Below are 72,089 nucleotides of genomic sequence, written 5' to 3' on the forward strand. Positions count from 1 at the left end.
AAAGATGCAAAGAAGACCATTAGTGAAGCTAAATACATATCCTTTAATAGTTTGTATGATAAATTAGTTATAAAAGAAGGAGAAAGTGATATATTTAAACTTACTAAAGCTAGAGAAAGGAAGAGTAAGGACTTAGGAAATGTAAAATGTATAAAAAGTGAAGATGATATTGTCTTGGTTAAGGACGAAGACATTAAAGAAAGATGGCGAAATTACTTTAGTAAGTTGTTTAATGAAAACCAAATAGAAAGCTTAAATTTAGAATTGTCAAATAAGGAAAACACTAAAAATATGAGATTTATTCGCAAAATTAGAGTTAACGAAGTTAAGTTTGCACTAAAAAAATGAAAAATGGGAAAGCTATGGGACCAGATAACATCCCAATTGAAGTTTGGAAATGCTTAGGTGATAACGGAATTATATGATTAACTAATTTATTTAATCCAATTATTGAAACTAAGAAAATGTCAGATGAATGGAGGAAAAGTACTTTAATACCTATACACAAAAATAAAGGAGATATTCAAAATTATAATGACTATCATGAATTAAACTTATAAGTCATATGATAAAATTATGAGAAAGGGTAGTTGAACAAAAATTAAGGTTCGAAATGAAGGTCTTAGAAAATCTATTTGGTTTTATGCCTGGGAGATCTACCATTGAATCTATATATCTTTTAAGAAGATTAATGAAAAAATTTAGGGAAAAGAAGAGGGACTTGCATATAATATTTATTGACCTTGAGAAAGCTTATGACCTAGGGAAACTCTATGGTGGGTTTTAGAAAAAAAAGGGTGTATATAGTAAGTATACTGATGTAATTAAGGATATATACGATGGAGTAATGACTAGTGTAATGACTAGTGTAAGGACTATGGATGGAGAAACTAGAGAATTTCCAATTACCATAGGCATACATCAAGGATTTGCTTTGAATCCTTATCTTTTTGCTTTAGTGATGGACCAATTGACTAAAATTTTTAAAAGAAGGTTCCATGGTGTATATTGTTTGCAGATGATATTGTATTAATTGATGAAACTAGGTATGGGATAGAGGCTGAGTTAGAATTATGGAGAGAAGCTTTGGAATCTAGAGGTTTTAGGATAAGTAGAAATAAGACAAAATATATGAAATGTAATTTTAGTAATGATAGAAGGAATATTGGAGACAAAATTAAACTTGATGATGAAGAAATAAATAGCACTTGTAGATTTTGATACCTTGGATCTATTATGCAAGCTGAAGGAGAAATTAAAGATTATGTAATGCATAGAGTTATAGCAGGTTGGGAAAAATGGAGAAGTGCTTCAAGTGTGCTCTGTGATCATAGAATACCCTTAAAATTAAAAGGGAAGTTTTATAGGATAGCTATAAGACCAACTATGCCATATGGATCGGAATGTTAGGGGACAAAGAAACATAATATCCAAAAAGTAAAAGTTGCCGAGATGAAAATGCTTAGATGGATAAGTGGTATAACATTGAAAGATAAATTAAGGAATGAACATACTCACGGTAAGTTATGTGTAGCTCCTATTATAACGCCCCGAACCCAAAAACCTAGTCTGGTGCATTATACTTGAATAAACCGTGCTTCGTGATGCCTCAAACCCGCTTGGTGGGACCCGAGTGCCACATCATCCATTCATTTACCTGATACCTAACATTCTATTATCATTTACGTAGTGAAAAATATAAATAAAATCATCCAAAAATAAAATACTAGAGTTTTCTACATCTATCTACATTCCAAAATAAACCATTTCTCCACCTGTATCCATATATATATATATATATATATATATATATATATATATATATATATATACATATCTCCAAAAACAATATCCACAACTTCCAGTATTCACAACTCAGAAGATTTAAAACATTAAACATAAAACATAAATTTATACATTCCAAAAGTATCATTATAGTTATACCTTTTTTCCTTTCTATAACCCAAAAATGCTATAATAATCCCGAGCTCTCTAAGTTCGATCCCGTGGAGGTCCTAAAAAAGATAAATTTATATTCGGGTGAGACACATCTTAGTAAGGGAAAAATTAATATATTAAATCAGCATGTGGCCAACATGAGGTTTGTAAATAACATATGTATATACATTCATCATTCCAAAATCATCATTATAATTTCTAAAATCATTTTATGAGTCTGATCAAACACATGCAAAGTATTTTACCCACGAGAATGCCTAAGGATTGGGGTGATTACCCGCTCATACAAGTAGCACCCCTCTGCTATGATAGTTTATCCAACCAATGGTCACAATTGAAGCATATTAGTGCACTTATCTTACTCAGTAAGCCCTCAAGTGAAAAAGTAATCTCATACCCACACAGTTAATACAAAGGTTTACTAACGAAGGCTCCCAAGAATAAGAAAATTTACCCGCTCATACAAGTAATTTCCTTCTACTCTAATACGTTATGCAGCCTACTGCTACATCTGATACTTACTAGGGCACTCGTCTTTCTTAGCAAGCTCTCAGGCGAAGAGTTTGCCCCACCCATAACACATACCATGTTATACTAGTATACATACTGATACTACTGTAATACATTATTCTGTCTGTCGTTATTCTGTATCTCTCATCTGTTCATGTTCTTAATGTTGACAATTCATAGAATTTCACTTTACATGGCTCTTTCCCATTTTACATTGTTCACATTTTACATTTCATTTCCATTTCATTTCATTCTTTCATTTCATTCATTTCATTTCATTCTTTCATTTCATTCATTTCATTCATTTCATTTCATTTCATACATTCGTATGACAGCTCCTTTTAGTTGTACATCAGTTAGTTCACATAGATATGTGCTAAATTTGCTACAACAACTCCTTTTAGCTGTCATCAGTTAATCTACAGCTCCTTTCAGCTGTTCATCATTTACATGGTTGCATTAACAATCACATGCAGCACAATCCATATAACATTTTCATTCTCTTTGCATTCCTTATATTACCTGCATCTCATAGATATAACATAATTTACACAGAATTTCCATTTTACTCATGCCTCACAATTTAGTAGTAAAATTCATACATTTCCTGTAAACTAAGTCAACCTACATTTAACATTCATATACCGAAAATATACCTTTAATTTCTTACATAATTATCCAAAAAAACTTTCACTTTCATTAGTCCTTTTTCACATATACATAACTAATAAAACAACCCTAGGCTCAGAAATCATAATTTAGACGGTTGCCATTTTTAAACTCATACGGAAACATATACCTATATATATATATATATATATATATATATATATATAATCAATTTATCCATTTATTTCATAAAAATTATGGTTTAACATATATTTTCCCTTACCTGCTTTCTTGAACTACGCCAACAGGAACCCCAGAAGATGCCTGTGGCGCTCAGCCGAACCCTGAATCAAAAACCCTAGTTTTGTCACGCCTCGAACCCAGAAATGGAACCCAGGGGTGAAAATGTAAACGAACCAGTCCCTGTACCATACAAAACATCCAAAATACAAGACAATAGATGAGGGTCCGACCCCGTGGGGTTCCCAGGCACCCTATACACATCCAAACATAACAGATCATACGCAGCGGAATAAGGTCTTACTATATACATACAGTACCATACCAAAGTCTATACAAGAGCAAAAACATGCTCTATCATACAATGTACAATTGGGTGTCCAACACATCCCAAAATGGCAACCCATCAAAATACAAGTCCTAGCGCTCGGTATTCTGGCTGTAGCCCGAGCCTTTGTTCCTCTTCTTCCACGATCTCTGACGAGATCCTATTTGAGAACCAGAAGGTACTATCCTCTTCCTCGATTCCTAATCCACCTCATCCTCTCGGATACCAATCTTAATCACCGTGGCCTTATCCACCAACACTGAGAACTCGCGAATCTGAAGCATACCCACTAGTTTGCGAATATCCTTCCTCAAACCCTTCTCGAACCTCCGAGCCTTCTCATACTTGTTCGAGATCAAACACGGGTCAAATCGGGATAGCCTTATGTACCGAACCGCATACCCCTGCACTGTCAAACTCCCCTGAGTCAAAGCAGAAAACTCATCCGCCTTCGCATCATGCATATAAGCTGGGAAGTATCTATCGAAGAACACCTTATTGAAATGGCTCCATGACATCTCCTCAGGATCGGCTCTCTGCTTCTCCAGCAAACTCACCACAGTCCACCATCGACCCGCCTCCCCAGATAGCTGGAACGTAGCATAGAGGACTCGCTGCCTATCCGGGCAGTGTAAGACCTCCAAGATCCTCTCAGTCTTCTCCACCTAATCCTCTGCTATCATTGGGTTAGGTCCTGTAGAGAACGTCGGAAGATGCATGTGTGTGAACCTCTTAATGGTGCACCCCGCAGCAATAAGAGAACGCTTGCATCTCCTCACACTCCACCCGATCTCCCTATAACACCTACCTCGTCAAACCTTGAGGCACAAAAGGAGACTCATCACTCGCAGTCTCCTCAGAGTCACTTCCCAGGTCATTATCCTTGAGCTCCATTCTGCATCACAATAGGAATCTATCAGTATCCCTACAACACATACAGTTAACACAATGATCTAAACTAATCGTGTTAACTACTCCCTTCCAAGTCCAGGTCTGTCCTATCACACCAACACGAAAGTCATTGCTGCCATGCTTTTACTCGAATTGTCATCCCAGGAAAAACACGGAATACCGTCGACAAATCCCGATCTAGCAACGGAACAACTCTCAACCAACCCTACACATATCCAACATCCTATACTTTGGTATGTACTCACAGCTAAGCCTAACCAAATTTACAAGACCTAACAAACCAAGTTAGCTCTGATATTAAGCTGTCACGCCCCAAACTCGGAAATGGGACCTAAGGGTGAAAATGTAAACCAACCAATCCCTGTACCATACAAAACATCCAAAGATACAAGACAATGGACGAGGGTTCGACCCCGTGGGGTCCCAGACACCCTATACATATCCAAACATAACAGATCATACGCAGCGGAATAAGGTCTTACTATATACATACAGTATCATACCAGATTCTATGCAAGAGCAAAAATAGGCTCTATCATACAACATACAACTGGGTGCCCAACACATCCCAAAATGGCAACCCATCAAGATACAAGTCCTAACACTTACTCAAGTGCTACTCGCAGTACATCGACGACTACGCTCCCTACACCAGGACGCTAGTTCCGGTTACTCAAAGGACCTGTAAAAATGTACGTACAGTAGGGGTGAGACATCTCTCAGTAAGGAAGAACACATGTTATATTGGTGTGTGGCATTTAAGTGTTATCATGATACAACATACACGTAGTTAAATGCAGTTCCAGTACTAATTTTAAACAGTGCATACATGCACACTCACACATGATCAGCAATCCCGGTGTTGTCACACCCTTCAGCTCGAAGCTGGCCTGCGACATACAGCATTGGCCCGTAGCCAACCCGCACAACACGGCGCCATTGGCACATGGATAGTCCCTGACTCCCATGGCATCGTTCCAACACTAACTAGTGGATCCACACCCTTTGATCTGATATGCCAAAATAGGCTCATGCCCTCAAATATAGAGCTGGACCTCTGCCAATCTATGGCCAGCGATTTCATGTGCCCTCGGATATAGAGTCGGACACTCTCAATACCTGGAACAATTTGGAACCGCATTCCTACTAGCATTTAAACAATCATACACACACATGCATGCTCATATAACCAAACAAACCACACCCATTTGATAGTCTAAAATCATGGTTTTCCAAACAAATACAGTTTAAACAAGTCAAGGCACGACCATCCCTATAACACAGTATAAATCAACATTACATTCGGTTTTCAACAAAACCAGGGATGCAGCCCGTCGCCCCTTCTTTCCTAAAATTGGAATCATGAAAAACCCATAGTTTTCCCCATTAGATCCCCCCCAAATGAGTAGCCAAAACACACATAGGACCATGAACCACAGTTCTACTGAGTCTGATTTAAAAAATAACCGATATAAACACAATTCCCCTTACCTTTCCCCCAAACAGCAAATTCCAAACTCTAAAGCCCCTAAACAACGAACTGACTTCCAAAACCTACAACCAACAATACAGAAGATACTCACAAGACTGTTTCCTACAAAACTACGGGATCAAAACTGAAAATCGAGCCTTACCTCAATTTTATGCCAAAACCCGAAAATCTTTGAAACGGGATCCCAATCCATAAAACTTGTAGAGAATCCTTCCACAATCCTCGTGGTAACTTCAGATTCACAATTCTAGAGACGAACAGCGAAGAAATCTAGGGAGATAGGGAGTAGGGAGAGTTCTGGAGAGAAAAAGAGAGAGAGAGAGAGAGAGAGAGAGAGAGAGAGAGAGAGAGAGAGAGAGAGAGAGAGAGAGAGAGAGAGAAGATATTTGAGTTTCTTAGCTTGGAAGTAATGAAAACTTCTATTTATAACCCTTTAACCTGGCCACTTCTCGTTAATGAATTGCATCCTCGTCGACGAGGCTCTATAGTCTTCTCTTGACGAGACCAAGACCTCGTCGACGAGTGAAGGATCTCCGATTTTTCGAAACCACTCGCCATCTCCTTGTCGACGAGCCTCTGAACTTTGTCTACGAGAGATACAAGGCCTTCGTCAACGAACTGTGGCTTCGTCGATGAAGCTTGTTCAAATTCCAAATTTACCCCTCTCTTAATTATTTAAACCCATATATCACGGTTCGGGTTCTTACAAGTTTAATAAGATAAGTCCCAAATAATCTACTATTTCTATATTTTCTCAACCTATAAACCTTAAATAACCATTTAAATTCCCAAAACTAAGAATCTTAACTCTTACATCAGCTTTGGAGTGTTTCCTGAAAAGCCCAGTTTAGAAATATGCTTCACTAGACGTATAGAGAATCTTCCCTAGAACACCGTAGCGGTCTTTATTTGTCAATTCGGGCTGAATTCGGGCCGGATTTGAAAAGAGAAGGGAGAGAGGACGATTTAGAGAGATAAAGAAATGAAGGAAAATGAATTCTTCACGGAGTAGCAATCTAACTTAATTGTATTCCCGCTACTGCCACGTGGATTCGTCAACGAAAAGACAATATTCGTCGACGAGTCGTAAAAGAAACTTCGTCAACGAAAGAATGCATTCGTTGACAAAACTTAAAATTTGAAATTCACTCACTTGGAATTTCTTCATCGATGAGGGACTGAACTTCGTCGGCGATCCTAGAAGAACACTCGTCGTCGAGGATAGAACATTCGTCAACAAGGTCTGTTGTTTTTCTTTCCAAATTTTTCCTTTTTTCCCCTTTATCCTTCATTTATCTATTTCATTTATTATTTTCCCTATTTATTTAATAATTATAATTTTCGGGATCGTTACATTCTCCCCTCCTTTGGAAAATTTTGTCCTCAAAATTTCATTAATGATTCATTTCTACATTCCACTATATCACATACAATTCAGTATTATCATCAAATAAACTTTTACATCATCTTATAATTAAGTAAAATCATCATATAAACTTCTCAATCATCCATAACCAAATTAAATCATTATTATCTTAATCATAAACTCATACCTGCCCACTGGCATTATATGGCTCAATCGGGATCAACGAGTACACTTGTGTTGGTCCACCTCTACCTAAAGGTACTTGCTGGTTTCCCTCAATACCACAACCTCTGAAATCAACTAACCAACCTTATACCAGACATTTCCACATACTCCAATGTAAATATCAAACACCCAACTTGACTACAAACCATTAAATCACATCACCTAAATTATTCTCCTTCAAAGGTTTTTTTTTCCTACACAAATCAACCAACCTAACCTTTGAGTTCAAATCTCAAGTTCTAATTTCTCTACTCGGAAACATCACCCTCAATGGATTTACCATGATTTTCTGAAGCTAGCTATTTTTTCAGAAAAAGACAGAAGACCATCAAGGGATTTTTGCCCCCAAGCTTACGAAACATAACTCAGAATTCCTAATGGTATCTTAATCTACCCATCCCTATCCTTATCAAAACTCAATCCATTCTAGAGTATGTAGAACCCAAAAACTAATGCTATAATACCAAAATGTAACGCCCTGAACCCGAAAACCTGATTCGATGCATTATACCTGAATAAACTGTGCTTCGTGGCACCTCAAACCCGCTTGGTGGGACCTGGGTGCCACGTCATCCATTCATTTACTTGATACCTGACATTCTATTATCATTTACACAACGGAAAACATATATATAATCCTCCAACAATAAAATACCAGAGTTTTCTACTTCTATCTACATTCCAAAATAAACCATTTCTCCACCTATATCCACATATATACATATCTTCAAAAACAATATCCATAACTTCCAGTATTGACAACTCAGAAGACTTAAAACATAAAACATAAATTTATACATTCCAAAAGTATCATCATAGTTATACCCTTTTTCCTTTCTATAACCCAAAAATGCTATAATAATCCCGAGCTCTCTTAACTCGATCTCGTGGAGGTCCTGAAAAAGATAAATTTGTATTCAGGTAAGACACATCTCAGTAAGGGAAGAAACAATATATTAAATCAATGTGTGGCTAACATGAGGTTTGTAAATAACATATGTATATATATTCATTATTCCCAAATCATCATCATAATTTATAAAATTAGTTTTTGAACCTGATCAAACGCATGCAAAGTATTTTACCCATGAAAGTGCCTAAGGATTTGGGTGATTACCTTCCCATAAAAGTAGCAATGGTCACAACTGAAGCATATCAAGGCACTTACCTTAATCAGTAAGCCCTTAGGTGAAAAAGTAATTTTGTAACCACATAGTTCATACAAAGGTTTACCAATGAAGGCTCCCAAGAATAAAGAAATTTACCCACCCATACAAGTAAGTTCCCTCTGCTCTAATACATTATGCAGCCTACAGCTACATCTGATACCTACTAGGGCACTCGCCTTTCTCAACAAGCCCTCGGGTGAAGAGTTTGCCCCGCCCATAACACGTACCATGTTATATTAGCATACATACTGATACTACAGTAATACATTATTCTGCCTGTCATTATTATGTATCTCTCATCTATTCATGTTCTTAACTTTGACATTTCATAACATTTCACTTTACATGGCTCTTTCCCATTTTACATTGTTCATAATTCACATTTCATTTCATTCATTTCATTTCATTTCATTTCATACATTCGCACTACAATTCCTTTTAGTTGTATATCAGTTAGTCCACATAGATATGCGCTAAATCTACTACTACAACTCCTTTTTGTTGTCATCAGTTAGTCTACTGCTTCTTTCAGCTGTTCATCATTTACATGGTTGCATTAACAATCATATGCAACATAATCCATATAATATTTTCATTCTTTTTGCATTCTTTGTATAACCTGCATCTCATAGATATAACATAATTTACACAGAATTTCCATTTTACTCATGCCACACAATTTAGTAGAAAAATTCATACATTTCCCGTAAAATAAGTCAACCTACATTTAACATTCATATATTGAAAATATACTTTTAATTTCTTACATAATTATCTTGAAAAACTTTCACTTTCATCAGTCCATTTTAACATATACATAACTAATAAAACAACCCTAGGCTCAAAAATCATAATTTAAACAATTGACATTTTTAAACCCATAGGGAAACATATACCTATATATATAACATAATCAATTTATCCATTTAATTCATAAAAATCTTGGTTTAATATATATTCTCCCTTATCCGCTTTCTTGAACTACACTAACAGGAACCCCAAAAGATGCCTATGGCGCTCACCCGAACCCTGAATCAAAAACTCTAGTTTAATAAGATAAACCCCAAATAATCTACTATTTCTGCATTTTCTCAACTTATAAACCTCAACTAACCATTTAAAACCCCAAAACTAAGAATCTTGACCCTTACATAAACTTTAGAGCGTTTCCCGAAAAGCCAGTTTAGAAATCTACTCCGCTAGATGTGTAAAGAATCTTCCCTAGAACACTGTAGCGGTCTCCGTTTTTTGATTTGGACTGAATCCGAGCTAGATTTGAAGAGAGAAGGGAGAAAGGACGTTTAGAGAGAGAAAGAAAGGAAGGAAAATGAATCCGAGCTGAATTAGTCCATTTTCACATATACATAACTAATAAAACAGCCCTAGACTCAGAAATCATAATTTAAATGATTGGCATTTTTAAACCCATACGGACACATATACCTATATATATATATATACATATATATATATACATATATATATATATATATAACATAATCAATTTATCCATTTAATTCATAAAATTTCTAGTTTAATATATATTCCTCTTTACCCTCTTTCTTGAACTACGCCAACAAGAACGCCAGAAGATGCTTGTGGCACTCACCTGAACCCTGAATCAAAAACTCTAGTTTAATCAGATAAGCCCCAAATAATCTACTATGTCTACATTTTCCCAACTATAAACCTCAAATAACCATTTAAAATCCCAAAACTAAGAATCTTAACCCTTACAACAACTTTGGAGCATTTCCCGAAAAGCCAGTTTAGAAATCTGTTCCGCTAGATGTGTAGAGAATCTTCATTAGAACACCGTAGCAGTCTCCATTTGTCGATTTGGACTGAATTCAGTCCAAATTTGAAGAGATAAGGGAGAGAGGACGTTTTAGAGAGAGAAAGAAATGAAGGAAAATGAATTCTTCACAGAGAAGCAACCTCACTTCATTTTATACCCGCTATTGCCACGTGGATTCGTTGACGAGAAGACTGGATTCGTTGATGAGTCAAAGAAGGAACTTTATCAACGAAAGAACGCGTTCGTCGATGAAATTTTAAATCCAAAATTCACTCATTCAGACTTTCTTCATCAACGAGGGACTGAACTTTGTCGACGATCCTAGAAGAACACTCATCGACAAGGATAGAACATTCATCAACTAGGTCTGCTGTTCTTCTTTCCAAAATTTTCCCTTTTCCCCCTTTATCCTTTATTTATCTATTCCATTTATCATTTTCCCTATTTATTTAATCATTATAATTTTCTAGGTCGTTACACCTATAGAAGATAAGATAAGGGAGGGATGACTTAGATGACATGGATACTTGCAACATAAGCCACATAATGCAGCAGTGAGGAAGAGTGAGTTAATTACTGTGGGGGGCAATAGAAGGGGTAGGGGTAGACCTAAAATAACTTGGAAGGAGATTGTGAGTAAGGATTTAATATCCTTGAATAACCTATCTAAATACCCACAATCTAGAATAACGTGTGGTTGCAATGCGTCTCTCTTTCTAGCAACGGTACCGTGTTCTCTTGGTAACTAGCTTCCTTAAGCGGTTCATATATCATATATACAATTTATATCAAAAGCACAGTAACCTGTTTTCATTCATAAAGCATTTAAGTAGTTCCAGTACTTTTCACAATTCATGCATTCATTTATTCATTCATTGGTATAACCCGACACATACAGCTTTCAGTTTAACCTTGGTACATACATCTCTCGATATTTAACCAACATCTCTTTTCCACATTTCCTAATAACAATTTGGAACTCCAATTCCCATATCTCATACACATTTTTCTTATGTTCAATATATTTTCATTTAACATCTCATGCCACACTTATTTGGTTAATATGCATTAGTATATTAAATGGTTCAGAAAATATCACTTAAATTGAAAACAAGGGTTTCAAGCATCTCCTACATTAAGTTTAGTACAAATAAATGAGTTTTAAGAAAAACAGAGACCATACCCCAAGCCCTAGATTTCCCAAAACCGTAAAACCGGCAATTTCACCCGGTGAAATTTTCCAAATAAGTCACCATATCGTACATAATATCATAAACTACAGTTCTACCGATTTAGATTTCAAAAATACTGATATAAACAAATCCCCTTACCAATATCTTGAAAACCAATCTGAGATGCTCGAAAACCGAACCCTAACTTTTCTCGAGATCAAGAATCTACTCCGCTAGACTTTTAGATATTCTGTGATGCCTCAAACCCGCCAAGTGGGATCTAGGGTGTTATGAGACCAATTACATGTCTTTGATACCATTCACGCAGCAGAATTAATTAAACAACCTCAAACAAAATATCAAAGTTCTATATACTTATATAAACAAACTCATAAAAAAGTATACCAAATCCTCCATATTACATATCCAGGAAAATTTTAACATAAAAACTGTATATAAAATTGTTCTTTCATCTACTCACAATTAAACCCCGCCCCTGAGCTTTCTAAGCTTGATCACCTAAAGGACCTGACAAGAATAATAATTCAACGAGGTGAGACACCTCTCAGTAAGGAAGAAAAAGTTATAAACAGTGTGTGGTAGAGAGTTTATTTTATACCAAAAGTAATTTTCTGATAATTAATAACATAGAAGCTAAGAAGTCACATTACCAACAATCACATTGTCATCTGATATTATACACACAACCATAATTATTTTTACTGATAATTCCCGAGAATAAGGAAGATTACTTGCCCATACAAGTAACTTCCCTCTACTCTAGTGATAATACTAGGGTGCTCACCTTACTCAGTAAGCTTTCGAGTTATGTATTCTGATAAAATCTCCGAGAATTTGGAAGTTTACCCATTCATACAAGTAATTTCCCTCTGCTCTGGTACCAATATAAAATTACCAGGGCACTCGCCTTCCTCAGTAAGCCCTTGGGTGGAGAATTCTACTTTATCATAAATACTTATGTAATTATAGTTACAAACATCCAATGCCATCATTTCACAGAGATCCACGTATATACACATACCACAACCAATCCACACAGGATACACACATATTTCATGCGCACCAACAAAGGATCCATAACCACACAAAATACAACGTACACATAGGACTCTCATCCATACAAACACACGGTCCACACAGGACTGGTCCACACAAGACTAACATCACACATATTACATAGTCCGCACAGGACTATCAAGCACACAAGTTACTACACAAGCTTCTCAACCACACAGGTTATCAATTCAAATACACAATCCCGTTCATAGTAAATCGGTAAAACAAACTCCTCATTCCACTGCCATTGTTTTACCCCCTTAATATAAATGCCCATATAACGACCACCTCATACCACTGCCAACGTTATATGGCAATTTATATCAGGTACGATATAACGACCTCCTCATACCACTGCCAACGTTATATCGAAATTTACATGAACCACAAAGCATTAGACATCTATTGCATACCTATCACCCAAGCACATCAATACATTTACCACAGTATTCACAATCCAACAATACCCATAACCGAACAGTATTCACAACCAAACAAAATCTATAACCCAATCAGTAGCCATATGCGAACAACAATTGTAATCAAGCAGTACTCGCAACCACTTATTTATGAAAATTATTTTCATACCACACGAATTTTCCCAATTATAAAATATAATCAAAATCACCATCTTTCAAATGCCTAACTGATTAGATAAATCAAGTCTATATATATATTGTTTGTATACTCAAAATGAACCCTTTTAAAATTAATAAAAAGCTGTTATAACATTTTCCCCTTACCTGGTTTCCAAAGTTACACCCACGGAAACCCTATAATGTCACCTATGGTACTCACCCAAACCCTAATTCAAAAACCCGAGTTTATCAACCCAAACTTCAATAAAATGTTATTTTATCACTCCCTAGGCCCTATATACTCCATATTATTAATGGAACTTAAAAATACCCTACTTACCCTAGTTTTGGAGTGGTGCCCAAGTACTCCAAATTGAAAATCTACTCCGCCTATGTTGCCAAGAATCTTCCTAGGAATCTTATGGTAGTTTTCGATCATCGAATCAAGCTAAATTTGGGCCGGATTCGAAGAAAATAGGTAGGGAAACCGAAACCTAGAGAGAGAGAGAAAATGAGAGAGAAAAGAGAAATTCTCGTAAAAGAGGATCCAAGGCCTATTTATAACCTAGCCCTCATCGACGAGAACCGTGGATTCATCGACGAAGCTAAGAAGAATATTCATCGATGATGTCAAAATGTTCATCGACGAGGCATTTAAAAACCTGAATTTTCCCTACTCTTGGTAATTCCTCATCCACGAGACACATGTACTCGTCGACGAAACCCAAAAGAGTGTTCGTTGACGAGGAGAACAAATTTGTCGACGAGTCCCTACTTGATACCCTTTTTAAATTTATTTTTCCATTTCTTTTATTTATTTTCTTTTAATTTTTGGGTTCGAGTTGTTACATTCTCCCCTCCTTAAAAGAATTTAGTCCTTGAAATTTGTTAATTTCATATTTTCACAATTTTAGGAACTAACTAACCATATTCATACATTTTAATTAATTCTAACACATGAAGCATCAAATCACTCAAAGTCAAACAAGGTTATTACTTATGAAAACGTAAATATATTACCTATGCCTTTAGCATTATCTCCCTCTGTTGTACCTAGCATATAAACACGTGCCGAGCCGCCGTCGCCGCCATGAGGCATCGGGTTGTTCCTCTGATTTTGATCTGGAGCAGGTGCGTTGTTTGGTGATTCTCGACACTCCCGTGTTATATGGCCATACTTGCCACATCTATAACACACGACACCCCTACTCCAGCATTCTCCCCAATGCCTTTGATTACACCTAGAGCAATGGGGCATGACGAATCGCATTATTGTTTGTCCTCGATCATTCCTTTCTAATTTCTGACATATAGTACCTTTGTCTCCCCTCCATGACCCCTGTCTGACATTTGTTTGGGGTCTAGGAGACACGGATCTCCTCCTTTGTTCTGACGCCTCTGCCCCTCTCTACAAACTTGACTCTACAACGGTGACTTTATCCACCTACTCTGTGAAGTCCTGAATCTGCAAACACGCCATATGCTCGTGAATTTTTTGATTTAGGCCCCTTGCAAGCCATCTCACCTTTTGGTATTCATATGGGACCATGAAAGGTGCAAAAAGGGAAAGTTCCAGGAACTTAGTAGCATACTGTTGAACAGTGAGACGCTCCTGAGTCAAGTTGAAAAATTCTTCTGCCTTCACATTTCTAGTGGTGGCGAGAAAGTATCAGTCATAGAAGACCTACTTGAAACGACCCCAGGTCATCACTAGAGGCACTACTCGCTACTCTTCCAACAGCTTCACTGTATGCCACCACCGTTCAGCTTCTCCGATCAGCTTGAAGGTGGCGAAAAGAATCTTCTGCTCCTCTGTGCAATTCAGCACTGCTAATATCTTCTCCATCTCTTGCATCCAAGTCTCAGCCTTGATCGGGTCAGTGCCACCCTAAAAAATAGAGGGTTTCAAGCGGGTGAATTGATCAATCATACAACCTCGGTTCACTGGTGGGTAGCTTAATCCCCCAAAATCTTGTATTTTCTCTTTCTTGATCTGACAAGCTATACCTCGCAACAGTCGAGAGGTTTCAATCTCATCTCCTCTGGAAGCTCCCAACTCGTTTCCTTCTTCATCATCCACGCCTTTACCTTTAGGATCCATCCTGAATATATATAACAAAGGCAATTTAAATCTCTACATGTTAATATAACTGACATAATCATAAAACAAGAAACCAATTTAATATCCAAATCCTCAATTAAACATCCGACATCCAATTATCTGCAATCATCTTAACCTTCAAATTCAAATTCCATGTTTCAGTTTCTCTGCTTGGAAACATCACTGTTTATGGATTTACCATGATTTTTTGGAATCGTTGACTGATTTAGAAAATCACGGAAGTCCATCAAAGGATTTCTGCCTCTAGACTACGAAACAAAACTCAAATTCCTATCAATACCTTTATCTACCCATTCCTATCCTTCTCCTAACTCAAACCTATACTCTGGTATTAATTCTTAAAGTCTGCAAGACCGTTAGGCTCTGATACCAACTGTAACGTCCCAAACCCGCCAAGTGGGACCCAGGGTGTTATAAGACCAATCACACATCTCTGATACCATTCACACAATAGAACTAATTAAACAACTTCTAACAAAATACCAGAATTCTATATACATATATAAACAAACCCATAAAAGAGTATACCAAATCCTTCATATTACATAACCAAGAAAATTTTAACATAAAAATTGTATATAAACTTGTTCTTTCATTTACTCACAACTAAACCTTGCCCCAGACCTTTCTAAGCTCAATCACCTGAAGGACCTGAAAAGAATAATAATTCAACGGAATGAGACACCTCTCAGTAAGGAAGAAAAAGTTATGAACAGTGTGTGGTAGAGAGTTTATTTTACACCAAAAGTAATTATCTGATAATTAATAACATAGAAGCTGAGAAATCATATTACCAACAATCACACTGTCATATGATATTATACACACCACCATAAATATTTTTACCGATAATTCCCGAGAATAAGGAAGATTACCCACCCGCATACAAGTAACTTCCCTTTTCTCTAATGATAATACCAGGGCGCTCACCTTACTCAATAAGCCCTAGGGTTATGTATCTAGGTAAAGTCTCCGAGAGTAGGGAAGTTTACCCCCTCCCCCCCATACAAGTAATTTCCCTCTACTCTGGAACCAACAGAAAATTACCAGGGCACCTGTCTTCCTCAGCAATGCCTCGGGTGGAGAATTCTACTTTACCATAAATATTTATGTAATTATAGTTACACACATCCAATGCCATCATTTCACAGAGATCCATGTATATACACTTACCACAACCAATCCACACAGGATACACACATATTCCATACACACCCACAAAGGATCCATAACCACACAAAATATAATGTCTAAACAGGACTTTTATCCATACAAACACACGGTCCACACAGGATTGGTCCACACAGGACTAACATCACAAAAATTACACTGTCCACATAGGACTATCAATCACACAGGTTACTAAACAAGTTTCTCAACCACACAGCTTACAAATTCACACACACAATCCCGTTCATAGTAAATATGTAAAACAAACTATTCATTCCACTGCCAATGTTTTATCCCCTTAATATAAATGCCCATATAACAACCTCCTCATACCACTACCAACGTTATATGGTGATTTATATCAGGTACAATATAATGACCTCCTCATACCACTTCCAACGCTATATCGCAATTTACATTAACCATAAAACACCACACATCCATTGCATACCTATCACCCAGGCACATCAACACATTTACCACAATATTCACAATCCAATAATACCCACAACCGAACAGTATTCACAACCAAATAAAATCTATAACCCAATCAGTAGCCACATGTGAACAACAGTCATAATCAAGCAGCACTCACAACCACTTATTTATGAAAGTTATTTTCATACCACACGAATTTTCTCAATTATAAAATATAATAAAAATCATCATTTTTCAAATGCCTAAGTGATCAAATAAATCAAATATATATGTATATATATATATATATATTATTTGTATACTCAAAATGAACCCATTTAAAATTAATAAAAAGCTGCTATACCAATTTCCCCTTACCTGGTTTCCTAAGTTACGCCCACGAAAATCCCGTAACGTCGCCTGCAATACTCACTCGAACCCTAATTCAAAAACCAACGTTTATCAACTCAAACTTCAATATAATGCTATTTTATCACTCCCTAGGCCCTATATACTCCATATTAATAATGAAACTTAAAAATACCCTACTTACCCTGGTTTTGGAGTGGTGCCCAAGTACTCCAAATTGAAAATTTGCTTCCCCTATTTTGCAGAGAATCTTGCTAGGAATCTTGTGGTAGTTTTCGATTGTTGAATCAGGCTAAATTCGGGCCTGATTCGAAGAAAATAGGTAGGGAAACCAAAACCCAGAGAGAGAAAATGAGAGAGAAGAGAGAAATTTGCGGAAAAAAGGATCCAATGCCTATTTATAACCTAGTCCTCGTCGACGAGACATGTGGATTCATCAACAAAGCCAAGCAAAACATTCGTCGACAAGGTCAAAATGTTTATCGATGAGGCATTTAAAAACCTAAATTTTCCCTGCTCTCGGTAATTCCTCATTGATGAAATGCATGTACTCGTCTACAAAACCCAAAAGAATGTTCATCGACGAAGAGAATAAATTCGTCGACGAGTCCCTTCTTGATACCCTTTTTAAATTTCTTTTCCCCTTTATTTTATTTATTTTCTTTTAATTTTCGGGTTTGGGTTGTTACATATTTGCCTTTTGATCCTCGTGGTAACCTCCGATTATTGAAACGGCTAACGAACGACGAAAGATCGAAGAGAGAGAAAGAGTATAGGCGCTGGTTCTAGAGAGAGAAAGAGAGAAATTAAGTTTATTAATGAATAAGCAAACAAAATATCCTATTTGTAGGCACCTTGACTCGGTCAAATTCATTGACAAATGGCGCCTTCGTCAACGAACCACTGAAGGCCGTTCGTTGATGAAAGAAGGGCTTCATCGATGAACCCTAAAATTGATATTTTTTTGACGTTCTGGATCTCTTCGTCAATGCGGCTCTGAATTTTGGCGATGAAGCATTGAAGGGCTTTTGCCAATGAGATCTTGGACTTCGTTGATGAAGCCTGCTAAAATCCCCTTTTTATTTTTTTTATTATTATTATTTATTTTCCATATTTTATGAGTTTGAGTCTCTACAATCTCCCCTCCTTATAAAAATTTCATCCTCGAAGTTTGCTAACTATTTCGTAACACATCATCTAGATTAGTACTACTCTGACTCTAGAAAAAGCCAGCGGCCACCCATATAGCAGCCCTATCCCAAATTTATTACCTACCCTCTCTTATGGCGGAGGAATACCATGTTTACACATAATGTCTCGAGGGATTACAATACCGATACAAAACTCTCTCGGAGACCATACATACTCTAAACCTAAACAAACCTACTCTACCAAACATACATACATACCACTTACTTACCCTTCGGGTTACCTGTCTAGCTCTGAGCATCTCTGAATAAGTGAGGATACTTCTGACGTATCTATGACTCTAACTCTCATGAAGCTTCCTCCACTACGTGATTACATCACAACACTTTCATTAATGGTATCTCCTTAGTAAGCAGCTTCTATACCTTCTGATGTAGAATTTGAACCGGTATCTCCTCATATGCTAAAGCATCTCTGATCTCCAAAGGTTCATAACTTAGCACATGTGAAGGGTCTGACATGTACTTCCTCAGCACTGATATGTGAAGCACGTCATGAACTCTAGATAGTACTAGGTGTAACGCCACTCGATAAGCAATTGGACCTATCCTTTCCAGGATCTCAAATGGTCCAATGTATCGAGAGCTTAACTTCCCCTTCTTCCTAAACCTCATCACCCCTTTCATTGGGGCGATCCTAAGGAGTATCATATCCCCTATCTCGAACTCTAACTTTCGTCGGCGAGTTTCTACATAACTCTTCTGCTGACTCTGTGCTGCTCTGATTCTTTCCCTAATAAGCTCGACCTTTGCAGAGGTCTGCTGAATCAGTTTCAGTCCCAAAATCTACCACACGCCTACCTCATCCTAGTATAACGGAGATCAACACCAGTGACCATACAAAGCCTCATATGGTGTTATCTCTATACTGGCCTGGTAACTGTTATTATACGCAAACTCTATAAGCAGTAGATACTGAATCCAACTGTCCCCAAAATCTAACACACACGCCCGCAGCATATCCTTTAGAGTTTGAATAGTCCTCTCAGATTATACATCCGTCTATGGGTGAAATGATGCACTGAATGTGAGCTGCGATCCTAAGGCATCCTATAAACACTTCTAGAAAAGAGAGGTAAATCGTGGGTCTTGATCTGAAACGATAGAAACAAGGATGTCGTGGAGTTGTACAATCTCCTACATATATAGCTCTGCCAGCCTATTCATGGAATAGTTGACTCTGATGGGAATAAAGTGTGCAGTCTTCATCGGCCAATCCACTACAACCCAGATGGCATTCTATCCATGCACCGCTGCAGGTAACCCTCATATAAAATTCATCGAGATATGCTCCCACTTCCACTTTGGAATGTTAAGTGGCTGAAGTGGTCCTACTGGCCTCTGATACTTTGCCTTAACCTATTCACATGTCAAGCACTGCTCTACGAAATGGGCAATCTCCTTTTTCATGTTAGACCACCAAAAAGATTCCTGTTGATTTTTGTACATCTTCGTACTCCTTGGATGTACTGTGTGGAGCAAACGATGTGCCTTCTCTAAAATGACCCTCTTAATCTCAGTGTCATTCGGTACGTAAATCCTAGTGTGGAATCTCAATACCCCATTGCCTGAGATATTGAAATCTGGCTTTAAACCATTATAAACTCCTTTCATAACCTCTATTAGCTCCGCATCTTCCTTCTGAGTAGCTTTGATTCTCTCCTGCAAAGCTGGTTAAATAACTAAACTAGAAATGAAAGCCTGTGGATCCTTGGCCACCAACTCCACTCCCAACCTCTCCAAATCCATCATGATCTGATGCTACACAACAACTGCTGAAAACGATGCATCCACTGACTTTCGACTCAAAGCCTCAGCTACCACATTAGCTTTTCTTGGGTGGTAACTAATGGTGTAGTCGTAGTCTTTAATCAGCTCAAGCCATATGCGTTGTCTTATATTTAACTCCTTCTGGGTGAAGGAGTATTTGAGGCTTTTATAATCCGTAAAGATCTCGCCTCTTTCCCCATATTGGTAGTGCCGCCAGATCTTTAATACAAAAATAACAACTGCTAACTCCAAGTCATGCGTAGGGTAGTTCTTCTCGTACTCCTTGAGTTGGTAAGAAGCACAAGCGATAACCTTTCCCCATTGCATCAAGACATACCCAAGTCCCTTTTGGGATGTGTTACTATAAATCACATAACCATCATCCCCTGATGGAATGGTCAATACTAGAGCAGTGACTAAACGTTGCTTCAGCTCCTGAAAACTCTATTCACACTCCCCAGTACACTCAAACCTACTATTCTTCCTCGTAAGTTGCGTCAGAGGACGTGATAGTTTAAAAAAGCCCTCGATGAACCAGTGATAATACCCAGCCAGACCCAAGAAACTCCGAACCTCATGCACGTTCCTCAGTCTTGCCTAGTCAACTACCGCCTCTACCTTGCTCGAATCCACTGTAATTCCTTCCTTGGACACTACATGCCCTAGAAATGCAACCTGTTCCAGCTAAAATTCACATTTCTTCAATTTAGCGAATAGCTCTATTGGGCTTCTTGAATAGACCCAAATTTCATCAATGAACACCACCACAAACCTATCTAAGTACTCGTGGAACACCCTGTTCATCAAGTCCATGAATACAGCAGGAGCATTCGTTAAGTTGAACGACATAACCAAAAATTCATAATGGCCATACCGAGTTCGAAAACCTGTCTTTGGTACATCCCTCAATTTCACCTTTTGCTGATGATACTCGGATCGTAGATTGATCTTAGAGAAGATCTGTGTGCTCTGTTGCTAGTCAAATAGATCGTCAATTCTAGGTAATGGATATTTATTCTTTATTGTCACCTTGTTAATCTCTCTGTAGTCGATGCACATCCTCATCGACCCATCCTTCTTATTTATGAACAGTACCGGTGCTCCCCAGGGTGAAACACTTAGTTGGATAAAACCCTTATCTAGTAACTCTTATAACTGCTCCTTCAATTCCCTTAGTTCTACTAGAGTTATATGATACGGAGCTTTTGTTATTGGTGTCATCCCTAGAGTCAACTCTATAGCAAACTCCACCTCACGATTAGGAGGCAATCCTGGAAAGTCTTTTGGAAACACATCTGGGAACTCACTTACTACAGGAATCTCCTCCAGCTTAAGTTCTCCTCGCGATGTTTCTTTCACAAACGCTGGGTACCCCTGACATCCCTCCAGAAGTAACCTCCTAGCCTGAATAGCTAAAAGGATACGTAGTGCAAAATGAACACACAACCCTACAAACTTGAATTCCTGCTCCTTGGGAGGCTTGAATACTACCTCTCTCCTGTGACAATCGATGCTGGCATAACTGGCTACTAGCCAGTTCATCCCTAGAATGATATCAAAATCATGCATATCAAACACAATTAAACTGACTGGTAGTACTCTCCCTTGAATCTCTACTGGGAAATCCCGAATCACCCTACTATATACGACTACTGACCTGAACGGTGTAGCCACTGCTAATTTATCATCTAACAGTTGTACCTCTAACCCACATGGTTAGATGAATCCCTAGGAAATAAAGGAATGCGTCACTCCTCAATCAAATAGTACTACAGCTTAATTCAAAAGCATATAAATATTACCTGTCACCATATCTCTAGCATTCTCTGCATCGTCTGGAGTAAGAGAATACACCCTTTCCTGGGCTGTACCCTTCTGGTATCCACCACGTGGCACCTGAGTACCTCCTCTATATGGATGCTGTGGGAGTGTGTTGCTCCCCGGCGTGCCACAATCTCACACCAGATGCCTTGGTTTACCATGCTAATAGCAAACACATGAACCCATCAGGAACTTTCCCGCATGTCGCTTGCCACAAGTGGAACAAGTTAAGAAAGATGATGTACCCTGAGGCGTACCTTGACCAGCCTCTCACCACTGGCCTTCGCTACCACTATATTTCTTCTAGGTGCCCTGCCTCACACTTGAATAAGAACTAGGAGGTGCTGGCCTCTTCTTTGGGATGTGAACCTTTACGTCCTCCTACAAGCTCTCCTCTGCCACAGTAGCTTTATCCACCAAAGTAGCAAAGTCTTGAATCTGTAGGGTCGCCTTCTACTTCCAGATCTCCTTCTTCAGACCCCTCTCAAATTTTCAAGCTTTCCTAGCCTCATCAGGCACCATAAGCAGTGCAAAACGTTATAATTCCATGAATCGGGAGGAATGCTGTTGAATTGTTAATTGCCCCTGAGTCAGGATCATAAACTCCTTCATCTTTGTGTTCCTAACGGTGGCTAGAAAGTACCATTCAAATAAAACCTCTCTAAAATGGCCCCATGTCATCACCATTGGTACCGATCGATGCTCCTCTAGCATCCTTACTGATTCCCACCACCTCTCGTCTTCTCTAGTGAATTTGAATGCCGCATATGCTACCTAGTGCTCCTCCATACAATGCAAAACAACCAAAATTTTCTCGATCTCCCGAATCCAATTCTCTACACGATCGGGTCTGCATTCCCTACAAAGGTAGGAGGCTTTAGTCGGGTGAACTGATCAATAGAACATCCCAATTCAGCTATGGGACGTTCCTGCCCTCTAGACGTTTTGCACAACCTTAACCATAAGCTGATGAGCAAAGTCCCTCAATACTACTGTGGAGTCACTACCATCTTCATGGCCAGCCCCTTCGTTGCTACTGCCCCTAGCGTTAGTAGTATTATCCCTAGACTCCATCTTGAAGAAACAATTAAGAAAATTTATTTAGAATCCTATTTCCTTACATATCTGATACAACCACAATACTATAAGACTTATTTCAATGAATTAACATTCCTAATAACGACATACTCTGCTAACTTGATACTCTCATTCTAGTTCAAGTTCCACCCCTCCACTTGGAAACAAAACCATCAATGGATTGCCGTGATTTTCTGAACTCATCGATTGATCCAAAAAAACATAGAAGTCTGTTAATGGAATTTTGTCTCCAGACCTATGAAGCAAAACTCGAAAGTCCTATCCACATCCTATACTCTAGTAAAGTCATCCGGCCTAGTTTACAAATCCTAACAACCTAAGCTTTGAACATTTCCATAACCAGGAGATGTGAATCTCCTCACACTTTCGGCTGGACATTGCTCTAATACCAACTATAACGCCTTGACCCGCCACGTGGGCCCGGAGTGCCACTATATATACATAACGTGCATATCTCTAATACCATACATATACTACCCACCCAAATAAGGGAAAAAACAGGTGTTTCATACTTTTCTGTATAACATTCACAGCGAAAAACATACATCTTCTAATAAAAACTTACCAGGGTTTCTAACTGTTCCTCATATACAGCCATACATAACTAAAACATAACTAGCTATTATAAACCCAAAAAGATAATCTAGCCAAAGCCCAGTACATATACAAGAACTTACATAAACTAACAAAAACACTACGCTCCAGAATCCCTCTAGAACGCTAGAACCGGTTTCCTATAGGACCTGAAATAAGATTTGTATAGTGGGGTGAGACACTTTTCAATAAGATAGATCATATTATATCAGCATGTGACCATATGAGTTTACTCCAGTAGAAAACAGTTACACATTTAATTCATTCTCAACCCTGTAATATAGGACATATATATAATTCCTGCATAAGATAGTTTGACTCATTACAAGCGAGAGTTCCCGAGGTTAGGGTAGGGTACAGGCCCATACACTATATGATACCTCTGCTTGGTACTCAATGTTGTGACTTTGCCTATTTTATTTTTAAATTATGTATATGAATAATGAACTCATCTCAACTTTGAAACAACATACCAACACCATTTACTTCCCCCATGGTACAGGTTGTGCGTTTATAATGCTCTGATCTAGTCCTGGGGTCACCAGGATAGTCACGCTACTCTCTCTTGTTTGAATTAGCCTACACCACCCTAGTTTGTAATCAACTAGTGGCCCTTCATGTCAAATCGACTATCTAGATACCTACACTCAAGAATAACGTGTGGTTGCACTGTAGCTCTCTTTCTAGCAATGGTACCGTACTCGCTTGGTAACAAGCTTTCTCAAGCGGTTCATATATCATATATACAATTTATATCAAAAGCAAAGTAACATGTTTTCATTCATAAAGCATTTAAGAAGTTCCAGTGCTTTTCACAATTCATGCATTCATTCATTCATTTATTCATTCATCCATTCGTTCATTGGTATAACCCGACAGATACAGCTCTCGGTTTAACCTTGGTATATACATCTCTTGGTATTTAACCGACATCTTTTTTCTATATTTCCTGATAACAATTTGGAACTCTAGTTCCCATATCTCATACACATATTTATCATGTTCAGTATATTTTCATTTAACATCTCATGCCACACTTATTTGGTTAATATGCATTAGTATAGTAAATGGTTCAGAAAATATCATTTAAATTGAAAACAAGGGTTTCAAGCATCTCCTACCTTAAGTTTAATACAAATAAATTAGTTTTAATAAAAAATGGAGACCATACCCCAAAATCCTAGATTTCCCAAAACCGTAAAATCAAAAAATCGGCAATTCCACCCATTGAAATTTTCCAAATAAGCCGTCATATCATACATAATATCATAAACTATAGTTCTACCAGTTTATATTTAAAAAATACTAACGTAAACAAATCCCCTTACCTATTTCCTGAAAAACAATCTGAGACGCTCGAAAACAAAATCCTATCTTTTCTCAAGATCAAGAATCTACTCTGCTATACTTGTAGATATTCGCTCCCTAATCCTCGTGGTAACTTCCGATTGTTGAAACGGCTAACGAACATCAAAAGATTGAAGAGAGAGAGAGTATGGGTGCTAGTTCTTGATAAAGAAAGAGAGAAATTAAGTTTCTTAATGAAGAAGCAAAAAAAAATATCCTATTTGTAGACCTCTTGACCCTTTCAAATTCGTCGACGAATAGCACCTTCGTCGACAAACCACTGAAGGCCACTCTTCGAAAAAAGAAGGGCTTCATTGATGAACCCTAAACTTGATATTTTTTAGACGTTCTAAATCCCTTCGTCGATAAGGCTTTGAATTTTGGCGATGAAGCACTTACGGGCCTTCGTCGATGAGATCTTGGACTTCGTCGATAAAGCCTGCTGAAATCCCCCTTTTCTTTTTATTATTATTATTATTATTATTATTATTATTATTTATTTATTTATTTATTTTCCTTATTTTATGGGTTTGAGTCTCTACAATATGTCATATCCCATTTTGATAATGACAAATACCTTGGTATTGATGTTCACCTTGAGCTTGTATGCAGGTTCACTCTACGCATGAAATTGAAAAGAATCCTATCTCATGGTGGCATATGGTGAACCCAAGGAAGAATGAAGAATATTGTGTTCATTTGTAATTGTAATCTTTAGATATTCTTCATTCTGGACTGTAATATAACATGGTCTGTAATAACTGCATCATGCATGATAGGCCTATATGCTCAGGTGGCCTTAGATCGACCCTTAGGTTCCTACACATTAATTGCACAGAATCCCCCTAAACTCACATGTCATCAAGGGTGTATTTAAATTAAAATTTAGGCATTAGCTTAAAATTGTATGGGTTTTGGGCGACCGAACCAGGTAAGGTAAAATGCCTCGATCGACCGAACGTAGGGAAAGTCAAATTGTTGACTGAATGTCGGGCAACTGAACCCAAATAAACTGAGTGTTCTTGGTCGGCCAAACTTACACTAAGGACTTTTTCAACTACTTGGATGCTCGAACTTCACGTTCAAAGTCACCTAGGGCGATTGAAATATAAAGTTCGGTAGATCGAACATAGAGTTAGGAGACTGAACCTTGAGCAGGTTGGAAAATATCCTTAACTTCAGCCACCCGAATTGTCCCTCGGGCACCCCGAATACATAAAATGATTATTTAATTCTGTGAATTCGTGCAACCGAACCTATGACTCGGGCAACCGAAACTCTCGAGTTGTCTTATTTTTACTGCGGTAATTAAGGGTAATTGGTGTTAAAACTCAAATTAAACGTTTTTTATATTCCCCATTGTGTCCCAATGGTTACTTTTTGAGTCCCAACTATATATACCACTTCATTTAACTCAATTAGTAATGATTAGCAAAAACTGATTGAGAAATTCTCTCTTAATCTTTCATACCCTCTTTGCTATATCTTTCACATTCCAAGATCATACTTTTTTATACTCTCTTTGATATTCACTTGCAATCATTCTTTTGATATAGAGAGTTGGTATTAGTTGTTCCCCTCACTTGCACACTAATTGCAAGATTGAAGGGAGTTATGTGTGGTCATTGTATACATATTTTCACATCATTCTCTTGGCAACTACTCTTACATACTCAAACGTTTTGAAAAACTATTTTTTGAGAGTTTTTCTTGTTTGATCTTTCCCATAGTATTTAATAGATAAATATTTTATTGGGAAGATCCTGATTTTAGCTTGCCAGTCTTGGCATTCATATTGCAAGACTTGAAATCTTGCATACACCATGTGATAAATCTGTAGCAAGCTTAAACCCTAAAGTATCTGTTGTGATTGTATTTGATAAATTATCTAGTTGATACTTGATTAGGGCTTTGAGGTATTCTTGGATATTCACTCGTTGAATACACTATCTTGAACTAAGTTTTTCAAGATCTCACCTGAGCATATATTCTATTCATACGTGAGTGCATTTATTTGGACTATATTGTGGTACATATTTGCTTGTGTTAGAAGCATTTGAATTGTACTCACATTTTATATTCATTGTTGTATTCCAGGCGTGGCCTGAGCGGGCTTTAATCCAACCCGGAAGGATTGTATGCAAAGGTTAGGGTCAGCCCTGTGAATTTGACCTAAGGTCTTCTTCGCCCCACAAGGAGAGTGTGTAAAGGTTGAGGCCAGCCCTCAGAATTTGACCTGGTTGTAAATGGTGCTACTCCACTCGTTAAGTGAGCAATAGTGGTAATCCTCGGGCTTGCAAGCTGAGGTGGGGACGTAGGTAGTATTGGTCGAACCCCGATAACATATCGTGTGCGTACTTTATATTTCCACAATTTAATTTCTACACTTTCTTTTTCAGCACATATACGTTGTATGCCTTATTCATTATATGTTGTACATGTGTTAATTAGGTTTACGATTATATAGACAGACCCTAGGCTGTGTATTGCTGCTGTTGATTTGAATAAACGTAGGAATAAATTTTTAATATCCAATTCACCCCCCTCTTGGGAATACACCAATTCCAAAAATTAGTATCAGAGTCTCGTGGCATTGACTTAAACTTTTTTGCTAAAGATAGAGATGGCTCACATTGGTGTATCCCCATTCATCGAGGGACGACCATCTTTCAGTCCTCCAGTGTTTTGTGGTGTTGATTACATCACCTGAAAATTTAGAATGAGCATATTTATAAAAGCAATGGACTGACGGGCTTGGCAGGTGATTGATAAAGGAATTTGTATGCATGTAAATGAAAATAATATTAATTTGATGCATGCAAATTCACATGCCATGGATGTACTGTATTATGCTTTAGTATCTAACATTTTTCTTGAGATTATGGCATGTACAAATGCGAGGGAGATCTGGGTTGAGCTGGAAAGGAGATATGGAGAGATCGAGGAGAGGGAGATCGCCACACCAGAAGCACCAAGGTTAAATGATCAGGTAGTGGCGAATCATGAGCTAGTAGTCAACGAGGAGGTATATGATTCACCTCCTGTTTCATTTTGTTATGCAGTTGATGATTCTTATGTTGATTGTTTCAAAATATCATGTGGTGAATCATCTGTCGAACTTTCTGAAAATACTACTGTTGTTGCATGCAATGATTCATGTGAAAATTATTGTACTAACTCTTTTGATGAATCATGTGCTAAATTGAAGAATGAAAGCATGTCGTCGTATGAAAAACTAGTAAAGACTTTATTGAAAATGAATAAATTTCTAGTTAAGTTATCTAAGCAGAAATCATTTCTGAAAAGTGAGAATGAAAGGATAGCAAAACAATTAGACAAATTAAAAGATTATCATTCTATTCTTGAGAAGAAAAAGATAGAGAAAGTTTCAAAAATTATCTGCTTAGAAAAAGAAATAGATGATTATTCTAGAGCTACACTTAAAGTTATAAATGAAAAGAATAATCATAGTAAATCCTTAAAAATTAAGAAAAATATTTTCAAAAAAGATTTAGGATTATCACATGATTCCCACAGTCATGCCTTAACAAGCAAATCATAAGAATTGTAAGCATAATCTTTCATGTATTTACAAAACTAGCTTACATTGTAAAAGAAAAAGGCACATTCAATTTACTTGCTCATCCGGAAGTATCAAGGGCTTGTTATCATGAATGCGAACCCTATAGGACCTAAGGAAAAATGGATTTAAATTAATGTTACTTAATTATTTTAATCTTCCTTTAGTTCCTAGGTTTAGGGGTTGTGATGACTATAGGCTTTGGGAGTGGTTCGGGGTTAAAATATATAAACCTAGTATCAGCATTCACTTCCAATTGGACATGGCATCTTTTCCAGGTAATTAATTTCAAATGCTTAACTCATGCTTAAATATAACACCTTAAGTTAAGCCACTGTTGTCCATTGCACAAGATTGAGTTTTAGGGATCCATCCTATATTATTTATCATTATACCCCAAACTCATTTTTGAATATGAAAAGCTTAAATCAAAATCTAAGTCATCACTCAGGTCATAAGCACTAATTTTCAAATATCCCTATTCTATGAGTGCTTCTTAAAAGACATCCATCAGAATCAAGTTAGGGGGTATCTACTAAGGGAGTCAGGTTTCTCATTTAGTTAAATCTAAATATTTCCCTTGTGCTTAAATTGTATCAAATCCCTAATTTTGATTTATCTGCTTCATAGGAATTCTTTACCAAACAACAATCATATTCGGTAAAGATTTTATCTATTCCTTAGTTTGTATCCTTGCTCATAATTATAATCATATCTAAAGGATACATTCCATTCTCCAAAAAGATGTATTCAAAAATTCATACACTCCTAGACGCTCTTTGCTCAAACCTGGACATGATTCCTTCCACGAAAATACTTTGATTCATGTTCACTTGTAATGAATACTCTTTTGAACTTAATGATAATTTAATTGTTAAGAGTATTTATTCTCCTTTGCTTCATAAGCTTTCAAATATTATATCAAATCCATTAGAGCTTCATATCCTTCGTGATGAGCTGAATGGCTAAGTTGGTTGTAGTAGGTCTCAATCTAGATGAGTGCACAAAATTCAAGTAAACCTATGCACATGCAATTTAAATTGAAATTCATTCCATCTTATGCCTCTCACGTATTAAAATTCAAAAAAGAAAAGAGGCATGCATTGGCTTATGATCCTAAAGAAGTATTGTTTATGACTTTTTGGTCGAATAAGCCTAAGAACTCAAGCCAAGCTAAAATCACCGAAAATATTATAACTCTTGGTTATTGAACTTGAAGATGAAAGAAAGACATAAAATGAGTCGAGTGCTTAACTCAGGGGGAGCATTACACTTTTATGACTATAAAAAATTAAAATGCTCTCAACTACTATTTATGCCTAAATCTATATATAAGCACTGCACTGAACTCATAACTATCCTCTACTCTTTACTATGTATATTCATTGGTGGATGGTTTATTTTTATGAATTGTTGATTACTACGTGATTGCATGCTTAGTCTAGAATATCTTCTACATAGCAGATGCAATGTTACGAATTGCATGCTGGTAGAAATTTTAGGTTGTTGCATGCTTTATATGATTTATTTTCTTTTTAAAACAACCAGCTATTAGGTACAGGTTTTATAGGAAAATGTCTAATTTACAGATAACATGCTGCCGAAATTTTGACAGGATTTTTTCCAAAGTAAAATCTTGTACAAAGATGATTATGTTAAAATAAATGATAAAACATTTTTGAAAGGATGCGTGAAAACTAATTGAATATTAAATTTCATCCTAACATAATCATCGAATAGTTAGGGGAGCTAAGCTTCATCCCTAGAGAAAGAGGATAAAATACTTATATGCATCACCTCATTTTTTATTTTATTTTTTTATTGAGGCTCTTCTAAGTGCCCTAAACATCATATCCATTATAAACAGATATGGATTATTCTTAGGGTTGTGGGCTTTGTAGTAATGCCTTGATATCTATCTTTTTTATGCATTTGTACTCTCTAGGGAAGTTATACTGGTTGCAATGTTTGAAATAAATCAGTTAATATCCAGTATAGTTATATGAAAAGATTTTAAATAACTACTTATACTCTTGGCCCATTAGATGAAAGTAAGTTGTAATATGTATAAGCACTTAGAAGCATCTAAGTTATCACTTAAAATGAAAGGGGGAGCACCTAAACATAAATTCCTATTTTGTTTTGCTCACAAATATTTTTAGCTTAGATCTATTTTGAATTCACTGTGGCATGTGCTTAAATGAAATGATCTTTGTGAAAATCTTAACTTGATATATATTGCTTTGTCATATATTGTTTGTGTTTGTCATGTGATCCTTGCTTTAAATTTTGTGACATCTTTAGAATCATTGTGGTTGTGTTTTTCTAGTTATATTCTAAGTATGTGCTTAATTGATAAACCAGAAAAATGTTACTTGCTTGTTTTAAATTAAAGTTTCTTTCACAGCAAGCACCCCCTAGTACTTTTTGCAAATGTCAAAGGAGGATATATATATATATATTAATACTTTATTGCAAGAACTTATTTCAAAACTAAAACTTTTTTCCCTTGTCTTATTATTATTATTATTATTATTATTATTATTATTATTATTATTATTATTATTATTATATACATATTTGTTTTTAAAATTGCATAACTGGTTCGGTAACTTCACATAAAAATACATGTGAACTAGTTAGACTGTATTTGTGCTCAAACCAACTATTTGTTATCATATGTCGTGTGCTTTAAACTCAAATCTTCCACGAGTCTTATGATATGTTTCAATTGCAATAGTTTGTGCATATTTATGGTCTAATTCTGTTTTCATGTCATTTAAATCATTTATATGCTTAATTCCCATATTTTTCAAAAACAGTTATATTTGTTTTCATGCCCTTTTTGCTATTGCCAAAAGGGGGAGAAGTAGGCAAAATTGGTTAATCATTGCATGTTTGAGCTTTAAAAATCTCTTTATGCATATTCTCAAGAGGAGTCTTTCTTGGCTATACCCACTTTTGCATAAATATTTGTCATCATCAAAAAGGGGAAAATTGTTGACCTAATTGGTCATATCCCATTTTGATAATGACAAATACCTTGGTATTGATGGTCGCCCTGAGCTTGTATGCAGGTTCACTCTACGCATGAAACTGAAAAGAATCCTATTTGTGGTGGCGTATGGTGACCCTAAGGAAGAATGAAGAATATTATATTCATTTGTAATTGTAATTTTTATATATTCTTCATTATGGACTGTAATATAATATGGTATGTAATAACTGTATCATGCATGATAGGCCTATATGCTCAAGTGGCCTTAGATCGACCCTTAAGTTCCTACACATTAATTGCACAGAATCCCCCTAAACCCACATGTCATTAGAGGTGTATTTAAATTAAAATATGGACCTTAGCTTAAAATTGTATGGGTTTCGGGCGATCGAACCAAGTAAGGTAATATGCCTCAGACAACCGAACGTGAGGAAAGTCAAATTTTTGACTAAAGGTCGAGCAACCGAACCAAAATGAACTGAGTGTTCTTAGTCGACCGAACTTATACTAAGGACTTTTTTAACTACCCGGGTGCCTGAACTTCACGTTCAAATTCACCTCAGGTGACCAAAAGATGAAGTTCGGTAGACCGAACTTAGAGTCAGGTGACTGAACCTCGAGCAGGTTGGAAAATCACCTTGACTTCAGCCACCCGAATTATCCCTTAAGCACCCAAATTCATAAAATGCTTGTTTCATTCTGTGAGTGTTCAGGCGACAAAACCTATGGCTCGGGCGATCGAAACTCTTGGGTTGCCTTATTTTTAGTGCAGTAATTAAGTGTAGTTGGGGTTAAAACTCAAATTAAACATTTTTAATATTCCCCATTGTGTCTCAACGGTTACTTTTTGAGTCCCACATATATATACCACTTCGTTTAACTCAATTAGTAATGATTAGCAAAAAGTGATTAAGAAATTCTCTCTCAATTTTTCATACCCTCTTTGCTATATCTTTCACATTCCAAAATCATACTTTTTTTTATACTCTCTTTGATATTCACTAGAAATCATTCTTTTGATATAAAGAGTTGGTATTAGTTGTTTTCCTCTCTTGCACACTAATTGCAAGACTGAAGGGAGTTGTGTGTGGTCATTGTATACATATTTTCCCATCATTCTCTTGGCAACTATTCTCACATACTCAAACGTTTTGAAAAACTATTTTTTGAGAGCTTTTCTTGTTTGATCTTTTCCATAGTATTTAATAGATAAATATTTTATTGGGAAGATCTTGATTTTAGCTTGCTAGTCTTGATATTCACATTGCAAGACTTGAAAGCTTGCATACACCATTTGATAAATCCATAGCAAGCTTAAACCCTAAAGTATTTGTTGTGATTGTATTTGATAAATTATATAGTTGATACTTGATTAGGGCTTTGAGGTATTCTTGGATATTCACTTGTTGAGTACACTATCTTGAACTAAGTTTTTCAAAATCTCACCTGAGCATATATTCTATTCATACGTGAGTACATTTATTTAGACTATATTGGGGTATATATTTGGTTGTACTAGAAGCATTTGAATTGTACACACATTTTACATTCATTGTACTATTCCAAGCGTGGCCTGAGCGAGCGTTAATTCAACCCAAAAGGATTGTATGTAAAGGTTGGGGTGAGCCCTGTGAATTCGACCTAGAGCCTTCTCCGCCCTGCAAGGAGAGTGTGTAAAGGTTGAGGTCAGCCCTCAGAATTTGACCTGGTTATAAACGATATCGCTCCACCTGTTAAGTGAGCAATAGTAGTAATCACCAGGCTTGCGAGCTGAGGCGGGGACATAGGCAATATAGGTCGAAGCCCGAATAACATATCGTGCATGTATTTTATATTTCCGCAATTTAATTTTTTCACTTTCTTTTTCAACACATGTATGTTGTATGTCTGATTCATTATATATTGTACAGGTGTTAATTGGATTTACGATTATATAAACAGACTCTAGACTGTGTATTACTGCTACTACTTTGGATAAACTTAGGAAAAAAATTTTAATACTCAATTCGCCCCCCCTCTTGGGAATACACAATTACAACAATATCAAAAGAAATGATCCATGATCTCATAAATTGGCGAATAATGATTCATATAGTCAACCTCATTTAGTAGGACTTAAGGCTTGATTTTGTTGTTGTTGTTGTTTATCCGTCTCTTTACACTTCTAGTATATAGATATACATATGCAAACTTTTGCATGGGAAAGATTTTACTATAATTAGAATTCTCATAATTTTAAGACTTTTGATGTTTTTAATAGGATATAAACTAAGTTTAATTAAATATGCTTAGATTGATTAGAATGTTTAATGTTATTTACACTTATTTCACATCATCCATTGATTATTAATAGAAAGACTTTGCAAATGACAACATACTTCAATTTTTTTTTTTTTTAAAGAATTCTATTATATTGTTCCATACTTACAAGAAACGAAGATAAAAAGTATACTGAGAAAACAAAATAAAAAGAAGTTCATTAACGTTTAAAAGTTATAAGAACTAATCATAAAATAAAAAAATTGTATAATATACCAACAAAAATCACTTTGGAAGACAAATAGGTGAATTCACTATAATAACAAAGTTTTCTAATCAACACTCATCACTTCTATGTCGTTCCATTGGAATTCAAACCAAAAATAAATAAATAAATAAATTATTTGTGGCAAAAATTTACAGCCTTCAAATTATCTGTTGCTTAAATAATTGCGTCTTCTAATTTTTTGCATTTAATAATAGATGCAACTTTGTCAAGATTATATTTGAATCCTACTTTCTTAAAAGTTAGATCAAATAAATTTAGAAACCCTTGAATAGTATATAAACCAATGAAGCAGTTTTATTAAAGGGTAAAATCTAATATAACTCCTTGAATTTTTCAAATATGACACTCTCGATGTTTATTTAAACTATCAAAAAACCTTAAGGTTTATTTTTATTGATAAAATGAACATTTTATTAGTTGCTCGTTAGTCAACCATTAAGAATACGTGAAAAAAATTAATTTTACCTTTCACAAAATAATATTTTAAAATAACATTAATTTAACAAATTAAATTGAGAAATAAAAAGTAGTATAGTTTTCTAATCAATACTTATTGAAAAATATCATTCAATTCAAATTAAAAACAATAGTGTTTATTTGTGGCAAAAATCACAGACCTTCAATTCACTCTTGCTATAATTTAGCTTCTAATCATCACTCTTGCTATAAAGGGTCCGCTTAATAATTAATACTATTGTCTTAAGAATCTTTACTATTATTTATTTATGTTTTGATTAATTAATAATAATGACAATAACTAGTATAAATTTTACAGCGCACAATTATTGAAGATACAAAGTATATATCAAGAAAATAAAAAACAAAATAAAAAGTTGCCGCTAGATAACATCAAAATATAGAAAATCACTTAACAAATTGTCCATAGAGGAGGCTAGGAAATACACATGGAGTATTAGATATATCTACAAATTTGAATTTGAAAGTATAAACACAAATAATAGTTGTTAGATTTGTCATTAGTTGGCGAACACAAACAAGCATCCATCTTTTAAATGGATGCATGGCCAATAATTGCATATTACTTTATAATAAAAATATACACTAATACGAATCAATAAATCTCATGCACAGAGTGATCAAAGTAGAAGCGCTTTATTAATGCTATTGACAATAGTGTGCATATTTTAATTAACAAGATAAGTAGCATTGACCCATTCAAATAATTAGGTCTGGCCGACTTTGGCGGAAAAAAAAAAAAGAATACACAAATTTTTGTTGAAGATTATTTGTTAAACTATCATTATTTTTTTAAAAAAATGACTGAGATCCTAAATTGTAAATTAACAATTTTAACATCCACTGTGCTAGCTTTGGGCAAAAGTGATGTATGATCCCTCCTCCTCCCCATCTTACAAAAACCCAAGAATAAATCAAGTGCCATCCCTTTTATCTTAGCACCCCGACAATCAAGATGCATCATCAATTCCTCCTTTTCAAATTCTTCATTCCTCATTGAACTGCATCACCTTTGGTGCAAACCTCAATAGCCTGTCCAAAGCATTGCGAGTGAACTTCCTTGCAAACAAGAAGCACACATTGGTCTTCTCCCCATTGTACTCACAACGTCCCTCACTCCTCAACCTCTTCAAGAACTCCACAGTAACATCATTCCTATGAAAGCTAGCAGGGTGAGGCCCTCCCTTGGCCCAGTTCACCCATGTCAAGCTCCTGTTGGAGTTCCTCTCCCACTTCCTAGCGCTCACCATGGTCGGCAAGTAGTGTTCGTCTGAGTAACACGAGTTCCTGCAGTACTTTTGGAACACTGGGAAGTACTTCTGGTCGGATACAATCTCAATGGCGAGGTCTCGGTCCATCTCGAACCACTGAGACCCCTTTCGCCATTGGTCGATGGAGAAGTAGGGTTTCATGAGGGTGCTGTAGCGGCCACGGCCGACCGGGCCGGGGAGGTCGTAGAACTGGACGAAGCTCTGGGTCGAGTTGATGAGGTAGGAGTGGATGGTGGAGAAGTTGAAAAGAGGGATGCAGGACTCCGAGAGGAGGACGAAGCGCTGGTTTGAGAAGTCCAGAAGTGCATTGGCCAGAAGGCGACGCTCAGCTTCGATCATGCTTGCTTTTCCCCATTGAACTTCCTGCATTTCGAAACAAGATTAATTGTCATGAATGTCAATTAGCACATAATTAACATCATTTGATACACATATCGACATGCATGGGTGCAGATTATTGATATAGGAGAATTTAATCATCTTGAATTTCTCATTTTGGAAAAATAATCGATTTCAGATATTTCGGAATAGAATGCAGCTAGGGACTCTGTGCGCATGAGCCAAAACCCATTTGGTGTAATCATTACATGCATGGGCAATCTGCAGGCCGATGGAATTTGATACTAGAAGAAGCAATTAGGAGTGGCGGTGGGATCACACCCAATATTCACTATTTAATTTGTTCCGTTCATATCCAACCCACCAATTATTATACAAGGAACAATTTGCATCTATTCAACTTTGTGAAACAAAATATTGTTCTTCGTCAACAATCATGATCATGTTTTGAATTTTATTATATAGTTTCCATAGTACTATGATTCAGTTCGTTGACTAACATGCACCACTCATCTAATTCTATCTTTATTTAAATATCAAAGTTGATCTTATCCCAAACTATAAAAATTAAAAATAGGAAAATTTTAATGATTTGATTACACAATTGATGAGAAAAAGAGAAACCCAAAAACTACCATTAATTTAGTGCTTTTTCAAGAACGGTAGTTATATTTAATTCACTGAATTAGCATTCTTTAATGAATTAATAATATTTATAAATCCATAACGTATCGAATTCGAGGGTAATTGTTGTGTTTCCATGACCCTGTTTTCATTAACATTTTACAATAAAACAGGGGAAATTTTAAATTTTAATCAAGAAACTAAATACCAATTAAAACCGGGGAAAGCTTAATAATCAAGAAAACAGGGGAAATTCAAAGAGTAAATTGAGAAGCAATGTCAGAAACTGACCTTACCGGGAATCCTCCGGTCATGGAACATCGACCCTTCAGGCTCCGATTCATTGGAGGACGGATTCGCGTGAACATAAATCGAGTAGAGCCCTTCATTCCCTCGGAAGAATTTCTCCCACAGAGGAGCCAACGGCACAGAGCCTCTCGTCAAGAACATGAAAGCCACTTTTGGTACTCTCTTGAATGGAAATTCCCCAATTCGAGGAACCATCGAAGCTCTCCACAGTAGCTCCTCGTCGTCCATGTCGTGCATCGCCGGCGGCGGCCTGATGTACTCCCGCAGCCCCACGCGCACGCTGAAATTTGACTTTGAGGCCACCGGGCGCCGCGGCGGTGACAGGGGAGGAGGGGGCGGCGGCGCCGATTGTTGAGAAAAAGAGAGCGATAAGTGGCTGACCTGTAGATTGAAGGGGAAGCTTTTGATGTAGAAGCTGAGGATGAGTCCAAACGTGAGCCCAAACGCGAAGAAGAGAAAACAGGAAAGGAGATTGAAGAGATGCCACTGAGAATTGAAGAGTTTGAAAACAGAGGCTGCTGGGTTTTGATTTTGACTCTTCATTGCTCCTCCTCCTCCTCCGCCTCCTCTGTTTTTCGGAGAGAGAGAGAGAGAGAGAGAGATAGAACAGAGGAGGGAGATGGGGAAAATGAAATGTGGAGGGAGTGATATAAATAGAAAGAATTTAAAGGATGTGATGAGAACCAGATTTTCAGTTGTCCAGTCGAATCGGATTGGAAGAGCAGCAGGTGGGAGAAAAATTGATACACAAATGTACTGGAATCAGAATTGTTGTTTACATTGAATTGATCCAATGATCACGCGAAATAGAAAATTAAGGCACATTTAATGAGTTCCACCAAAAGGGTTAGTGAATTAAGGATGTTAATAATACTGACCATTGCAGAAAATTAGCAGAAGGGTAACAGATACATATGGAAATTGAAAAGTGAAGAGAGAGAGAGAGAGAGAGAGAGAGAGAGAGAGAGAGAGAGATTGTGTTTGTGAAATTAAACTGAAAATAAATTGGGAGATGAGGGGTTGTGCAGGGCACCTAAATAGGATTGGCGGTGGCTTTCTAGGTCAAGCAGCCCACCTAAGAATCTTCTTCTGTCTTCTCTTTTGATTGAAGTCCCTAAACAGGGCATTGCTTTCATGTCAAGCGAGTGCATAAAACTATTTCTACTCTCTTTTTCGCTGGATTCAGAGCTCCAATCTGGTAAAAGAATCGTCTTTATTGCACGAGAGAGACCGATAATAAAAATATAAAAAAAAAAGACCCGAATTGGAAATAGCAATTCCCTCGGAAGTCTCTGTTCCCGCGGGTTGGTGCCCTGTTTTTACACGTTTCTTCATGCCCAGCGACTAGTTTTGGAAGGTAGGGATGCAGGGCAGGGCGTTCTCTTTGGACTTATAATTTTGATTTTTGACGGGCAGCCGCCAAATAATATACGCAACGAGGTTCAAGACTGCCCGTGAATTAGTTTAGGAACGGTCTTAGTCCGCTTCCTCAGGACTTTGTTTTATATATTTTTTAATAATCTCTCTTAGATAACGATGACCCGAATCTTTTCTTATTTTTGCAAAATAAGGAGTCTTGTGCTCTCGGGACACCTTTCTAATTTATCTTTATTGGTATATTTTTGAATAATCTCCCTTAGTAAATAGCAGGATAACGATGATCAAATCTTTTCTTTTCTTTTCTTTTTTTCATTGTATAGGAATTTTAGCTACCAACGAACTCTTTGGACTCCTTGGTACAGCACCAAATCTAAGCATCAGCGTCGTCCGCCCCAGGTCTTTGGACTCCTTGGTACAACACCAAATCTACAAATCACTGCAAATCTTTTCTTTCTTATATAAGGTATGTCATGGTAAAATATAATTATGTATCATATGAGGGGTATAATATGTTAGTCATATGGAGTTTTATATAAGGTTATATATGCACATTGCAGTTGACGGTTGGAATAGTATCTAAGGTAATTTTTCTTTGATAATGAAAATTATGTAGGAACTCCATGAACGTAAGTATATTATCAAACTACATAAATTCGTGTTCTTTTTCTCCTTTCAATTTTTCTTTAATTTTCATATTTTCTATGTATGTGTGAGCATAATCCTAGGGTCGGGCGTTATTTTTCAATAATTAATATAAGAGGTAGAATCGTAACTTTGGGCAGTGACATCGTATTGTCGAGGTATGAAGTTAATTCTTCTGACGTGCTAATAGTTGAATGATCAAGTGTGTGATCGAAACCAATAAAAATCATTTAGGTCTGCTAGATGGATTCGAATAGAGTCAAGACATGAGAGGTGTAATTAGTTCGAAGGCATGTGAAAAGGCAAGGCACTGCAGTAAAACCCACTTGAGCAATTGTCGGGGAATTAAACTTGCTCCCACGAAAGAGATAGTTTTCGTTCAAGGACAAACAATTGGAACTTACATGTGAGGTAAAAATTATTGAGAATTTCCAAATTAGTGAAGCTCACCATAGACTTCTTTGACATCAACACTTGGTATCACAAGAGCTACGACGCTGCTTCCATTTATACAAGGAATTGTTTGAGTATGTGCAAATTTAGATGGAGGTATAAGTTTGAAAGCTCCGAAGGGGTGAATATTCGTCAAGAATATTTTTCTTAATTCGATCATTTGTTTACTATTCTATGGATGAATAGTTATGAATTATTTGATCCAGATTACCATTTAACTAAATCAGATATAGATAGTAATTTCATCACTCGATAATTATTTAATATATTTTTCCAATTCTGTATTTGCTAAATATTGTTTTTAAATAATGAAATATATTTTGGTAATATTCTTGCATGTGGAATTTCTTTTATTAAGTAGTATAGATCGTTAATCTTCATTTTGTATCATGGTATTACTTGAAAAAAATTATAATAGAAACCTTTCAAAAAAAGTAAATGTCTAACTTTTGTTTTTAAGTTTCCTTTTACTAGCATAGACCTATGCAAAATATTCTATATTTAACTATTTAATTGTTTAAACACTATGCAACATAACATTTTATGATTTCATCAGAAAGTATTGTTATAAAATATTAAAATTAAATTGTACACACAGACATGCATATATATATATATATATATATATATATATATATATAATATTTTGCTATCTCATATTCTACATTAATAAGAGATAATTGTTTAGTTCAATTATTTTAATTAATCTCTAAATAAACTATTAATTTTTTTTATTTTTCGAAAAGAATCCAACTAAGTATATATCATAAATTGAGAGGACCCTGATATTGGATATAATTTTTTATTAATAACATGAAAAAGTTTTGATTCGTTTATATATGTTTTTACTTTTAATTCTTAATTATAAAAAATGGGGTTTTGAATGCCAAAGAGATCCATTCTATTTTTACATATACAATTACTAATAAAAACCCATGTAATGAAAGAAAATTTTGAGACTCAAAATTTTTATCTTATGAATTTACTTTGATATGAAACATTTTTTTGATTTACTTGTCAACTCTTACTTTAGAGTTCATTTGGTTCGAACGCGTTTTTTTTTTGGGAAACCAATTGAATGAGAGGAGACTCAATTGAATATTTTTAGGAAATTGTTTTGATGTGTGTGTGTGTGTGTGTGTGTGTTTTTTTTTTTTTTTCTTTACCAATGCACTGATAGGAACCTGTGAGCATCCAGAAAAATGTGACATCAAAAATTCAACGTGGTTTGGTCAATATCGACCTACGTCCACGAAGCATACACCAAATATTCACTATTTCGCCGAAAAATTACAATTCTCACTCTCTCCCTCCCTCTCTTCCTCCTCTTTCTCCTCTCTGCTCTCTGAGCTTCTCACATTGTTATTGTATCATTCCTCAGCCCTCTATTTATAGGGTTAACATTTCAATCACAATTTAATTACAATTTAAACGTAATCAATCAAAACATGGGAAGTTACAATGGAGGGAGATAAATACACCGCATTTTCCAACTCAGCTCCATGAATGGACAGCGTCTCCAACTTAACTCCAGCTCTCCTGGCTGTCTCCTGGCTCCAGCTATAACATGCATGATCTATTACGACATCCCGTAGCACAAATTCCTAATTCCTCCTCCTACCTATATCCCCAAAATCCCCCTCCCTCTTTTAAAATTGGAAGGATCCTCACTACCGAGATTTGATTAACCTTGAATCTCTCTAAAGGAGGTCGTGATATGAACCACCAAACTAGGGGTGGGGAACTGGGTCATCCGTGGGTGATCCGATCTGAATCTGTCTAATTTGTTTAATAAACCAGTTCGATTCGGGTTGATCCGTTTATAAACAGATCAGTTTATGTTAAATCCAAATTCAATTTAAATAGGCGGGTCACGAATCACTCATCGGTTTTTGACCCATTTTGCCACCCCTACACCAAACCGTAAGTCGGGTTCTATTGATGTGTTTTCGAGTTGTCAAAATGGAATATATTCGTAAGCCATGTTAAGTTTATAAGATTTGGTCAATAAGTCAAATCTAATCTAAATTTAGGTTGTAGATTTTCAATGAAAAGTTTTTCTTCCGATTCGTTACATGTAGCTGGCTCATGTTTAGCAATTCTCCCTTTCCAAGTCTTTGATTAATATTTTGCAAATGTTATGTAGTAATGCTTTTTAATTTTATTTTTTCAATATATTTTGCATCTTCACTTTGTATAATAAAATATTCAAGTAAATTATTCAAAACAAGAGTTGAGTATATTACGATGAAGATTCTTAAAATTAATGTATGACATAATTTTAAAATTTTTTCTACGAGCTATAGTCCAGGGTGTGCATAATTCGGTGAAAATTGAATTAATCGAAATAACCGACCAAATTCAGTCGGTTTGGTTCGGTTAATTTTTAGAACGGTTCGGCTCGATTTTATATTTTGGCAAAATCGGTTATTCGGTTTGGTTATGGAGAAATTACATTTTGGTTAACCGAATTATATAATTAATTAATAATTAAATATAAATTAAATATTGAAAGCATACAATCACATTTTTTTTCATAATTAATTATAATTTAATTCAATTAAACTTAGTTAACCGAAATTTGGTTTGGTCGGATAAGGTTTGTGTAAGAAGGATAGTTCGGTTATGATGAATAGTTAACTGAATTTTTTCAATTAGTTCAATTAATTAACCGAATTGACAAACCAACCAATTGCATACCCCTAATCCATGGATGGATGCGAAATAAGCGCCCATATTTTAATAAAATTGATTCATTGCTTTATATGCTATTTAAAACCCCACTTTTAAAAAAAAAAAAATTAATTTGATTGGACTTTTGAAAATTGGAATTGCGATATAATTTTGAATTTGCATATTGACCAATTATAGAACTTCAAAGACATGATTGATTGGGCAACCAGACATTGGAACTTCGAACACGTTTTCTAATCTGAATAGAATAACTTAAAAGGGACTTTGACTATTGATTATTAAATTTTAGTTATCATAATGTAAAGTGGTTTCAATATACAAGTTAATTCTATAATTAATTGTTTTTATGTATTTTGAAATTTATTAGTGACAACCTCCTATTTTATTTTCTTGATATCTTTGTATCTTCATTTTGTGTTATACAATATTTATTAACAAAATTATCTAAAAGCAAGAGTATAAGTATATTGTAATAAAAATTCTTAAAACTATATATATATATGATAACTCGAGAACTTCAATCACTATCGCGTCATTTTAAACACTAGGGTGCAGCACTAAACCTGTGGGGGTGAAAGTTGCCCGCCCATTGACAAACCTCTTGTAATTCACCGACGTAATGCCTCAAGGGAAATTAAATCTGTGACCTTGGGATTACCATAATTACAAGTCACCCTTACTACTTGAGCTGGTCCGACTAGACTTCTTAAAACTATTGCGCAACATCATTTTTGAAGTCTTTCTAATTTCTATTACTAGCAAATGGATAGATGCAAGATATATAAGTGTAAACAATATTAGACCTTTTAATCTAACTAAGCATATTTAATAAAATTGAGAGAGTTGAGAATGAGAAAAAAGAATTATCTAGGAGGCTTAGGTTGAGCTTGCAATAAACCAGAGGAGAGGAGTAAATTCAAGTGCTTCTATTAAGAACACTAAAATTTTCTATATTTATTTTATTTGAATCTTCTTGAGATTATATTGTAATCTCGAAGAAGTTTGCAAGCGTTGACATTACTTGCAAGACTTAATTTTTACTTAGAGGATCATTGTTTAATAAAGCTAAATTATTTTTGTTTTAAAATGGAATTGCCTAAATTGAATATAACCCTATGTTTGTAAAGGTATTGGATTTGGATTTATATTGGGTTTGGATACGATGTAATATAAAATGATATTAAAATTCATTCAAATCTAATGTCCCAAATCCATGCTCCCAAAAGCAGTATAAGTATTGATAAGAAATTTGATCGTTCAAGTGCACTCTCCGATTTGTCTTTAAATGTAGTTCTAATGTTTTATTGTAATTTATACTGTTTGGTTTCATTATAGATAGTTCGGTTATTCTTTTTCTATTTTAGAGAGGTAGAAAAAAACTAAAATAAATAAATTAGAAAAAAAAAAAAAAAAAAAAGGTAATATGGATTATTATTGCGAGTGATAGCGACTAGTTCTTGCTCTTATTCTTATTCTATATATAATTATAAAAAAAACTTTAGATCAAAATGGATATTTTATTTCAAAAAATAGAAGATCAATTTTGACCAAATTTATACTAAATTTAGCAAAGTTTGATTCCTACTAAATTTAGGCTTGAAAATTAGCATACCCACTTGAAACAAATGAATTAGTTAAAGGTTCTACTAGGAAAAAGCTAATGTTATAGAATAAGACAGGAAGGCATTTTGCATATTATTAAACTAATATAGAGATAGACTTTTAAAGAGAAAGATGAGGAAGTAAGAATACACTTATGAACGTAATGGAATATTAAGGATCCTGTGATGAGTATCCTAAACAGCCATGCACATCACCATGCTCGCAAAGGCGATGGGTGTGGTGTCTTGGGCGAGAGAGAGAGAGAGAGAGAGAGAGGGGCGCTGAGCCTGTTTTAGTGCTAAGTTATTTGTATTGATGTATAGATTTGGTTGGGATATTCTACAAGATAATTTGTACACCAATTTTATTAATTTGGAGTTACAAATAGAATCCAAATTTGTGCACAAATCATTGCTACCCTTAATTTCCTAATGACGGCATTAAATTTGGAGAAAGGCATTTTTCTATATTATTCAACATTATAAGGTTGTATATATATATACATGAGTCATGGAATAAGATTCCAAATTACTCATAGATATCTGCTCTATAATAATTATACAATAATTGAAAAATGAAAAGTGTAGATATTTCTCTAATACTCCCCACCAAGTTGGAGCATGGAGATCTGTAATGCCCAACTTGCGTGATAAGTCTTGGAAATGTTCACGACCCAAAGCTTTGGTGAAGATATCACTAAGCTGACTGTGGGTAGAAATATGTTTAGTGAAGAAGAGGTCAACCCCTAACTTTTCACAAATAATATGACAATCGATTTCTATATGTTTTGTACGTTCGTGGAAAACAGGATTCTGGGCAATGTGAAGAGCTGCTTGGTTGTCATAATATAAGAGCATAGGCTGGGAATGCGGTACACTAAGATCATTTAAAAGAGTTTTGAGCCAAGTAAGTTCACATGTAGTGGAAGCAGGTGCCCGGTATTCAGCTTTGGCGGAGGAGTGAGAGACTGCAGTCTGTTTCTTAGTGCGCTAGGAAATTAGACTAGTGCCCAACTGAATGAAAAAATCAGTGGTGGAGCGGCGAGTGAGGGGACAACTAGTCCAATCCGAATCAGAATAGGCTGAGACTTGAAGAGTGTTGGCAGTAGGAAAAAATAAGTCTTAGCCTGAAGATGCCTTAATGTATCGAAGAACATGTACAACAACATCATAATGTGGTTGTATGGGTTGGTGCATAAATTGACATAGAATGTTTACTGAAAATACAATGTTGGGACAAATGATGGTGAGATATATCAAACGTCCAACGAGTCATCAAAACGAGCTTGGATCGGAGAGAAGATCATCATCAGTATTATTGAGCTTGAAATTTTGTTCCATAGGAAATTTGGCAGGACGAGTACCAAGATGACCATTATTAGTGAGGATGTCAAGAGCATATTTTCGTTGTTTAAGAAATATGCCAGTGGGAGAGCGAGCAACTTCGAGGCCAAGGAAATATTTCAATTTTTCAAAATCCTTTGGTTTGAATGTTTGAGCAAGCATGACTTTGAAAGTACTAATATCAGAGAAATCATTGCCTACCATGAGAATGTCATCAACATTAAGAAGAATAAGAGTAAAAGACCGACCCCGAGAGCGGGTGAAGAGAGAGTGATCGGCCTAAGATTGGGTGAAACTCTCAGCAAGTAAAACAGAAGATAATTTAGAGAACCAATTGCGAGAGGCTTGCTTAAGGTCATAATGTGATTTCTGAAGACGACAAACACGAGTCTCCCCCTATTTGCAATAACCCGATGGAGGGGTCATATAAACCTCCTTATTGAGGTAACCATAGAGAAAAGCGTTGTTGACGTCCAATTGAAGGAGATGCTGATTCTGAGCTGCAACCATTGCAAGAACACACCTAATAGTAACTAGTTTAGAAATAGGAGAAAAAGTGTCATGATAATCCAAACCTTATACCTGAGTGTAGCCCTTGGCCACCAAGCGAGCTTTGTGTCACTTTATGGATCCATCGGCCCAAATTTTTGTTTTGAACACTCATTTACAACCAATTGGTTTTTTTTCAAGTAGGAGATGTTGAAAAACTTATGTATGATTGGCTTCTAAGGTTTGGATTTCAGAAGTCATGACATCATGCCAATGTGGGTGTAGCACAGCTTGAGAATATGAGGTGGGTTCGATATGTTGGGACAAAATAGAAAGAAAAGCTAAATGTTGATTAGAAAAATGATGATAAGATAAAAAAGAGGAAAGACAATGAACCATACCTGAGGAAAATCTTGAAACTTGTGAAGCCTTGGACGACTTTGGTAAAATAGGGTAGATATAATCATCCAAGTAAGACGAATGTGTGACAAATCGTTTAGACCATGAAGAGATGGGTGGAGGGGGTGGTGGGGAAGGGGGTGAGGGTAAGGGTGTTAGGAATATACGAACAAATTCCCGAAACCTATGAGAAACAAATAGAGAAAGAATAACGCCAAAGAAAAATTCAATCACACGCACAAGACAATATTTACGTGGTTTGGCAATTTTGCCTACGTCCACGGAGTTGCAGGGATTTCAATATTATTTGGAAGAAAGCACAAAGAGTGTGGCGATACAATTCTCTCACTCTCGCTCTCTCTTGCGGATACAACCACCCCAACCCTAATCACCCGAAAGCACCCTTTTTATATGTTGCGCCTAGGGTTCTGTTCCGAATGGGCTCCAAAAATTTTCCCCGGGGGCGTTGCCCCCAGACCCCCACAAGTACGGCTTGTACCGCTTAGTCCATAAGCGCTGCGGCTTGAGCCCTTAGGATAGAAATCTCTAATTAAACAGAGGTCAGGTCATCATCCAAATTAAGACACAACTAGACTCCACAAAAAGCCCAACAAAGGGTGTCGGTGAGGATACCAAGGGAGAAATGAGGGGCTAGGGGTAGGTGTGGTTGGTTGGGTAGGTAAAGTGTAGGAAGGGTGTATATTAGGAACAGGAAGGGGAAGGACCAGAGAAAATGTAGGAGTTGGAGGCATGAGATGATAAGGAAAAACATTTTCTTCAAAAGTGACATCATGGGAGATGGATTTTTTTTTTTTCAAGATAGTATACACGATAAGCCTAATGATGAGTAAGATAACCTAAGAAAACACATCGAAGACCACGATGAAAGAATTATCGCGATGTTGGCGAGCAGTTTTGGCATAGCACAAGCACCCAAACACTCGCAAGTGTGTATATGATGGTGGTTTCTGAAAAATAAGTTTATAAGGGGACTTATGATTAAGGCTGGGTGAAGAAGTACTGTTAATTAAATAAGTAGCTGTGAGAATGCGTTCACTCCAAAAAGAGATGAGAAGATTAGCTTGAAAACGTAAACACTAAGCCACATTAAGAAGATGACGATGTTTACGCTCAGCAACACCATTCTGTTAAGGTGTATCCACACATGTGCATTCATGAAAAATGTCTTGATAATGGAAAAAAGTTTGAAGTGGAGTGAATAGAAATTCTCCACCATTATCAGTGCGCATGTGCTTAATAGTGCAATTGAATTGATTTTTTATCATCGCACAAAAATTTTTAAGTCAAGTGAAAGTATCAGATTTCATGCGCATAATATAGATCCTTGTAGCACGCGAGTAGTCATCCATGATTGTTAAAAAATAATGTGCACCAGAGAGTGAAGTTGTAGGATAACCACTCCATATATCACAACAAATCTGATTAAAACAAAATGTGCTCTTATTTATATTTAAAGAAAAAGGTAAACAAATGTACTTTTCTCTAACACAAATATCACAAGGTAAATGAGAACAAGAAATAATTAAAGTTTTCGGAATACATGAAATAGAAGGGTGACCAAGACGTTGATATCAAAGAGTAGTGTCAAAAACACAATGAGAGTGGAAAACTAAGGCGGAGGGAGGTTTATAGTGGTAAAGTTCATCTCGTACTTCATACGTTCCAATCAGCCTTCTCGTTGATAGGTCCTGAAAAATACAAAAGATAGGAAAAAAAATATAACAACACAATTGAGATCAGTGGTAAGTTTGTTGATGGACAATAAATTAAATTTAAATGAAGATACATAAAGAACATTAGAAATAGAGAAAACAGGAGAAAATCGCACAATGCCGGTATGAGTTACAAGAACAATGTCACCATTGGGAAGCTTAATGGGGCATGACTGATTAAGAAGTTTAGTATTATCAAGAGAAGACAAATTGGAAGTCATATGATCGGAGGCACCTGAATCAACAATCCATTTAGTATTAGATAAAGAAGCAGAATGACAAGAGGTAAGGTTACCAACAGAATTGGCAGAGTTTGTGTTCAAGGGCGATAAAAAATCCAAAAGTGGACGGTATTGTTCGCTGGTGAGACCAGTGATAGCAATCTCAAAAGAAGTTAAAGAACCTGTGATAGTATTTGCAGTCATTGAAGAACTAGATGTGATGTTGGTCATAATGCCAAAGCAGTTCCGATGAATCAAACCGCCAAATCGGGTTAGATCCGATCTGTGCGACGGCCAAAAAAATATAAATCTTTGATTTGATAATATCGGCGTAAGAACCAAAAGGCAAATTCAGTGATTGTGTAATTAGAGAAGCCAAAGGTGCCGTCGGAGTGCCGCTTGGGAGCCTTTTCCAGGTGGAGATGCTGAGAGTAGAGAAATGAGATAGAGAGAGATAAACAAAAAGAGATCTGAGAGCTGCTGGATATTGATAGATAGAAATGTTGAGGGATGATCGGAGAAATAGAGAGGCTGTGAGCTTGAGGATCTATTGCCGGAAAAACTATCTGAAGACAAGAATAATGCTAGAGTCGGAGCAACAAGCAGAGATGCCGCAAGAGAAGGCAACTCAAGACTACTGCAAGCGCCGAAGACGACGACGGCTGAAACAAGAGATGATCAGAGACGATGAGACGAGTCAGAGATACTAGAGAGATGCTGGAAGAGAGAGGAATGAGAGAACTGCTACTGCTGCTCTTCGCTGGAGAAGACGACCCAAAGGCAGGAGCCTGAAAAAGAAAAAGCCAAGGACACTGGAAAAAAATGGCATTGGAGCTGCGAGTGTGGTGGTGATCGTCGGGGGCAAACTCGCAGATCTACTGTTGGCAATGGAGTTCAGGGGAGAATGGCGTCAAAGATGTCGTCAGGGTTGGGTGACGAGAACCGACAACGATGGAGTTCAGGGTGGTGAGAAAAAAATAGGTTAAGAATACCTAGGACTTTGATACCATGTTAAATTTGAAGAAAGACATTTTCCTATATTATTCAACATTACAAGGGCGTATATATATACATGAGTCAAGAAACAAGATCTCAGATTATTCTTAAATACCTGCTCTATAATAATTATATAATACTTGAAAAATAAAAAGTATGGATATTTCTCTAATAGACTGGCATTAATGGTAATGAATTTGAAATATTAGCTGTAATCATAAATTTGGGGGAAGTCATTGTATGGACTAAATTTTTGAAGTTGACATTCGCCTCTAGCAACGACTGAGTGCCTCGGTGGATACGTTTGCAATGAAAAATTCATGGCTAGCCTTTGTTCCTCACCGCATCTCTATTAGGCACAGGCGATTATGCGTTTGGGTGAATGAAATCCTAGTGAGATGTCGGTGGATCGAGACTTTTAGCCACCTCTATGACTGCCTGTTGCGGTGGATCCTTCAAATACGAGGGTTAAATTTCTAGGAATTTTTTTAAAGTTTGACGCGCTCTACTGAAACCCCCTTCTCCTTTCTCTCTTTTCATAGCTGCATCAGCTGTAAGCTAGCGAGTCGCCCTCCCCTAGTCTTTTTTGCGGAGCCCATCACAATTTCCTAAATGCAAGTTGGAGGCCTCTGTCTGTGGAGGTGTTCTTTGACTCTCTCCTCCAAGATGGAGAGACCATGCATCTCTTCGTTATCAGCTACCCCTCCCAAGCTGACATTGGCAAAGTGGCTAGAAAAGTCTGTCTGTGATTTTCATTTTTTTCTTTTTTTATGTTTTGATGACTATTTTTGGGATTTATTACAAGTGGATCTAGTTGTATAAATTGGACATAGACTCTTACCATTTTTAAATGTTAGTATATTTTTTTTATGAATGTTTGTTGATAAAGCTTGAATGACTATCTCCTCGAGGAAATATATATATTTTCAATTTACCCCTCACACAAACAAAATGTGGTGTATACAGTCGAATGAAAAATATAAATAGGGGTTTTCTCGATTTTTGTATAAAAGGTTCAAAGTTTTCTTTTAATTACATCAATGTGAGCACAGATATATAGGGTAATTTCTTTCTTATTGTACATAAATAATATAAAAAGCAGACTCCTTTCAAATAGACATCTATAGGGTCTATTTGGGTTAAAAAAGTTTTTGGGAAAAGAAAAAAAAAAAAAAAAAAGAGAAAGGCTCGTTTTCCACTATATTTCCTCTTTATCAAATAATTTTAAAAATAACAATTTATTTTAATTTGATTATATATTTTAAAATATATATATTAATAATGTGCAAAATTAAACTTTTGTAAATTGATTTGATTTTTTTTTTCACGCTTTTCTTGATAATCAAATATATAAAAAATAAATAAATTCCTATGAATTTATTTGCTCTTTTTTAAAAAAAAAAAAAAAATTTTCCAAGTTCCAAATGAGATCTTAAGAAATTAACAATAAAAAAAAAAAGTTAAATAAAATTTAGAGACAAACTTGCAAATCAAGAATCAAATGATCTTAATATTAACTTTCAACTTTAAAAAAAAAAAAATTAATCATTTTAAACAAATTTTGATTCTTAACTAATTAATCCAACTCTATTCCCTATTAATTTAGGGGAGTCGAAACTCAATTATACGAGGCGTGAGGCTAGGGCTTGTTCGGTTGTTTGTGGTCTTGGGTTGAAGGCGGTGTTGGAAGAAAGGGAGGTTTTGACTTTTTAAAATTTATGCTTCCTTTGATAGTTTAGAAAATGCAAAAAATCAAAGAAGTAATTTTTTTTTTATTTCAAATCATGATTGTCCATATCCCTCCGGCGTAAATGACGGCAAGATTCAAACTTACATTATATTCATTGGTAGAAATATTTCTTGGGTTCTCATATTTTCAGTCATTTACTTCCTCATCCCAATACTAAACTAAAATTTTTAGTAAAGGAGATAGGCGACGAAAAAAAAAAAACTATTTCATGGAGAAAATTATTAGAAATAACTTTAATCCATAAAACCTAATAACCCAAGATCATCATATTATTCAATTAAGAAAAATAAAGGTGAAATAAATATTTGAATTCATATATGTGTCTGATTTGATTGTCCAATAGTTTTTAGCGAAGAGTTTTTATCTTCCACAGTCAAATCTTTAAGTGTCTTACTTATGTTTTTCTCTTTAGATGGGGAAAAAAAAGAACGTGAAACTATTTATGATTTGTGTCGCGACATCCCAGACCTTGCCAGAGAAGCCCTCTCTCTAGCAAAAATGTGAGTTCGGCTGCAAATTGGGAGAAATGGATGTGCGATTTTGAAAAAGTATTTTTCGTGAAAAATAATATGTAATGAAGTCGTCACTAACCTTTTCAAGTGCGGTTAGAATACTTGATTGCTACCCCGTCAGGGGGTAGAATCGGTCTGCGTAACTAGAGTCGGGTTCGGGAGTACGGTTACGCGAGAGGAAGGTCATAGCACCACTTACGCGCCCGTTCTTACGAACGGTACCAGATTAATAAAAAATTATCCCCAAAGTAAATCTAATAAGTCTGTCAAAATTAACTCCCTTTCAAAAAATCAAAAGAATGAAAATACTATATAGGTATTCCCTCATAACCAGGACAATCCAATACTCCAAAAAGTCTTTACCCTTGGTTGTAATCATCGGAAGAAAAATCAAGAAAATAAGGTACAAAATACGCTCCCAAGGGTTTTGAAATTTGTAGGCTTTTCTAAGTAGGAAAATACTATTTCGAGAGGTTTTTTTTTGTAGTTTGTTCGGGATGAAAATGATTTTCTATACCTAAAAAATATTTTTGTAATTTTTCCTAAATGTAAAAACATTTTTTGTAATTTTTTTTATTTTTCCCAAATTTCAAAATAGCACAAAATAAAACTATGAAAATCAAAGTATGTAAATATTTTTTTGGATTTTTCAAGAATTTTGTGATTTTTATGAATTTTCTGGATATCTAAATAAAAATATACAAGTGAAATGGAGAAAACTGGTGTGAATCGGTTCGGCGAATGATGAACCGGTCAAACGTTGACCGGTCTAAGGGAAAACCAGTTTAAGGTCTTGAGCGAAACCATCAAGCCAACATGCGGTGTTTTTGTGAATTTTCTAAATATCTAAATAATAGTCAAGTAAAATGGAGAAAACCAGCGTGAACCGGTTTGAGAGATGACAAACCGGTCAAACATTGACCAGTTCAGGGAAAAACCAGTTTAGGGTCTTGGTCGAGACCAGTGAGTCAACACGCGTTGCCTTACGCGTGGACTGTGTGTGTTCAAGTGTAGGTTAAAGTGCACGAATGATGTATGGTGCATGAATGCCTGCGTACGCGTGTTTGTGTGAAATGGCATGCATGTATGTGCATGACCACGTGAATGTGTGCATGAGTTCATGCATGCATGTGCATGAATGTGAATGTGTATGTAAGACTACAATGTACATAAATGAGTGTATGGATATGAGTACGTGTGTGTGAGAGCGTGTTTGAATTTATGAAAGTGTTGCATGTTTGTGAGTGTTAGAATGGATGAACGAGTACAAATATACTTGTGTGAGTGTATGAATGCATGCGCATGCATGTGTGTATGTGTGATTATGAATGTGTGACTGTGAATGTGTGAACGCATGAGAGTATTGTGTGCATGTGTACGTGAGAAATTGCGTGCATGTATATGCACGTACATGGGAGGGTACATGAACGCATGCACGAATGAGTATGTGAGGGGTGGCATGCATGCATACGTGAGTGGGTGCCTGTGTAAGTGTGTGAGAGAGGGTGTGTGGGATAGTCCATGGGCGATGTACATGTGCTTGTGTGTGTGTAAGTGTGTGAGAGAGAGTTAGTGCATGGGTGATGTATATATGGGTGTGTGTAGCAGTGGGTGTGAACTCTAGGGTGTGCTCTAGTATGTGCAAACGTGTGTGTTTACTATGTGCGTGTGGTATGTGCAGCAGTGTGTATGTGTTTTTTAGTGAGTGCAAGTGTGTACAAGCGTACGTGAACAGTGTCTGAGTGTGTGGGCAGGTGAGTGCACAGTGAGTGAAGGAGTGTGTGTTGTAGTGTGTGTGTGCACAATTGTGTGTTTTAGTGTGTGTGCAGCATGCATCAGTGTGTGTGAGAGGGTGTGCGTGTGGTGAGTATATATTATATGTACATATACATGTGTATGTGTGTGTGTGTATATATATAGTCTTTTTGATAACTACACCGATGCACATTATACCCTTGCCTTTGTAAATCTCAGGAGGCTTGCAATTACGAACAAAAGCAGCAAATTGATGCACCCTTTGCTTATCAACCCCAGTGCAGCAAACTATGTTTGGCTTGAAGCAGATTACACGCACCGCAGGTGGAACAGTTAGTTCTACCTCATTACTGTTTTCCAATTTCGGATACAGGAGACGACCTTTTGATTCGACTCCGGCTTTAAATCCAATACCCACAATCTTAAGAAAGTGAAATTTGGCTTCCATCACACTTAAGGCGAGCTGGAATATTCACATAAGAGAGGAGATGAGAATGCAGTTATGCGTGGCCTGTACTTTGAGGGTGGCGTAGCTATGCCTAGAGAAGAGAGAGAGAAAGAGAGAGGGGGACCGAGATGGTGAGATCCGAGAGAGGCAGAGGGATCATGAGAGAGATGGGAGCTGACCGTGGGCGTGTGGGAGATGCTGAGGCAAACGAATAAACAGAGTACTAGATTTTTTGTTTCTGTGTGGGTATGAGAAAAATAGAAACCCAAAGAAAAAGGACCTTAAATCAAGGAGAGCTTGAGCATATTGATTATCAGTGAAGCATCGTCGGATTAGAGTAGTAGAAGTGAGATCAATGCTCGGAATCAAAGGTGAGAAACTAAACCATATGAAACAAGACCATATCAAAAGGATGGAGATGAAGTACCTGAAACGTAGTTCAGCTCTGAGTTCGCTAGTTTGCCATTACAGCTCTGAGACGTGAAGCTCGGAATCATGCTTGCGAACGGAGTTGGAGACGATGATTGTGGTGGTGGGATCTGTTGGTCACGTTCACGGTCGTGTGGGTGCGTGAACAGAGTTAGGAGTCGTAGCGTTTGTGGTTTGGCCATGGAGGCTATGGGAGAAGTGGGCGGTGAAGTAGAGGGAAGATGGTGAGAGACGAAGATAGAGAGAGAGAGAGAGAGAGAGGTGGTCGGATCTGTTGGTCTAAAGGCAGGCCGAGGCTGAGGGTTGAGTGTGGTCAAGTTTGCTTGCCACTGTGGAGCTGTGGTTTTGGAGGATGGTGATGGACTTCGATAGATGCGATGTAAGAACCCAAACCGTGATAGATGGGTTTAAATAAATAAGAGAGGGGTAAAATTGGTATTTGAATAGGCTTCGTCGATGAAGCCAGAGTTCATCGAAGAAGGCCATGCATCTCTCGTCGACAAAGTTCAGAGGCTCATCGACGAGGAGAAGCCGAGGAGTCTCAGGAACCGGTGATATCAGGGTTCGTCAACGAATCCTCTGTCCCGTCGATGAGAGGACTATAGAGCCTCGTCGACGAGTACACCATTTCGTCAACGAATTTTCCCGGGTCAAAGGGGCTATAAATAGAAACTTCATTGCTTAACCATTAAGAAACACAAATATCTTCTCTTTCTCTCTCTCTCTAGAAATCTCCCTACACTTCCTCTCTCTAGATTTTCTCGTCTTTCGTCGTTAGAATCGTGAATCTGAAGTTACCACGAGGATCGTGGAAGGATTCTCTACAAGTTCTATGGATTGGAATCCCGTTTTAGAGATTTTCGGGTTTTAACTTAAAATCAAGGTAAGGCTCGGTTTTCAATTCTAATCCGGTAGTTTTGTAAGGAACAGTCTTGTGAGTATATTATATACTTTTGATTGTAGGTTTTGGAACTCAATTCGTTGTTTAGGGACCTTAGAGTTCGAGATTTTCTATTCAAGGAAAAGGTAAGGGGAATTATTTTTATATCGATTATTTTTGAAATCGGACTCGGTGGAACTGTGGTCCACGATCCTATGTGTGTTTTTTGTACTCATTTGAGGGGATCTAATGGGGAAAACAATGGGTTTTTCATAATTACAGTTTTGGGAAAAAGGGGGCAACGGGTTGTATCCCTGGTTTTGTTGAAAACCAAACATATATGTTGATTTATACTGTGTTATGGGGATGGTCATGCCTTGACTTGTTTTAAACTGTATATGTTTGGAAAAACCATGATTTTAGATTACCAAATGGGTCTGGTTTGTTTAGTTATATAAGCATGCATGTGTGTGTGATATGTTGAAATGCTAGTAGGGACGCGGTTCCAAATTGTTCCAGGTACTGAGAGTGTCCAGTTTTATATCCGAGGGCGTATGAAATTGCTGGCCATAGGTTGGCAAAGGTCCGACTCTATATCTGAGGACGTGAGCTGATTCCGGTAGATCAGGCTGAAGGGTGTGGATCCACCAGTTAGCGCCGGTACGATGCCATAAGAGTTAGGGACTAGCCATGTGCTGGTGGCGCCGTGTTCGCGGGTTGGCTACGAGCCAACGTAGTATGTCGTGGGCCGGCTTTGGGCTGATGGGTGTGATGACACCGGGATTGTTGATTATGTATGTGTGTGTGCTTGTAGGCACTGTTGTGAAATTAGTATTGGGCTGCATTTAATTGCGTGTATGTTGCATCATGATAACACTCAAATGCCACATACCGATATAACCTATGTTCTTCCTTACTGAGAGGTGTCTCACCCCTACTATACATACATTTTTACAGGTCCTTCGAGTAACCGGAACTAGCGTCCTGGTGTAGGGAGCGTAGTGGCCGGTACACTGCGATTAGCGCTTGGGTAAGTGCTAGGACTGTGTTTTGATGGGTTGCCATTTTGGGATGTGTTAGGCACCTAGTTGTATGTTGTATGATAGAGTCTGTCTGTCTATCTTGTATAGACTCTGGTATGCTACTGCATATGTATATATAGAATGACATTTTTTCGTTGCGTATATGATTGTGTTTGGATGTGTTTAGGGTGCTTAGGAACCTCACGGGGACGGACCCTCATCCTTTGTACTGTATCTATGGATGATTTGTATGATATAGGGACATGTTAGGTTACATTTTCACCTTTGGGTCCCATTTCGGGGTTTGGGGCGTGACATGGGAGAGTTGGGGGAACTCTGGTTCGTGTGCTGTGGGTAGAGGTGAGGGGTTGCAGCTGGTTCAGATCTGGTATGGAGCAGCAAGAGTGAGAGGGAGATTAAAGGACAAAGGCGAAATGGCTGGAGAGATTTCAGAGAGCCCTCAGGAGAGCAGCCAACTGGGAGAGAAAATCCATAGGAAAAAATGAATAGTAAAAAAATTGAATGCCCCCCTCAGCCGTGTGTGCCCCGTGAAGGAATGAAGACTCCCCATTTATAAGGAACGTGAGTGGTGGTTGCAAAGGCAAATGGTCATGCCAAATTTTTATTCTCCCTGCCTGCCCATTCCTTTATTCCTGGGCAGAATCATACTTGCACACATGCCCTTTCCGTTGCACACTTCGCGGGGATGATGCATGCAAATCCAGTTTTTATTTCTTTGCCTTTTATTTGCTTCTCTTTTCTTAGTATGTTTTTCTTATTTCTTTTTGTATTTTATAAATTTCTCTTTTTTTTTCGAACACCAAAGGACCCGAACCTGATGCAAAAATACCGGGACACTTGTTAAAATGTCGGGACTCGATTAAAGACACCATGACTCAATTAAGAACACCGGTACTTGATTAAAACACTGGGACTCGATCTAATTTCCTTGGGACTTCAAAATTCATCGGGTCTCAATTAGAATTCCAAGGTTCAATTAAAATTCATGGTGACTCAAAAATTCACTGGGTTCCATCACATGCTCCCATTCGGGATTCAAGTCAATTTTGAACACACCGGGTCTCCTCAAGGTAGCCTGGTTAAAATTGGGGTATCGACAATTTGACTTGGGGACTATAGCCATATTAGGTATTTCTTATGTACTAAGTTATTTTAAAAGACCATCAATCCTAAATTAACTTAGTATTGAGTTTTTACACATTACAAAATTCATACCCAATAGATGTTAAAATAGTCCAGAAACATAATACACCACCTGTTTTCACCAAAAAAATACCTCACTAAGAAATGAATCCCAATACACACTGATTCACATTACGGAACAGATCCACCCAATTCCCAAAACAAAACAAAAAAAACAGCAAAGTTAATGCAGACACCGATCAAAATAGAAATTAGAACCACATAACCCTCTCAATACAAGACGAAAAACTAAAGATCAAAGCTCGAGAGAATTTGGCAAATGAAGCAATGAAATTACCGGCAAAAGAGAGAGAGTGGGATGGGATGCAGAGGCCTTCAGAGAGAGATTGGGAAGTGAGATTGAACACAAAATGGAGAAGGTGGGTTCGTCTGTTGCCCTAGGCCACTATTTATAGGTGGGCTTTGTTAGAGTTACGAGGAGGGTACCTATGGACACGTATTGTAGTCGCACTCACTGGGTCATGGGCAATGGTTGGGCTCAGGGGCATGGTGGCATGTGTGTGTAAGAAAGTGAGAGTGAGGGTGCACTGTGTGCCTTATGCATGCTTTCATCAACGTGATTTCAACCCACATCGGTGATACGTGAGAAAACCTCCCATCCTTATCCCTCCACCTTTTTTGTCATTATTTATTAGATAATTATAGGTAGTAAAATTGATAAATTAAGAGTCATAAATTGGATAACATTTTTTAGATAAATATATAATTTTATTTTTTCAGTTTTTTGGCTTCAATTTTTGTATAATCAAAATTGAAATGTTAAACGATTTGCACAAGATTTTATAATTAAAATTTTTTTATATTAATTACAATAAATTGGCACATAATTTCACAATTTAATTGAAACTTTATGTGTTTTATGTACTTCTACTGAAATGAGATAATAAATGACATAAATGTAAATGACCTGGAGATTTTTAAATCGAGTCCTAATATTTTTAAATTGAGTCCCGATATTTTTAAATTGAGTCCTGGTATTTTTAAGTTGAGTCCTGGTATTTTAAAATTTTAAGTCCTAATTTCTGAGTCTTGATATTTTTTTTAAACTAAATTTCGATATTTTTAAAGTATTATGAAATAAAAAATTTGAATATAACAAATTATAACAAATATATATATATATATATATATATATATATATATATAATTACATAACCAATTCCCCCTCCACTCTCTCTCCTCTCTCCCCTCCCGCTAACACATCCACTCACCCCCCATTGCTTTGTTTTTTTTATTTGCTGACACTCTGACAGAATTTGACCCCCCCCTCGCCTCTCTCTCCTCTCTCCTTGCTACCCCTCTAGCTGACGCCTAAGACCCGTTTTTTTTTTTTTTTAAGCCCATTAAATGCAGCTGACAAGGAGGGATGACTGAGTAGACAGATGGAGTTAGTCGTCATTCTATTTTCAGGCAAATCTCGCTAGACAGTCCAACAAGATTTGCTTGCCACGTGTCGACGTCTCAACTGACCCCCTTTAAACAAATCTCGCTAGACCAATCAGTGAGATTACGTGAGAGTCATTCTGAGAAATGTTTTCCCAAATAGGGTGTTATTTAATATATTATTTTAAAATAAAGATAAAACAGCAAAAAACTTGTCAACCTAGGCTCTACTAAGGTGGATGCAAAGGCTCTTGCAAAGGACACAAGTTTACAATTGAAGGCCAAAAATATAAGCAATGTTGAAGCTAGTAAGTGTTCTACAGGGTGCTCTAATGCAACCTTAACCAAAGATTCCCCCTCCATGCAAGGTAAGGGTGTACTTGAAAAGGTTAAGGATAAAGGAAAAGCTCCTCTTGTGGATAAAGAGAGTGGTAAGAATCAAGGGGATGGTAAGGTGTAGGGGGATGGTGTTAAACCTGCTAAGAGTAAGAAAAAGAGCAAAGGATCTTGGCCCCCTTGAATTTTGAGTAACTACCTGGGCTAATCGTCGACAGTTACCTCAATTCTGTCGATGGTTTGTCACAAATGCTCTTGATGGATGTTTTTTCTCTCGGTATGCCTAGTTTTGATTGTATTTATAACTTGGTTTTTTCCTTGTTTCAACACTTCTTGTTTTGGATTGGCCTTTGAGCCCCTTGGTATGCCCAAGTTATGTGTAACTTTTGTTACTTGCTTTGGTTTGAATTGGAGTTTTGGCCTTCTTGTTGGGGGTATGCCTAGAGTTTTTTCTTTGTACATTTCCTTTTGATCAATATAATTTATCATTTATGGATGAAAAAAAAGAAGAAGATAAGAGCGGCTTTACTTTGAATATCAACTCTATGATGATTGACTTCTTTTAGTGAATTTGGATTTGTAATTGAGTGAATTTAAATAAATTTCAATACAATTTTATATTTCATCTTATTCAAATTCAATACAAATACAAATCTAAGATCTCTCCAAACACAAAGTTAGAGAAATTGTCCTGAAACAAAATGTGATTTCTTGATTCATTTGAATGATTGCAAAAGGAGCAAAATAGGTTTTTTCATCTTTTGGAGACCCTAATGAAGGGAGTTGAGGGTCTAGATACTTCCAAATTGAAGGGGAGGACAAAGAATCTTAACCCTAGCATCTCGAAGTTTGAATTTTAACTTTTGAATTTGGATCTTTATAGACTCGAACAAAACACAGTACGAAATTGTATTGACTTTCATCCATCACATAAAATCAAATCCAAGGCCTTGAAAACATTACTTAAAAGTCAATCGGCAAGAGAAATTTGTGTTCATTTTGTGATTCTGGGTCTCTGCAACTAGGTTTGCAATTTCAATAATTCTATTGTTGAAGCTACTTGGCCATTTCCATCCTTGGGAGATGATTTTAATCAAACCTATCATGTATTTGAACATCAACTCTCATATTTTAGTTTGTTGCTACTCATTTAATTAACATTCTGCTTTGAGTTATAGTGACTGCGCACACCTGTTTCCTCTCAAACTGATAATTAATTTATCAATCCATACTCATTCCAATGAGTTAAGGCAGCAAAAAATTCTAACTTTTATTTTAGAAATGATGCTAAATTACCAAACTTTTATATTCAAGCTTTAAAGTTGGACTATTTAGACAATGGTTAATGGCTTGATATTTATACAAAATTATACTTTAAATGAATTTTGTATGTATCAACAATCTAGCTATTCATATTTTTAGTCACTGTTTTTCTTTTAACTTACTTATTTTGTAATATACAACAACAACAACAAAACCAAGCCTTAAGTCCCACTAGGTGGAGTCGATTATATGAATCTTTTTCTGCCAATTTATGTAGTCGTGGACCTTTTTTTTTTTTTTTTAATAGATATAGGGCCATTAAATCCTTACTATCTCTTTCCAAGTTATTCTAAGTATAGCCCTACCCCTTCTAGTGCTGCCTACAGTAACAAGCTCACTCTTCCTCACTAGTGCAATTCTTGGTTTACGTTGCAAGTGTCCATACCATCTGAGTCATCCCTCTTTTATCTTACTTCTATAGGAGTTACACCTAACTTACAATGAATATGTTCATTCCTTAATTTATCTTTTAGTGTTATACCACTCATCCATTTAAGCATTCTCATTTCGGTAACTTTTACTTTTTGGATATTTTGTTTCTTCGTCACCCAACATTCTGATTCATATAGCATAGCTAGTCTTATAGCTATCCTATAAAACTTTCCTTTTAATTTCAAGGGTTTTACGATCACAAAGAACACTTGAAGCACTTCTCCATTTTACCCAACTTGCTTTAACTCTATGCATTACCTCATCTTCAATTTCTTCTTCAACTTGCATAATAGATTGAAGGTATCAAAATATTCTACAAGTGTTATTTATTTCTTTATCATCAAGTTTAACTTTGTCTCCAATATTCCTCCTACCATTACTAAAGTTAAATTTCATACATTCGATCTTATTTCTACTTATCTTAAAGTCTCTAGATTCCAAAGCTTCTCTCTATAATTCTAACTCGGCCTCTATTCCGTTGCTAGTTTCATCGATTAATATAATATCATCTTCAAATAACATATACCGTGGAACCTCATTTTAAATACCCTTAGTGAGTTGGTCCATCACTAAAGCAAAAAAAAAGAGGTCAAAGCGTATCCTTGATGTACACCTATGGTGATTAGAAATTCTCTAGTTTCTTCATCTATAGTCCTTACTTTATTCATTACTCTATCGTAAATATCCTTAATAACATCAATATACCTACTCCATGCACCTTTTTTTTTTTAAAAAAAAAACCCACCATAGAACTTCCTTAGGTATCATATCATATGCTTTCTCTAGGTCAATAAATATCATATGTAAGTCCTTTTTCTTTTCCCTAAACTTTTTCATTAATCTTCTTAAAAGATATATAGTTTCTTTGGTAGATCTTCCAAGTATAAAATCAAATTAATTTTCTAAGACCTTTGTTTTTAACATTAATCTTTGTTCAACTATTATTTTCCATAGTTTCATCGTATGACTCACAAATTTAATTCCACGATAGTTATTACAATTTTGAATATCTCCTTTATTTTTGTATATGGGTATTAAAGTATTTTTCCTCCATTTATCTAGCATTTTCTTAGTTTTTATAATTGTATTAAGTAAACTAGTTAACCATATAATTATGTTATCACCTAAACATTTCCAAACTTCAATTAGGATGTTATCTGGTCCTATAGTTTTCCCATTTTTCATCTTTTTTAGTGTAAAATTAATTTCATTAACTCTAATTTGCTAATAGATCTCATATTTTTAGTCTTTTCTTTCTTTGTCAAATCTAAGTTTAAGTCTTCTATTTGGTTTTTATTAAACAACTTACTAAAGTAACTTCGTCATCTTTTTTAGATATCTCCGTCCTTAACCAAAATAATATCATCATAACTTTTTATACATTTTACACTTTAGCAAGTTTAAATATATCTATATCCCCTTCTCTTGTATCTAATCTATCATACAAATTATTAAATTGTATGTATTTAACTTCACTAACGGCCTTTTTTGCATCTTTTCTCGCTTCCTTATACTTTTCAAAGTTATCCATGTTACTACATTTTTGCCACATTTTATACCAAATTCTTTTTGTCTTTACGAATTTTTGGACATCTTTATCCTACCACCAACTTTCTTTGCCATTCGAGAGTCTTCCTTTTGATTCAGCTAAAATCTCTTTTACTATCTTTTTAATAAAGTTAGCTAATCTACTCTAAATAGTATTTGTATCTTTTACATCCTCTATAGTCCAATCCCCATCTTTGATCATTTTATCTTTAAACTTTTTTATATTTTCTCATTTTAGATTCCACCACCTAGTTTTCTTACAATGGTTTATTTTATCTTTTTTCTTCCATTTTTTAATACATATATCTAACACTAAGACTCTATATTGTGTGGTTAGACTTTCACCTAGAATAACTTTACAATCCTTGCATGATACACTATCTACCCTCCTAGTTAAAAAAAACTATTTGACTTCTATTTTGTCCACTTTTAAAGGGTTATTAAGTGTTCTTCTCTATTTTTAAAGAAAGTATTCATTATACTAAAATCATATGACATAGAGAAATTCAAGATCATCTCCCCAAACTCATATTTGTCTCCATATCCATGTCCTCTTTGTATCTATGTATCATCTCATAACTTTTATTATCCCTTCCAATGTGTCCATTCAAATCTCCTTCTATAAATATTTTCTTAATCTCTAGAATGCTTTGTATAATACTATCAATATCTTCTCAAAATTGTCTTTTAAGATTTTCTACTAAACCGACTTGAGAAGCATAGGCACTAATTATATTTATTATCTTTTGGCCTAATACCATCTTGATTTTTATAATTCTATCCCCTACTCTTTACATCAACAACACTATCTTTTAAGATTTTGTCTACAATAATTCCTACTCCATTATTATGTTTTTCTTTTTCAGTGTACCAAAGTTTAAATCCTGATTTATCAATTTCTCTAACTTTCTCCCCCACCCACTTAATTTATTGAAGGCAAATTATATTAATTAATTATCCTTCTAATCATTGTGTCCACAATTTCCATACTTTTACCCATAAGTGTCCCTATATTCCAAGTAGCTAATATAATCATAGTTTCCTGAACTAACTTAGTTACCTGCTCACGTCCAAAATGATGTAGGAACACTCACATATTAGACACTATACCTTCGCACCGACACAGCGCGTTGCTTCAGGGTGATGGCCTAGCCCACCCTCACCCACTTTTCGCTACACCCATGTGGTACAAGTGCAACACTTCACTCGTAAGGGATGCCCCAACAAATATTCGATAAGGATTCATATCATAATGATTTGACAAATTTTGCGCTAACTGTTAGCTACCGAACGCAACCTTCCTCCTTTACCCAAACTTAGGATCGACTATATGTGAAAAAATTAGGACATTAAGTGCATCACAAGCGGAGTTATTTATTTTGTAATAGCTAATCTAAAATTAGTAATGCGAAAAATTACAAGAATACTATTTAAAAATACAACTTTACATAGCAGCTTAGATTAGCTATTATTATTATTAACATAAAAAACTTGAATTGCCTTGAGATTTGATAAAAAGATAAGGACCTTCCCGAGATTTCAAAAATACTAGAGACCCCTCTTAAGATTTTAAAAATTTTACAAATCTCTCTTGAAGTTTTCCAAAAAGACGCACACCTCTCTTTATATTTGACAAAAGACAAATTTTGTTAAGGGTGCACGTGTTCCAAAAATGAAATGTTGGAGAAATCTACGAAAATTTTAATATCTCAAACTTTATGTTTGGAGATGCCTTGAATTTGGATTTGGGTAAGATGTAATATGAAATTGTATTAAAATTTATCCAAATCCACTTGAATCCAAATCTAAGGTTCGAAATCCATGCTCCCACGCGACAAGAGGAGGTTTATAAAAATTTTGAAATCTTACAATGAAATATTCTTATCTTTTTGTCAAATTTCAAGTGAAGTCAGTGTTTAGTCGTATTATTATTAATATTAGTATTGTTACTATTGTCGTTCTTGTTGTTATTATTATTATTATTATTAGAATTTAAAAAATAAAAAAATAATGGACTTTGAAAGCAAGAAATATGATTGTTTAGATCTGTCCTAAAAATCATTGGTTATAATTCTTCGTGGAGATGCAAGATGCCAAGTCATTATTGATATTGTAGGAACAAAGTTCAAACCCAAATGGAGGCAACCTCGCAGAGCCACAAGTTGAACTAAGCCAACCTTGGCATAAGAATGGAGAGTGTCTCCCAATCACAAGATCAGCTCAAATACATGATTGTCACCAAAAAGAATTTCCTTTCGGCACTCATAAAATGCAGCCTAATTGTTGCCTCCAACGTTCTTTTCACCAGGCAATTTAGATTGTCTTCACTTCCAACCTTTCTCATTCATCAATTTTATTCCTAGAGTACTACTTGCATAGGTTCCAGCTCTTCTACTATGTGCTAATACATAACACTCCTCCTTTGTTTTTTAAAATATTTACCATGTTGTGGCAACGTTCCGAAAAAGGATTCAGAATGATAAAAAATAATAATAATATAAATTCGATAGAATCGTTACTAACCTGTTATTCATTTTTAAGTACAGTTAGTTCACCTAATTACTACTTGAGATGTAATAATAAGACATCAGTGTGAATTAAGGGTTGCAAGACTCTTTTCAATGATACCAATTTACCTATTACGTGACAAAATTTTAACATCAGCGCATACCGAAAGACTTGAGGCCAAATTTCTAACGATATCCATATCCACATTTTATTTCTGTATGTTGTGCTGTTTGACGTGTATAATTATGTTTTTTTTTTTTTTTTTGGGGGGGTTATATTTGTATCAAAGATTTAGCCTTGAGGAAAGGAAAATAAGAAGAAAACTCATTTTTCCTTGTATTTTTCTTCTTTATTAAATACTTTCGTTTTAATATGAATAAAAATTATGAAAAACTAAATATTAATGATGTATCAAATCAAAATTTTGTTTATAGATTTGATATATTTTTTATTTTCTTTCTCACTTTCCTTGATAAGTAAATATAAAAATATGAATTCCTCAATCCATTTTTTTGTCCTTTTCTTAATATTTTTTGAATTTCAAATGTATGCAGACCAGTATGCAATTGCATATGACTCTGGATAAAAGTACGACTATGGAGTCGATGCAACAATTAACGTATGGAACCCTAGAATAGAGAATCAAGAAATAAGCGTATCACAAATTTGGATTGTAGAAGATGAAGTGATTGCGTAATTAAATAGTATTGAGGCTGGATGGATCGTAAGTTCTCTTGAGCCCACAATTGGGTGAAGAATAAATTGTCTATAATGAACTCTAATACAACCTTTGCATTTCCATTCTATAACCATAACTTCTTGATTTTGATTCAAAAGCAAAATTATGGAACACTTAAATTGCTAAAGTACTAATTACAACTTAATTTCAAAAGCATTTTAAAGTAGTAAATCAAATATAAGCAAAATATATATTATAAAAAGTAGCTAAAATGTCAAAATAGACTACCAACTTTTTCGTTTGGATGATTGATGAATTGTTTCATTATCTATTACAGGTTAATCCTACCAGATTTGTTGACGCACAAACAAAGCTCTTCATATATTGGACAGTGCCTTAGCACTTTCAAATTTGCAAAAAATTCTTAAAGGGTTCTCTCTTATCAAGAATATTCTGCTTTCCATGACTTTAAAAAAAAAAAATTTGAGTCACTTTACTTTTTAGTTTTTCAAAATTTGTGTAGAAAAACTAAATAAACCACTTATTATTATTTCTAATATTTTCGATACAAATGTTAGAAAACAAAGTCACATTTTTTATAACTATTTTAAAATGAAATACTAAAAGAATGAAAAATTATTTTTCACAAGAATCAAGCCCCAAACTTGGGTTATTTTCTCATCACTTCATCCGCCACTCAATCTCATGAGACCTATGCATTCTACTTGTGAATAATTTTTCGTATGTAGGCATAGCACTTGCCAATTTTCATGTGATTATTGCAAAGTGACAACTATGTAAGCCTGGTTTCTTGCAAACAAATAGAAAAATTTCCCTTGGCTCTACCCTTACAACCATTTCCACCTACAATGGAAACCAATTTGACATAGCCATGTCAATAAATCAGGTAATCTTGGTGTCCAAGTTTATATTATTTGTTTTTTAAAGTCACGGTGGGAAATAAATTTGGCATAAGTAAATTTTGACATCCAAAATGGCTCTAAAATGGAAGGTAAGGTGGAATATTTTCATATAGTGAGAACATATTTTTCTCGTCCCCTAGTGGGCATTCAATGGTTTAAAGCTTAATGCATTCATATTGGAGGACTAGGGTTCAAATCTTGAAAAGGGTGAGAACGAATGGGGGATGGACTGTCTCCTATTGTGCAGGTTGAGAGCAATTAGACCAGGGCCAAAAAGTTAAAAGAAAGAAATACAAACAAACAAACACACTATTCCTACATAAGTGCCATGGATCGAACACTTCACACCTTGTGACATAACCTGCCACACTAGTTATAATACACTAGCTAAACTCGGATCAGCTGGTCTAACCACATGTATAAATTTATAACCATTAAATACAAAGTAAGTAATTGGAAACTGTAAACAAACATGTATATAAACACAAGTCATGCGGTATACCATGAAACAATGCAAATTATTATTCGCACCACTGTACGCAATGTAGATTTAGGACAGGAAATAAGTAAGCTAAGTACATTCATATAATGGCTAGTGAGTTACACAATGGTTGATAAACAATCACTCTCCCCTAAAGTGCTTTTTATGCTGTCCAATTCTATCACTAGAAAACATAAAATTGATCAAGGAGTCATAGTCCTTTTTTTTTTTTCAAAAAATAAAACATACACTACTATTTATACTATGGCTATCCATCCCATACATATGCACACATTCATGCAACAGTGATTTAGTGCACAAACTTGATCTTGCTTTTTTAAGATGTAGAAATTAAAAATGCAAATAACTTGACGAGTTTTGGTTGTTGAAAAATAAAATAAAATAAAAGAAGTTTTTTTTTTTCTTGATCTATAGAAGGCTCAAGCTACTACAAATCAAGAGGTGATGCATATATCTACTATGAGAAACCTTTCTCACTTCTACTCAAGTTTAAACTTAAGATCTCCAACATAAAAGTCTGAAGATCCCGGGCCGAGGAATCGTTTGAAAATCTGGGCCTAGGGAACAAAAATAAATTCATATATACCTAATTAAGTGAATGAAACTAATGTGTTAACTATAGGACCAAAAGACAGGGAATTGGTGGATGAAACAACTGATTATGCACTTAAACTGCGTAATTAAGCGTTTTAATCTAAACATTAGGAGTTATATTTTTAATTAAATAGCTAATTACTCTCAATATTTTAACAAGGTGTCCTATTTATAACCTCTGGGTTTTATTGAGCAATTTATGAATTTTTGGTATTTTTTTATCGCAGAAAAATTATCGGGAACTAAAACCGACATCAGTTCGTAATTCGTGCATAACCTTTTCTTCCGAGCTCCAATCGAAATGATTCGAAATCCTAGAGAAAGATGAGAAGATTATCTACAATTTCCATGTTTTGAGCTTTGAGAGAAACGAGCTCCAGGAGGGTCAAAATCACCCTTATTTGCCAAGAAGAAAAAAAAAGAAAAAAAATAAATAACATACATTGATGTGACCTAACCATGCAGCCGGGTCGGATCCGCTCCTATGGGACTCGCTGGGTAGGTTGTAGGCTCTCCCCTCTCATATAAATCTTCTCTTTCTCTCCCTCTTTACACACAGCCCTCGGGCTCTCTCTCTCTCCCTAACTCTCTCGGCACCCCCTATCCTTTCTCTTCCCACTCTCTCATTCTCCCTCATTCTCTCTTTCTTCTCTTTCTTTCCTTTCTCTTACCTTCTCTCCCAGCTCTCTCTCAGCTCTCCTCTCCTCCCTGCCTCTCTTCTCCCTTGTTTCTCACCCTTCATCCTCTCCTCTCCTTTACTGCCAGCCTCCTCTTGCTATCTATTGCTGTCGCTATGTCTCCTGCAGTTACCCTAGAAGCTCCGGCTGTGAGGAACCTTTCAACTGCTAAACTCTCCGCTCCAGCCACCTTAGTCCGACCACACCCTACTACGGCCAGCCAAGACCACCAACACCACTCCAGCTATACTGCGACTGTTTCAGTTGCTGCACACTCGAACCACCAGCCACCAGAAGAAGCTCCACGAGCCGAGACCCACTACAGCTGCTCACTCTCGCACAAACTCCACAGCTGCGGCACTCCTCTCTCTCTCTCATCTATTCTTTTTTTTTTATTGTTAATTAATTAATTGAATATTGTTAAAGTTTTATTGAAGTTTATTGAAAATTTTAAATTTTGAATATTATTTAAAGTGTTTTATTATTTTTCTAGTTTATTTATTTATTGTCTCAAGTAATTTTAGAGGTAGATTTAATTCGAGTTATTTGAAAAATTAAGTTAAGTCCAGTTTGGTTCTATAAAAAATAAATAAATAAAATTCAAAAAGAAAAAAAATTGTTTTTGTTTTTAGAAAATTAAATTAGTTGTTCTTTTTAAAACTTAATTTTTGTTGAAGCTCAATTTAGTTTAAGGTTAAGTCTTATTAAAGTTCGTATTTTTATCGTGTCTAGTTATTGTTCAACTCGTTAAAGATTTAATTTTTATTTGAGTTCTTGGTTGCTTTTAAATTTCGATTTTGGTTCAAATTCTTGATTTTGTTAAAGGTTCGGTTTTTATCGTTTGCATTTGTGTGAGTTTCATTATTGCGTATTTTAATTACGTGTTTAAAGTTATCGTCTTTCGTTTCTATTCCGAAGTTTAATGCGTGTTTTGATGTCTACCTGATTAGACGTAGGGTTTCCATTCTTGCTATTTAATTCAGTGCATGCTAGGATTAGGGTTTTATTCGTGCGTTCGTTTAATTTGTCAAAGAAAATCTCAAACAATCTTATAATCCCCAAATCTAAAATGAATCAGTAACTTTTTAATTTCGATTAGAAAAATGTAAAATTTGATATTAAACTGCATTCCTTGAGGAGACAATCTAACCTTTGGGCTGAATATTACACGACAGAACTCCTATACTTGGGATAGCTTCCGAGCTGCTCATTTTTCGAGTGAATCAGCAACAAGGACAAGATTTTGTGTATTGACCAAGCGCCATTGTACCATCACTGGAAAAGCAGGGAGCTACCAAAGTAACATGGGGAGGAGAAATCTCTAACACAAATCCAGGAGGCCATCACATTCCCACTTAAATGGGAAGTGGCCATTTTCCTAGTGAGGGATTGAAGAAAGCCAGTTTTATAAGAGATCCAATAGACCTCCAAAAAATTGTGACAAATTTTTTTTTTTTTGGTAAAGAGGAGGGCGGCACCTCCTTACTTTATTTGAAAACCCTTCACTTATGGTGGAGGAAAACCGTTGTTCCAAAAAAACAAATTACAAACATATAGAAACAAAACGTACCGAAAAGGAAAACGAAGACAAAACAACACATTAGACTCTTAAATTAGGGAGACCAATTTTGTCAAGTCTTATCATGCCTCTAACTAGACGAGGTAAAGAATCAAACTCTAGATATCTCATAGTGGTGTCTTCCTCTCCTTGACGTGCCAAGAAATTCACAGTCTTATTTCCTTCTCTGAATTGGTGAGCAATGGTAAAATTAATCATGGAAAGAGCCTCAAGCAACTCTTCCCAAAAATCTCACAAATACCATACCATGCATTTCCAAGAACGAACCTAATCGACCACTACATTAGAGTCACATTCAATCTCCACATTCATATAACCCATCTCTTTGCACATTCGTACTCCCTCCGTCAGGGCCCTAAGTTCGACTTTATTATTAGTGTCATAGCCAAAGAAGGACAAATAAGTACCTAGGAAATCCCCCCTGCAACCTCGAATCACACCACCCCCTCCACAAGTCCCTGGATCCCCACGACAACTACCATCTACATTTAGCTTTACAGACCCAATCTGAGGAATCCCCCACCTAACAACATGAGGAGTCCGTGCCTTCAGAATAATAATTGGAATCTCAAGAACACTTAGAACTTTGCTATCTTGAGTTGAAAGGGATCCGCTTGTTCTCATATTCTCCGAAATCCTCTTAAGCCAAACCTTAATTGCCAACCAAACTCCTTCAGCCGATTCCTTAGCACCTTCCATTCAGGCTTTACAACGACGCACCCAAAGTCTCCAAGTTATTAAACTCGATAAGATACCAATGATTACACCCCAAATTGTGACAAAACCTTCATGCTACGATTTGAGTATTGCCATTGCAAACCAAATCCCTTTGTATGGAACCCATTTCTTCTATGGGGTCCTGGATACTCACCCACATGTCCATGATCAGACTCTGATAGTATTTTAATACATAAAAGCAGAAAAATTTCTGCAACTTCTTATTTGTATTGTGTGATGAAAGTATGTGTTTTATAAAATTTTATGTTGTGTAATATTTCTTGTCCATCATTGGACATGCATTTGATCTCCCATTGCTCCCACTTGGAATAGACCTTTTCTTATGAGTGAAAATGGCATTAAATTGATTTTTTTAATATATTTTTTTTTCCTCCAATGCATAACAACTAGTATGATATTTAAAAAAACAAAAAAGCAAAACAAAACCAAACAAATCCCACTTCTCACCTATGTTCACCATTTTTCAAAAAACAACACAAATTTAAAAAATTTCAGGTGAATATAAAGTAACATCATTGGGATAATAACATATATATATATATATATATATATATTCCAAAATTCATGATGGCCAAATGTAGCCATTATCTCTTCCATCTTCATACATGATGAGGCAAAATTTGTCCAATTATGACAAAATCTATTAATTGAAGTATGGAATGGTTGAGGTCCCCATAAGTTGTCTGTTATAATCAATAGGTTCTACAATTCTTGAAGTTTAATATCTAATAATATCTCCTATCATACATTTCATTACTCTTCAAATGCTAGTTTCTTTTTTTTTTTTTTATGTTGTTTGCGCACTCTGCTGCATGCATCACACCATCTTTATGAGTTTATTCCACATTGCAAAAATACAATATTTAACTTTTCTTGTGTGAAAGATTTTAAGGCACTTTCAAGTAAGTACTTATAATTATTTTAACTTAAATAAGTCATTCTTATAAAAGTTGTTTGGACCGTTTCAAAAAATACTCATATTAAAAGTGTTTAATTATTTTATTTCTTAACTAAAGATAATAAGTGCCTAAATTGACATACTCTATAATTTAGGGACATTATTAAACAAACTTCTTATCATCATCAACACCCGCACCGCATAACTCTGTATGTCCTCACAAGTAGACATTCGAGGTAGTTCCAAATAAGTCTAAAGTCTCGAACTCTCAATCCTCTAAACCCAATCTAATAGTGTCACGATGCTCTATGTTAAGGTAGTAAATGGTAGTGACAAGAACTATACAAGAGGTCTCTTATATACAAACTATATGCAAATCCCTTCTCACAATCAATGCAATTTAGCAGCCACTTTTTTAAAGCAAGCTTAGACTACTACCAAAAAATAAAGGATCCTACTTGAATAGACATAAGATAAAGAATTAATTACAGTTGAGAGCT

The 72,089-nt window shown here is 35.9% G+C and overlaps 1 protein-coding gene across 1 annotated transcript; it reads right to left on the bottom strand.

Annotated features, from left to right (window-relative positions):
* Positions 1–35,571: 35,571 nt before the first annotated feature.
* On the bottom strand, positions 35,572–38,862 carry LOC131153424 (glycosyltransferase BC10). The gene is made up of 2 exons (XM_058105715.1): positions 37,480–38,862; positions 35,572–36,588 (listed from the first exon to the last, which is right to left on the bottom strand). Exons 1-2 carry the CDS (start codon positions 38,038–38,040, stop codon positions 35,941–35,943), a joined length of 1,209 nt encoding a protein of 402 aa, XP_057961698.1. The 5' UTR covers positions 38,041–38,862; the 3' UTR covers positions 35,572–35,940.
* Positions 38,863–72,089: the final 33,227 nt, after the last annotated feature.

Source organism: Malania oleifera, chromosome 4, assembly GCF_029873635.1.
Source record: "Malania oleifera isolate guangnan ecotype guangnan chromosome 4, ASM2987363v1, whole genome shotgun sequence".
NCBI classification, from domain to species: Eukaryota; Viridiplantae; Streptophyta; class Magnoliopsida; order Santalales; family Ximeniaceae; genus Malania; species Malania oleifera.

Bases quoted from the DNA above. Each gene is read 5' to 3' on its own strand.
- LOC131153424 (XM_058105715.1), bottom strand. From the start codon at position 38,040: ATGAAGAGTCAAAATCAAAACCCAGCAGCCTCTGTTTTCAAACTCTTC. The intron at 36,589-37,479 runs GTCAGTTTCTGA...TTCGAAATGCAG, and splicing joins ACCGGAGGATTCCCGGTAAG to GAAGTTCAATGGGGAAAAGC.